The following is a 72089-nucleotide window of genomic DNA, read 5'->3' as shown; positions in this document are numbered from 1 at the left end:
GCCAAACACCAATACACCCATGAGAATTATTTACTCATTTCTTGCTATGCAATATGGATTAGGAGGAGGAGGAGGGCAAACAGGTTCAAAACTTTAAATGGCATAAAGAAAATTTTATTAACAAAAATAAAAGAAAAAATAGTAAGAAATCAGAATATTTCTCCTCCCCCCAAACCCTCTTTTCTTTCCCACTGACAATGTGAAGAGACAAAACCTGGGACTTTGAGTCAGTTTACCACCTCTGAAATAGCTTTTCTTCAGTCCTCTTAAGGAGAGGAGTTTCTCTTGCCATGCCATGGAGACTTGTCCTCAAAAAACAGTTCTCTTGTGGCTTTTAATTTCCACAAATAGCAGCCACCTGGAAATCTGCAGTCTTGAAGTCCCTCCCATCTTTCTGCAGCCTTCACACAGCTGCGTTCATGGGCCATGTCAATTTATTGGGGTGCTATTTTTAAGGATAAGCTTTTCTAGCATAAAAATAAAAGTTCTTTAATTCAATCTCTGGGAACAGATGTTTTCTTCTTCTGTTCCTGGGGCAAAGTTTCTCATTTCTGTTTTTTCAAACTTCTCATTGGACCACAGCTACTGCAACATCTGCTTATTTCAACACTGATGTTTCTGCTCACAGCTGTAGCAAGAACACTACAACCCCCCAGTGCATTCCATTAATTATAAGGAAAAAAAACCAGAGTTGGACATATCAAATATGTCTTCACCACATCTTTACAAAAAGAATTTTAGACTAACAGATCTCCTCAATCCCCTCCCATCTAGAATTTTACTCCTTCTTTACTGATCTCAGTGTCCCATATTATTTTCTCTACCTGTCTTCACCCTTTCCTTTTCCAGACTCAGGAAATAATTAGAGTTTGTAGGTTCATCTGCACTCAAGCTTTATCAATTAAAATTGTTTTATAGACCATTTATAATGGTTTTATGCATTTTATTTTGCAATGTTTAAAGGCTGATTTTGTCCAGGCTCCACAGTCGAGGAATTGCTGTGGCTCTTGTTGATCATGTGGTCCCGACTGACACCATGTGAGTCACGCTGGCTGCTGGCACCACTCCTATGGCTTTCTTTCATGTGAGACACTGAAAGAAAGAAAAAAGATTTTGTCCACATGGTCTGGGCCAAGTGCTGCTCCCAGTCCAGAATGGCAGTGGCCACTCCTGGCCCCACCCACTCTTGACCTCAGGGCCGCCCTCAGCACCAGCTGCAGGGCCACTCCTGGTGGTGGTCCCAGAGTAAACAAAGTTCGTTTGTGAGTGATGCTGATATACCTGCAGCCATGTGGCAATGCCCAGCTATGTGGCGCTGCCCTGGCCATGCAGCATGGCCCAGGCTGTGTGGTGTTACCTTGGACATGTGGATCCCAGCTGAGCAGTCCCGGCCATGCAGCCACTTGCAGCACTGGTCCCGGCTGCACGGTGCTGGGATAGTCCTGGTGGTATGGCCTGGCGGTGGCAGAAATCCCAGCCGAGCTGCATGCCAACCTGACCACAAGGGCTGCAGGGCGCCAGCGTGGCCCAGGCCAGCCCCATGGGTTGAACAGGCCCTGTCTGGCCTGTTCAAAAGCTGGCCTGTCCTGGTCTGGCCTATTCAAAAGCTGGAAGCTAAGAGAGCTTTCCTGGGATTTATTAGTTTTTGCATGTGTCTTCACAGAGCTGTGTTCAGCTCTTTTAAGTGATTTAACTGCGTGTCAATCTTTAAACCTAGCTCTACAAAACTAGGCAGCTGATAGGCTCTACAAGGTCCCCCCAGGGAACCACCCCCCCCCTCCCCCATCCCCAACTGAAAACCAGTCTTTGTTAAACCATGACACTGAATAACAGGAAAACTCTGTCTACTCTTTAATTTACCACAAAACTTTAAATTATTAACTGACAAAAATTCCGTTCTTTCTTTGTTAAAAATAAATCATCTCTGTATGCATTTTGGTAGTGTTGTTCAAGGAGAGGGCAGATTTTTACTAAATTATAATCTCTTGAGGTAAAGATAAACTGCTCTGTCTCTGACTTACTGAACTAGTGACTTTCTGAAAAGACAGTGTGCTGCCCAACTCTCAGCTGGTGCTATTAAATTCCAGAAATTTTACAGTAGATTAATAAAACATTGATTTTCAACAGGACCCATTGGATTTTGGCCTTCTGTTGCTAATAGGATAGAAAAATATCCACGAACCCAGAACTGCAATGTTTCCTACATATCCTCATTCATTAATTAAGATCACCAGGCCTGACATAAAATAATGGTTTTGAAGCAGTAATGTATTGACAACTGCAGAAGATAGTTGTTTCCAAATAGTGCCGCAGCAGTTGAACTATAACTGCTGTAGAAAAAACCACTAACATTCAATGTTCATAAATTAATGTTCAAAAATTCAAAAGTAAATCATTACCATGTCTGACTTACAGGCTTTGGGTGGGATTTACAAGGAAATAAGGGGATCAGAGCTGGAATGAATGTGGTATTGAAAAAACTAGACAAAATAATGAGACAGAGAAGACAAAAAAGGAGCAGATGAGGGGGTGGGAGTATAGTTAGGATGTGAAATCTAAACACAATTCTAAATTCTACATGTTATATAAGACACTTCCACTGGTGGATCAAGGCAGATTACAGTTGATTAGAGAACAAATAAATTCTCATTAAAGTGGAATAGAATAAATAATTTTAAAATACTTGAAAAAAATTTCTGTGAATAAAATTATTGAGAGTAACTTAACCATGAGTTACTGCAAATGAAGTTGCTGATAATCTGTTTGATAAAGTTGTTAATGAAGATCACATCTTATGGTGAGAAATTTCATATATGATAGACTGAACTTAATTTCCTGAAAGTGCTACATATATTTTTTGTCATTTTTGTCACAAAAATTAAAATGCTGAGACATTGCATAAAGTGAGAAAAACCCCAATTTCCCTAAATAACCTGAACAATTTAAAGATTTTATCTAGGATCCACATGGAGTGGAAGCAACCTAAAAGAATATTAGCAATTTTAAGAAAATTAGATCAGAAGGTCTAGTAACCGGCAGTATGAAAAAAACAGTGTGAGTTTCTACTTACTTTTTCAAGGAAAATTTGAGGCAGAATGGAAGAACTTAATTCAATATTTCATTTTAAATTCTCAAGAAAAAAAATGAAAAATAATGAGACAAAGTAGAAAAATATATTTCAAGTTCACTAAAATCCCCACTTACTTTTTTCAAAAAGAAAGGAGGATTTGCTGAAAGTAAGGAGAATTAAGTACTTTAGGTAGGAGTTTGCCACTTTCATTTTTAGAATGTTTTTAGAACATCTGCACATGAAAGCAAGCACAAAGCCCCATCTGCCTACAAAAACAAATAGTATGATGTTTATATTTTGAGCATTTGTCACAAGAGAATAAAGTCGATTTAGAACACAAAATAATTCACAAAGAGACTCACAGAGAAAGATATTGCAAAAAAACCCCCCCATTTATATTTAATTCAAATAATGAAGAGATCTAAAATCCAGAACAAATGAAGACTGAAAACTTTATTTCACTAAAACAACAGTTCACTGAAATCATAAGTACTTATCACAGGAAATTTCACAATGAATAACTTATTTATAAGACCTTTTGACAGATCTGTGAGGAGTTTGATCATGAGATATTATTCCCTATTTATTCTAGTAAACTAATAGTTACTTGAAAAAGTAAAACAAATAAAAAATCATTTTATAGGCTCTGAAAATTATCATTTTTATAACAATTTAATTTATGAATGGTATCATTTTACAAGCCAGTTCTTCCCATCTTCTTCCCCTCTTCTTTCAGTTAGCCTGTAGAAATTGTCATGATTTCAGCAGCTGTATTTAGTCTGAGAATGGAGAACACGTTGTTGTCTTGGAAGGAAATCCTGCTTAGCTCTACTTTTCTAGATTAAGAGGAATGTTAACTGAAGCCTAATTATCAGTATATTAGTGGCACATGTGTACAGATATAGCAACTGATGGGACAAGCAAAACATGAATTTTGCAGTGACAGAAGTGCAGAATTCACATTAGATTTAGTGAACAGAGGATAATCACTCACATCTCTTACTTTCTGTTATTGATCATATGCATTTCCAAATAGATAAAGTTTATCTGTTTCCTCCAGGCTACCCAACATATTTATTTAATCCCCAGGGCTATTAATGGGTTTTACTGCTAAGAAGACAGTATTTTTTCCAATTTTATTTTTCTTCACTTTTTCAGGCCAGTGTGCTCTGGGTGATAATGAAAAAACAGATTTAGGAGTATGTAGTGAAGAAATCACCTGATTAACTACTTTTACCACATGCTTCACAGGAAGTTGTTTTTTTTGCATATGAATATTCAAAACCAGTTGTAGTGTGCATTATGAACATAAAAGAAGTGTCATAGTCGGTATAAATTTAACAAGCTGTTCCTTGACTGAATGTGACACTGTGTTCAATCCACAGTAAGGCTAGGTTTTCACTCTCACCCCTTACCAAGAGCAGAGGGATGTGTGTTAGAGACAGCTGCTCATCTTTCTTGGGCATACTGGCACATCCTGATTCAGAGATCCCCACTTAGCATGAGATGCCCCTTTCCCAAACCCTGACAAGTTCTCTCTATATGTCTGCAGCCTTCATACACCAAAACTGCAAGGGGCTGCAGTGGCTTTCTCACTGGCCTACCCTGCAGTCACACCACAAGGGCTCAGGTCCATAACTTAGGTCAGCCCACAAGAACTGAACCTTTTCTTTACATGCTCTACATGGTGGGCTAGAAACAAAGACTAAGTCAGAAAGACGAAGAACTTAAGCCCCCTGGGGAAAAGTTGTGGTACTAATCATCTGACAATGTTTGGCTCCCCTCCCTATGGCACACTCTTATGGAGGTCTTTCAGAAAGGTGTGTCAGCCCAAAAGACCTGGGTATCTGGTGAGGAAACTGTGAGAAGAAATGATGCATGATCTATTAAAAAAATAAAAATTATCTGGATATGCTATTTTCTCCAAATAAATCAGAAAATGTTTATTTTGTTCATGTATAAATTACTAATGAATAACTGCGATTTCATCTCCAGTTTCATGATAGTTACTGAAGAACTTTTACTAAATTGATACAGCTGCTACTTTGTCATATGTTTCTAAAAAATGTAAGCACTGGTAGATAATCATATATACAGAAATTTCAGAAAATTACTATGTTACCAAGTCTACAAAGCTATTTATTTTTTCTGTATTTTAATAACTTATATTTCAGTGTTATTAAATTGAGTAATTTAGACAATCTTTCTTGTGGCACTTAGCAATGAAAATGTATTGGGTTTGCTTTACTAGGTATTGGAATGGGAGCAGCTACAGGGGTGGCTTCTGTGGGAAGCACTTAGAACATTTCTCCATGTCCAACAGAGCCAATGCCAGCTACCTCCAGGATCAACCCAGCATTAGACAAGGCCAAGACAATCAAGAATGAGTCTTGCCTCTGTGATATATTTAAGAAGGAAAGATTATTACACAGATGTAATTGTGCTCAGAGAAGACAGAAGTGAGACTATATGAGAGAAAATCCCTGCAGAAACCCAGGTCAGTGAGAAGGAGGGAGAGGAGGTGCTCCAGGTACAGAACTAGGATTCCCCTGCAGCCCAAAGCGCAGCCAACTGTGAGGCAGCTGTGCCTCTGCAGCCTGTGGAGGGCCATGGGGATGCAGAGGTCCACCTGCAGCCTGAAAAGGACTCCACACCAAAAAGGGCTGTGATCCTGTGGGAAGCCCATACTGGAAGGTCATGGCAGTGACCTGGGGACCCATGGTGAAAGGAGCCCACAGTGTTCCCTGGTAGGATTTGTGACCCTGTGGGCTCCCAAGCTGGATTAGGCTGTTCTTGAACGACTGAACCTTGTACAAAGGGACCCACTTGTAGCAGTTTGTGAAGAACTGTACCCAATGGTATAGACTCTCAGTGGAGCAAGGGAAGGAATCCTCTCCCTGAGCAGTGACAGGAACATGTGATGAACAGACTAAACTGCCATTCCATTTCTGTGCACCACTGGGTGGGAGAAGGTAGAGTCTGGAAAGGAGGGAGTGATAGCAGGAAAGTACTTTTAAATTTTGCTTTACTTCTGATTAACCTGCTCTGATTCTGTGGGCTAATAAATTCAATTAATATCCTCACTTCCAGTCTGTTTTACCTGTAATGGTAACTGGGGAATAGTCTCTCCTTGTACTTATCTCAGCACATGAGACTTCGTTGCAGTACAAGCTGACATGTACTGAACATTCATTTGGCTGTGGATAAGAAATCCAGTCCAGCTCCATGAACCAGCCATCTGCCCTGAATGACTGTTATTGGATTCAACCAATAACTCTCCTAAAATGCAAGTATTTCAATGGTCCAGAGTCTGAGAGGCGTAGAGATTAAAATAATGCCTGTGTAGTGTTATAGGTAAAAATTGATCCAGCCAATTAGATCAAAAATAAAAATTAACTTTATTCGTGACTGATATACAGTTCTGACTGCAAACAATCAAAAAGTAGTACTGACACTGGGATCGGAGCGAGTGAACTATGATCCGGCCTCTATCGCACCGAATCCCCCTGTTCACTACCAAGGCCTGGCAGAGTTTGATATTTATACTCTTCTTCTTGCCTGTGGTGGAGTCCCTTTTCCCCCACCTCCTGGAGTAGTTCATATTCATGTTGTGTCTATTCTCTGTCCTGTGCTGGACAAAGCCTCATCTGGGAATTGATATGTATCTGTCTCCAGTTCCTGGAATCCTTCATTCAGATGTATGTCCTTGATGGTCCTGTCTATCTGAGGTGGACATCTACATGGGCCATCATCACTGGGTGTTTTCTCGTTCATGCCATCGGGGAGTGCCCATCTCCTGCGCAGGCTAGGTTTTCTTCGTATGTTAATGATGCACCTCCTCCTCAACTGAATTTTCCCGTGTGGCAATCACCCTCTCCCCTTTGCTGGCATGATCTTAAAGATTTATTTTATATTGCATTAATAATCTTACATTTCCAGTACGAATTACCACCTTATTCATAACAATCCCCCCTCTTTTTTTTCTTAATACATACTTATTTTTAGCCCTTTTCCCTTTTTATTTCCCGTGTGTGTGACTAGCTATTTTTCTGCTCAAAAAAAGGGACAAGACATAAGTAAAACATTATTCAGTCTCACTTTCATTTTCCCATTCCTCCCTAGGTACCTCTTGATACATTTTATATTCAATCTCATTTCCTTTTACTTTTTTAAAATTTAGCCAAAGCATCTGCTGCCCACTTGTGTGGATCTCCTTCTAGTTTCATGATTTTAGAGACTGGGTTAGTCCTCCCTGTGGCACATTCTGGGTCCATGGGCATGGCTGCTATTTGCATGCCTTGTACAACTGAATGTATTAGTCTGATAAAACATGGTATCAGGCAGGGTAAGAATATGATTCCTGCTACTGAACAGAGGATGAAGAATATTAATTTCTTCCACCATGCTCCATCAAACAGACTATCCCACCAAGATGCATTTAAGATAGAATTCCATTTCTGGACTGGGACATGAGTGACCCTCTTTATCCGCTGCCAAACCCCTAACTGTCATAGTCACCTATTTCAATACAGCATTCTGACTCGTTAAATATCCTGCAGACTCGCCCTTCCTCTGCTAATAAGTAGTCTAGGGCTATCCTGTTTTGGTACACAAATGCCCTCATTTGGGAGTGCTGTTTAAATAGTAACTCCAGGGTGTCTGAAGTGTGATTTGAATCGATTTCCACTACTGCCTGGAGTCTTATTAACTGATTTAGCAGGTATATCGGGTTCTGTAACTCCAAATTCTATCTTGGTTCCAGGTTGCTGGTCCATAATATTCTATAATTCATTCCGCGGGCCACTCTTCCCCTCCCTATGTTTGGCTTCCCTCAAAAATAGGAAATTTCTTCTTTATCTCCCTCTTGTGTCTGTTTAAGAGTTTCATACAAAGGAGCTCCTAGAGAGCTGCTTTCTGACCAAGGTAAAGTAAAGAATACGAGTCTTATTATTCCTAAAGTACAGGAACCTTTCCATTTTTGAGGCAATTCACTATAAGCCTTTTTCCCACCAATCAAATACAAATTGTTAGGAGCCTTCTATTTACTGGCAGTACTCCCTGGTTCATTCCAGTAACCTTTCGATCCTTCAAGAGATTGGTAAGGGTTAGCAACAGAGGCTTTATTACAGCATAGTCCAATTTTATCACTCCACTCACAATTGTTCCCTTTTCCTGGCTCCAATACCCTGCCGGGGTCTCTGGTTGCCAGGTTTTACTTTTAGCATTTGAATTTACTGCTAGAGTGGAAATACAAGGGGTATATCAGACTACTTCGGTATACTCCCTCCCTTCCCAGCTAATACAGATTGTTCCAATTACTCATTGGTCCAAAACGCAACCCTCCGGTCATTGTATTAGTCCGGAGATTTTAGTGTTATCCCATTTAAGAAGCTGCTCTGGACTGAAACTCTCCAAGGCCACGTCTCTGCCGACTGCAGTCCTCCACAAATCCAACAATTAAACAATCTTAATTCCATCGCGATTTCCTGCATCAAATCTATAAAAAGATTTTTGTCCGAAGCAGACAACCCCAGATCGTTGTACTGTTTCTCCAGCTGGCCATATTGCTCACTGAGGGTTCTCGGCCTTTCTTGCTCCAAGCTCTATTATAAGATAGTTTCAGACCTAGTTTCAGCCAATTACAAAGAGCAAAAGCATATTGACAATCGTTCTATCCAACCACATGAAGCACACGTAGCTTTGGTTAAAACAATAGCAACTTTTTCTCTCATACAATGGTTTGTTTATAAAAGACAAAGCACAGAGCCCTATTCATATTTAACCTTCTAAATATTTACTAAAATATACCTTTTTGCAACTTAGAAAGCCAAACTACATAGCTTTATTGTTCTATTTCTCATGTCTTCGCTACTGCTGATATCTCTTTTCTGCTGCTTAAGCATTTCACTATCCTTACTGTCTCTGAGGCCTTTCTTTTTCCCACCTTTCCTAAAATCCTCTCATCCCATGGATTCCCACAGTTCACCTGTACAGATTCCATCCTATCCCCAGTCCATACAGTACAATTGCATCTGTTACAAATAGGTATAGGTGCTTGTCTCACCTCTCTTTTGCGTCGGACGTGCTCTGACTCTCCAGTCTTAGATGCTGCCTCTTTCAAGCAGCAAATGTCCTTTCCATTTACTTTGCATATCCCACACTGGGTGCCGTTGAAGAGACAGTACCTGCCTGTTCCATTTCCATCGCAGTTTCCCAAGGCTGGGTGCGTTGAAGCCTCTGCTTCACCCCGTCCATCCAGGATGGGGGTTTGCATGCAGGGTCCACACTTGTTACTGGAGACCTGTTCTCCCAAGCTGAGTGGGTACGTGCTAATCCTGAGGCACATGACTAGACTCAGGCTCGTCAGGACTTCCCCTAGTTTCATTCCTCTGTCTCTGCCTACACTCACTGGGGTGCCTCCAATGGCGGGGAAAACCATCTTCTTGGCAGCAGGAATATCCTTCACGTGTATCATACCTGGCTCAAGCCACATATCTCCTTGTAAAAGTGCCCCACATGGGTAATTTGACCGCTATGGCGCTGCAAGGTACCTTGTTTAGTCTCCGGCACTCTACTGCTAAGATTTTTGCTCTGGATCTCAATTTTCCCCTTACCCCGTTTTGAAATAGCCGAAACCACACTAGTGAATCCGTCTCAATTACCCCCAAATCTGTGAGGAGCATTAAGATAAGGTTAGTCAGACGCACTTCCCCATCCAAGCACTTATCACATAGACCCTTTGGCCATGTCCCTCTTCTGCAGTGTACCACCCACACCTCATTACAATATTTGCATTTGAATTGAGCCAATGGGTAGCAATTACACTCTGGCTCTGCACATCTTATTTGGTCGTTCTTGGTCATTTACTTGGTCGACGTAGAGTTAATTTCAGTGGAGAAGTAACTTTCCACTCAGGCTCTTCTTCTCACGGTTCAACCCTTTTTACTCACAAAGTGTGGGTTCAGCCTTTTTCTGCTGTTCACACTGCTGTATCTGTGGTTAGAAGAACAAGAAATGGCCCTTCCCAGTGTGGGTTAAGGGAAACATCTCTCCAAGTTTTTATGAGTACTTTATCCCTGGGTTGAATTTTGTGTACCACAAACCCCAGGGGAGTGTTTTGCATTAAAATTCCCTGCTTCCTTAGTTCCTGTAGGTTTTTACCTGTGGTTATCAGATAAGGTCATATCTGACCATCTTCTACTCTCGGGTGTCCTATAGGCATTCTGCATTCATAGGGCATCCCATACAACATTTCAAAAGGTGCTAGTCCCGTTTCAGAATGAGGCAGTGTCCTAATATTTAATAGAGCCAAGGGAAGGCACTTTATCCAGGACATTTTAGTTTCCAAAATTAATTTGGATAGTTGGGATTTCAAAGTCTGATTCATTCTTTCTTCCTGCCCTGAACTCTGGGGATGTTATGGGGTGTGATATTCCCAGCGGATTCCTAAAGCCTCCGCTAATTGTCTGATAATTCTCGAGGTGAAATGCATGCCCTGGTCTGAGTCTATATACTTTACCAAACTGTACCAAGGCATGATTTCTTCTAGTAGGTGCCTTAACACTACTTGTGATATAGCACTGGAGCTTGGGAAAGCTTCCACCCAGTGTGTCAGCTTATCTACGATTACTAGAAGACATCTGTATCTTCCTACCTTTGGCATATTGGTGAAATCCACCTGGATCCTTTCAAATGGTTGGTATGCCACCAGGTGGCTACCTGATGCCACTTGTCTCACCCTAGCCCGATTGACCCTTTGACATATCATACATCCTTGTACTTCTTGTTTAGCTAGCCCATAAATCCCTTTGCACCCAAAAAACTTGAAAAAATGCTGAGCCAGTGCTTGTGCTCCCCAGTGGTTTTGCGAGTGAAGCATCTTTAAAATTTTTCTAGTATATTCTTTGGATACTATTTCCCTCCCATCTGGCAATTTCCACTTACCTTCCTCTAGTTTTCCCCCCGTCTTCTCATGTCCCTCAATTTCTTTCTGAGAGGGTTGTGGGGGAAATTCTGTACCTCCCCCACTTCAGTTTCTGGGGTGCTTACCTGCAACAATACCGCGTTTCTAGCCTCCTTATCAGCTAAGTTTTTTCCTTGGGTCCGAAACTGTACTCCTGCCTGGTGTCGTTTTATATCAACAACTGCAATTGCTTTGGGTTCCCTTACAGCCTCTAAAATTTGTTTGGTTATCCCTTCATGCATCAACCCTCACCCTTTGGTGTTAATCAGCCCCCTTTCTTCCCATATCTTCCCAAATGTGTGAACTACCCCGAAAACGTATTTCGAGTCCATGAAAATTGTCCCCTTTTTCCCGTTTAGCATCAGCAAAGCCTTCAATACTGCATATAGTTCACAGGCCTGGGCTGACCAACTAGCATTCAAGGGCTCGGATTCCATGGTTTCCCCCGTTTTCCATCTACCACTGCATGTCCCGATTTCCTTTTCCCCTCTATGATTCAGGCTGACCCATCTACAAACCATTTTTCCCCTTCTTCCAATTCCTCCTCTTCCAGGTCTGGTCTTATTTTGGTCTGTAATTCCACTATCTCCGCGCAATCATGGGCAGGTTCCCCCAGAATTTCTCCATACAGGAACTGTGCTGGATTTTGTGCTGCTGTTGTTTGTAGTTCTAAATCATGTGAGTGATCAAGATAGCTTCATATTTAAGAAGCTGGGTGTCCATGAGCCACTTTTCAGCCTTTTGCTGCAAAATGCTCCTCATGTTATGAGAAAAAGACAACCAAGGGTGCTCCAAAAGTTATTTTCTTAGCCTCTTCTACCAAAACAACCACCCCCACGATTGCTTGCAAACAGGTAGGCCACCCTCTGCTGACAAGATCTAATAACTTTGATACATCCCCCCCAGGTTTCTTTGACTCATGTCTACGAATAGCTGAAATGGTCTGTTCACATCTGGGAGACTCAACACCAGAGCTGTCATAAGCTCTTTGAATCTCTCTTCATCTTGTCTGGTCCACTTTGGTTTATCCATGGTGAGCTTTTCATAAAGAAATTTCACCTTTTCACTATATCACTCAATCCACTGTCTACAAAACCCCACAAGCCCCATTACCTGCCTTACTTCCCTCTTTGATTGAGGAGGGGGTAAGGCAATTATTCCGGCTACTCTATCTGGGTCTAATTTCTTCTTACCTTTTGTGAGCCAGTGCCCCAAGTACATGACTTCAGGTTCCATGAATTGTAATTTTGATTTGAGACATTCAAACCCTTGTCTCCCAAAAAGTTGAGCAGGGTTATAGTGCTTAAATTTACCAGTTCTTCTTGGGGACCCACCACCAGCAAATCATCAACATATTGTAGTAGTTTGGTCCCTTTAACAGGAACAAACTCACTCAATACCTCTGCTTGATCGAAGAGGTTTGGTGAATCTCCAAACCCCTGAGGCAGGGAAGTCCACCTTAGTCGTTGTTTACAATTAGTGTCGGGATCTTCCCATTGAAATGCAAAATAATCCTGACTTTTCCTTGCTAGTGGGCAAGTCCAAAAGGCGTCTTTTAAATCTATTACGCTGTACCAGGTATCCTCTGGAGAAGCATTATTTAATAGTGTATAAGGGTTTGAAACTGTAGGAAATAGTGTTTTAGTCCTATAATTAACCTCCCTTAAATCTTGTACCAACCTGTAACTCCCATCTGGTTTTCGTACCACTAGGATAGGAGTGTTGAGCCTGGACATACAAGGTTCCAGTGTGCCCTTTTTAATCAACTCCTCGATTATTGGTTTCAGCCCTCTCCTTCCTTCCATTGGTAGGGGGTACTGTTTGATCCGGATGGGATCTTCGGGTCTCTTAATTTCAATATGGATTGGCTCCATTTCTAATTTCCACTTCTCCTTTTGAATGCCAGGCCTTAGGATTGATTTTTCCCTCATCCTCCATGGTCAATTGGTACAAACTTACCATAAGCTGTGAGTCCTGAGTGATCAGGCTAATTCCTAAATCTATCATCAAATCCCGTCCCAGCAAATTATAATCTGCTTCTTCTACTAATAGGATATTTCCCACACAAAACTTAGTTTCTGATTCAATTACCACACCCTTTATATCTGGTACATCAAGGGCTCTCTGGGTGTTATGGACCCCAAATTAAAAAGTCCCTGACACCCCTAGTCTTCCTGAAAGATGCTTTCATCCCTCAGCCTTTTCTTACACTCCCTCTTAAAGTGACCTCTTTGCTTGCAGTACTAGCACTCCAGTCCCTCTCCCTGCCTGTTCGTGGGTTTCTTTTGGGGTTGATTATGTTTCCCTTGAGGCTTGTGTGCCTGGCTAGTCTTACCTGTGTTCGCGTCCTTCTCTTGCTTGTGGGCCTCCCTTACTGCTGCCACCAAAACCTTTGCCTGTGCCTTCTGCTTTTCATCCTCCCTCTTCATACAAAACCCACTGTGCTTCCCTTAGCAATTCCTGCAGAGTTCTTTCCTGCCAATTCTCCGTCTTTTCTAGTTTCCGCTGTATATCTTCCCATGATTTGGCTACAAACTGGGTTTTTAGCAAGATTGCCCCCACTGGGGACTCCGGATCTGTCCCAGAGTACATCTTGAGACTTTTTCTTAACATCTCCAGCCACTCAGTGGGAGTTTCATCCTTCCCTTGGATTCTCCTAATGCCTTGCTCAGATTTTGTTCTTTTGGAACTGCTCCCGATACCTTATATGATCATATTCCTTAATTCTATCATTTTGCGTCTATCCTCTTCCGTCTGCGCATTCCAAGAAGGCCTTTGATTAGGCCATTTGTCCTCCCCACTCCCCCCTTGAGGGTTTCTATGCTCCCAGTCCTTTATTGCTGCTGATCTAATCATCTGCCTTTTCTCTGCATTAAACAATGACCTTAGGATGGCACTAATATCATCATAGGAGTATATGCTGTTCCCCAGAAATTCTATAGCCTCTCTGCCACCCCCAGCGGATCATCCATTATGTCCCGCATTTCCTTCTTGAATGCCCGTATATCCCCAGAGTTTATCAGCACGTTAACATATCCAATGACTCCCGGAGCTGTTGGAACTTCCCTTAATGCAAAACGACCTTGTTCACCATCCTCATCCTCACTATCCTTGAAGTTTACCTTCCAAGTCCATTGTCTTGTTCTACTAGCAGGCGGGGATCCGTTCCCGCCCATGGGAACAGTGTGTCTGGCGGCTTCTACTTGTTGTGAGGGAGGAGGGGAGAGGGACGATTCTTGTGAATGTTGCACTGCCAAAGCCTGTCCTTGTACAGGTAAGGCTTCTGCTGGTGGCACTTGGGGTACTGCGGGTTGGTGCACAGGATTTACTGGCACAGGGAGAGGGAGAAGGTCTTGTGGCATTGGGTAGGGCGGTGGGAGATTGTCTAAAGGTTCGCAGGTTTCCCCAGTGTTCGTCTGATTTCTGTAGGTCCTAACTGGGAATAGTCCCATACTGGCATATTCCCATAGTCGGGCATATTCTCTTTCCTCACTGGTTGACCCTGCCTCCTCAGAAACGAAGAGGTCAATTCATAATCAGAGCAGCCATGACAGGCGAGGAAAATGCGGTAAGAGTTATAAGGCTGTAGGAACTTATTTTGGATTTATTAAGACTGGTAATATTGAGGTATATGGTGAGGATTGGACATCAGATGAGTTTTTGGGGAGAATGGGCACCTTTCCAAACCTGCAGTACATGATGTGACCGGATGAAATGGCCAGCCATGCTGCTCCACATGGCTGACCTGCTTTAAATTTCCTCCCTGCACCAGCACTGTTGCTAGGAGAGCTGTCCTCCACAGCACTCCAGCACGGAGCGGACCCACTGTGCAGTGATACAGAAGGGGTCGGCGGGTTTCTGGCAGCCCAGGAGCATCTGGTGCCAGCACCTTGCAGACAATACCCCGTGCCTTTTGCAGGACTCCTACAATGACTCGAGCTGAGCTACCATTTTGCAGCAGCCTATGACCATGACTCAGCGCCATGCTGTTCCTGAGACCTCCTTGCAACAAGCCAAAACCAGCCCACCCTGGGACGTACCACTGGCAGGGCACCCTCCCTCGACTGTGGGTAATGGCGCAGCCCGGGGGCATGGGGAAATCTCAGCAAACAAAGACAATCAAGGGCCACCTGCATTCCCAATCCCCATAGAAACTCCAAGACTGTCTCCTGAAACCAGGTGGCCCAGCTGCAGAAACACACCAGAAACTTCGGGGAGCTTAACCACGCCTCCATCGGAGAATGTACCTGGACTCTGAATCCAGCCTATGGCAGGGGGCAGGGCTCTACCCCCAAGCCAACCTCTGGAGAACACAGCCATGCCACCAGTGGGCATGGCTCCGCCTCCAGTCCTGCCTACAAGGATGGATCTGAGAAGAGCTGCAGACACCAAATCAAGAAGAAAAGCATGGGAAAAGCCCATGGTGCCCAACCAGCAAAAAGCAGTGGGAAGAAGTGTGCGGGGGTGTGGTACTGTGGGAGTAGTAACAATCAAATCGTCCTGAAGAGATGGTGCCAACCACATAACACAGCCATTTTGCAACAACTAAGAACAAGCCACTCTCTCACCAAGTCCAGCGGGAAATTAGCATCTCCCTTCATATGGACAGTGAAAGTGCAAACAAGCATCAAGTCTCTACTGCTCAAACCTCAACAAAAGTTCACAGCCACCTTGCCTTCTGATATTTCAACTACAGGAAAGTTTTCATATTACACAAACTCTAATAAAATAATAACATGTGCTAAGGGTAAAAAATATCGAAGGATTGTCACACAAGAACTACAAAATCACACATCAGTTTACTAAATATGTCCTAGAATTCATAGTACAATACTTATTGGTTTTTTGTATTTGCTAAAGCCAAAATTGGTAAGCCTGTGATAGCTGATTCTGCTAAAGTTACTAAGAAAATATTACATTTCTATCTCAGGCTACTGTGTCTCAAAGAGATCCTAAGATGTATATTAACAAATCTTCTCTTGATATTCCTAGTATTTCTGCTTGCATTGTTTCTAGATTGACCTGGAAGATTCAAAGAATCTTCTAACATTCTACATCCATTAAAGCATACATAGAACATTAATTTACTAACATCATAAGCAAAATTTCAGCTGCAAAGTTTTTTCACTGAGAATTTGCCACCTGCCATCACTTAAAAACCTAAAGTCACCAGTTAAATCAATAACATATTTCTAACCTGTAACAAAAAGAAAAAAGGTATATTATTTGCACTATTACCATAGTAACTAGAAAATTTAAATGCTTATATTTCTTTAATTATTCATAAGCTGTTCATATTAAAAATTTATTGCACTAGATATTAATACAAGCTTGTTTTTAAAATATAAAATATGGAAAATCTCTCCCAACCAAGTCATGGCCTGATCAAGCTATGAAACTGGTACATAAAGAAAATATGTATACAAGCTTTACAAAAACTAACCCCTTTTTCCCTTGAGATAAATGAGAAAGCTTTGTCCAGAAGGGGTTCTTTCAATCCTCATAGGAAAAAAGAGATCTCTCAGCAACCCTCTAAATAATAGTAGCTTATCAATACTGTTCAATAACCATGTTTTGTTCCTAAATTTAATCATTAATACAAAGAAAAAAGGGGAAAATGTTGAGGTGAATGTACACACCCCTCCCCCCCACGTTTACATTTTAGGTCATGTAATGTTCTCATGTTTTTCAATTAATTATATAACAATACAATAATTCTATGATATTCAACTGCCTAATCCCAAGGCAAATGCATTTCAATGGATGCTGGAAATCACAGACAGCATCCTGATCTCCCTTCAACAGACATCACAGGGCCATGTAAGCAGAACAATTCATGACTACCTCATAGAAATCTGGGACTCTTGAAATAACAGTTCATATAGAGACTCTATTTGTTTATAAATTGCTTTATCTGTTAAGTTTGTTTTTCTTACAGTTCTGAAGTTGAATGTTTCAAAGTTTTTTAATTTCAGTTTAGAATTAGGATATAACTTACAGCTTTGTTTACCAACTATTTTTCATGTCTACTAAATGATTTTTATGTTTACTAAATGTTTTTCTGTTTACAAATTGTTTTTCCTAGTTTTCTGTTTAAAAATTGTTTTTTCTAGTAGTTAAGACTTTCTTTAACCATTTTAAGAGTTAAGTAGTTTGTTGTTTTAAAGATAAGCTATTATTTGTAATCTAAACATTAAGCTTGTGACATGCCAACTTGAATCATGCCTACAGCCTCTGAACCTAAACACTGCACATTCATTAGACTATAATTCATGTGAATTAAAACCATGCTGTTTTCTGTCACCCTGTTTGCTAGGGACACCTGCAAACAGGTGACAGAGAGCAAACCACACTTTTGGTACAGACAAAAAGGAAGAGATGTTGCAGTACAAGCTGACATGTACTGAACATTAATTTGGCCATGGATAAAAAGTCCAGCCCAGCTCCATGAACCAGCCTCTGGCCTGACTGACAGAGGTTTCAACCAATGACAAATCTCCTAAAATGAGAGCATTTGAATGGTCCAGAGTCTGAGAAGCGTGGAGACTAGACCAATGCCTGTGTAGCATCGGGAGTTTTTGAATGGCCTATAAAAGCTCTTCAGGAGCAATGAAACAGGCTGTTTGGCTGATGAAGCTAGAGGGGTCTGTCCTGTGTTAAGCTTCAGACATATGAACACCAATGGGTCAACACTTTTAATACATTTTCCCTTCTCTGTCCAGCTGAGAAGGGTAGTAGTGATAGAGAAGCTTTGGTGGGTGCCTGGTATCCAGACAGGGTCAACCCACTAGAGTAAACTTTGAAATCAATATATTTTACCAAGAGGAAAAAGACTACATAGGCACCCAAACATATGAAGCATATGAATGCTTTAAAGAAAATGAAAGGAAACAGTGATTGAATAAAAACCCTATTTTATTCAGTTACTCTTTTTGCTAAGGCTTCAATTCTCTTTTTAGGCAAAATAGCTGTACTATTCTCTTTGCATAAAAAATACGGACTATATGTTCTCCAAGTTATGGAACTATCACATATTAAGTACTTACAATTTCTAACTGGAACATTGTTAAGTACTTATTATGTTATATGTTATTATTTATTATTGTTAACTAGAGACCACCATCCATATTTCCTTTCAGTGATGAAGAACCCCATTAATTTAATTTTAATGTATCTCAGGTATGGTGACATCTATGTATTATCTATAATTTCTACACTTGTCTTACAATAATTCTTTTATTGCTTCCTCTGATTCCCTATATAGATAATTCCAATCTCATTTAGTTCCTTTCTAGTTAGAAGCCTCTATTATTGTAATTTTCCCCTTTGAGCCATATCTTTTATGTGGCCGCAGCTCTTTGGACACAGAGAGCAAGACATAACTTTCCCAGGCATTGTCCTGGGGAAGGCTGCGAGAAGATCAGAGAAAAGAATGATAAACAATTCTTATCCTCACTTTCTGCACCTGTTGTTGTGAACATGTGGAATGTGTTATGGAGATTTGCTTACCAAAGGGTGGTTTCTTAATTAGCCAATGGTGATGGTTTTTGGATTGGAGGACCAATTAGGTCCACCTGTATCATAACTGTCTATAAAAGCAATGGTTTCTTAATAAGTATAGTATAATAAAGTATTGATCACCCTTCTGAGAATCATGAAGTCAATGCTAATTATTACCCAGCTGGGCCTGTTATGCTAATTATTTTTTTTTACTATGAGGTGACCAGAACTGCATCTGTATTCAAAAAAACCCAACAAACATTAAGAACAGTTGAATAAATTTTCATGACCTATGCTGTTTTTCAAGGTAAAGACATAGATCTTCATAACTGTCATTGTAAGACATGAATTTATGTGAACAGAGGATAAAATATTTCTGAAGATTTAGCTATCAGCATTTAATGAACTGTTCATGGCTATTGTAAGATTGTTCTTCATCCCTGTTCTCCTGGCATTATCAGTATAACTCACATGAACATAAGTGTTATAAGATTGTGCTGCAAACATGTCTCTATTTAGACTATTCTCATGTTCATAAAAGTACATGACGTCACAGAATCGTAGAATATCTCAAGATGGAAGGAACCCACAAGGATCATCAAATCCAACTTCTTAATCCTTGTAAGACTGTCAAAACATAAACCATATGACTAAAAGCATCATTTGGATGGAACTCTGACAAGTTTTGTGCTCTACCTCCTTAATTGGAAAGCCTGTTCCAACTGACCACTTTGTCAGTGAAGAATTCTTTCTAATGCCAGTCTGAACATCCCCTTACAGCTTCATTCCATTTCCTTGTGTCCTGGTGCTGGTCATCTGAGAGAGGAGATCAGCACCTCCTCAGCCACTTACTCTATTGAAGAAATTGTAGACTGAGATGCATGGCCTTGCACTTTGCTTTGATGAAACTCATTAATTTTCTGTGGGCCCACTTCTGGAGCTTGTCACTCAGCTTCCTGTCATCTGCTAAATTCTTGCAGCTGCACTGAATCCCACTATCTATGCCATTAAAACAGTTATTAAACAGTACCAGTCCTAGCAGAGACCCCTGCTTAGCACCAATCTCTATCCAGCACCTTCAAAAGCACATTCCATGGCAACCTTTCAAAGTAGTTCTCTAAGCAGCCCAGGATCTGCTCTTTCCATATCCAGGGCCAAAGTTTTGCTGGAAGTTTTCTTACTAGAGCAAAGAATTTGGAACTTAAACATTTAATGGTCACTGTGACCAAGACAGTCACCAATCTATGCTTTGCCCTCTCTGTTAGCAAGCAACAAATATGGAAACAACAAACCTGTCCTAGCTGTTTCCCTTACTATCTGCTCCAGAAATTTATCTTTAAGAAACTTCAGAAATTTCTGGGATTTGTTTTTGTCAGATGTATGATGTTCTAGTTGATGCTTGAGAAACTGAAATCACTCACAGAGAGAGTCAGGTGGTTCTGACATACTCCTTAATTCCTTGTGGAAAAATGCATCAATTTATCATCCTGGATGGATGGTTGACAGCATGGTCCCCACAACAATATATTTATTTTCTTTCACTGTCATGTCTACCCAAGGCTCTCAGGAGTTTCACTGCCGTCTACAAGTGTCATACAATCCCATCCCTTCCTTACACACAGCTCCACCCTGCCACCTCACCAGCCCTGCCCATCCCTCCTGAAGAGCCTACAACCATCTGTCATAACACAGCAGTCATATTACTCATTGTAGCAGGCACAAGGCCTGCACGACCTCCTTGGCGATCAGAAGCCTAAGAGCTAGGAAATGCCGAGTCAGCATGACCCTAGCAGTCCCTCTCTTCCGCCTTTCGGACCCTGCTTATCTCCCTATAAATCCATAGGTCACTTTCCCCTGACTCTTACTATTGGACAGTTTTCAAAACCCCTGTAGGGTATAAAACCCCCTAATTCTGCCCGGTTCGGCAGAAGAGCTGTCACTGGACCCTTCGTGGAGACCCGAATAAAAGAATCCTGCGAAACCTCACACGGCCTTCTCCTCTCTCCCCTGCATCTGCTGCTGTGGCACCTAGCAAGCTAAAGAGCTGAATATCACAAAAGAGCTGATTATCACAAAGAGCTGCAAATCACTCTAGCTTGCCTAGGTTGCCTGAGCCTCCTGCTGAGCTATCCTGGCCAGCCGGCATTCCCTGATGGGCTCCTGCCCTGAGGGTAATGACCCGGCCATAACTCATGTCAGTAAAACTCAGGTTTTGCTTATCACAGTGGTGTCATAGTCATGGGACTAGGAAAAAATGTCCTGTTTCCTCTTACATTTTTTAAATATGCCCCATTCTACTCAGCACATTATGAAACAGAAAGAAGGACTCCACACTATCCCTCAAACACTCCTGTGCTGCCCTCAGGCTTATCTTAGGGAGCCTGCTTTCACACCTTTCCCCTTCACATACAGTTAAAAGTTCTGTTGAAGAGTCCTAACTTCAGTGCAAAGATCCTTTGTCCTTGGTATACTGTCTGTTGTGAGTAGGCCTGATGTCTTCTAGATCAACAGTGACCAAAACTCAAAAAATTTTGCTGGTGACACAAGTCACAGAGACAGATATTAATTTGCTGTGTCCTTTTCTATCTTCCATTATCATTCCCTGCAACTTAAAGGACAGAGGAGAACACTAATTATGTTCCTGACCTTTTAGTAAACCTTTGGCAGTGAAAACAAAATTTTTATCAGTTTGGTGTCTAATTAATTATTTCAATATCTGCTTTTAATTACTCAACGGAATGTCTCATGTTAAATTAAGCATAAGTGTGTCAATGGGTTTTGATTAATAAGGTTAAGAATTTAAAGAGAATGCATCTTCTTTTCACAGATAGTTTCCCACTGGGATTACATGGAGTTGTGAATGACAGTTTCTCCTCTCTCTCCTTATCTCTGAATAGCAATGTTTATCAAGACTGCCTGAGATGTCAAAGAAGACCTGCCGAAATATATGTTCATTTAAACATATATTTAAAATCTTCTATAGAAGGCATCTATGTGGATATAATAAAATTACTAAAATCTGAAAACATGCTGAAAATACCTGTGTACTTGTAGCAGATTAAGAAGCAGCATTGGCAAAGCACATCAATCATATTCAGAAAATAAGAGTCAATTAAAAAGGCAAAGCATAGGAAAATTAGGGGCAATCACAATTGTTATTAATGATCAATTAAATACTGCTGTAAATATACAGTGAGAAAAATGGTTTTAACCAAAATGAAATTTATACTATATGAATACATTGCTAGCCCCCTTCTCCAGCCCCTCAAGATCCCTCTGCCTGGCAGCAGCATGACCCTCCCACCCATGAACCTCCTCTGCCAGCTGTGTGCCCTCTGCCCACGGTATGAGGGGACACTCAGCCCATCCCCTCTATCACTCAAAGGCAACAGCCCATGCAGAGGACAGGAGAGGGCAGGCAGCACTGCCCCTTGCTACCAGGTAACCTGTCCCCAAAGCTTCCCCAGCTCATGGAAAAGCCACAGCACTTTTGGCCATGATCCATACAGTGCTGCTCCTTTGCATGCCCCTATGCCTGAGTCAAGGCTATCGTAAGGGTCCCAGCATGCATTAGGATGTCCCATCTCTTCAGAGTGCTGACGAGATGTGTTAATCAGATGGGACTGTACTATGCCTTGGTTGCTGGAGAGTCCCTAGCCAACCTCCTTAGGCAGCACATTGGCCGTGTTCATGCTACTCACCCGGTGGCAGGAGGTTGCCTCTGGCTGTGGAAGCCAAGGCTAAAACCCAAGGGTAGCTCTTGAGGGGCATGTGATTTGCCCATGCTCAGCCCCGAGAAATGGGACTTAAGCTAGGCCTAGAAGCATGGATGGGTTTGGGTTGGGCAGTCCTGAAAGAAGGAAGATATCCCTTGGATTGGGGCTTTCTTTCCTTTGCTTGCATTCCCAATAGCAATTGGAGCTTTCCTTAGCAGGCCCTTTCAGCACCTTCTCCCCAAACATGTGGCTCCACCATGTGCCCAAACCCTTTTACAGGTCCTTGCCCTCTCTTTATGCAACCAGGGCATCGGCTGGGCACGCCTGCCTCTTTTCCCCTATCCCCATCAGCACTCTTTGCCAAAGCCCTCCTGGATCCTAAGGTGGACATCTGCTAATTGCTCCCAATGACACCAACCAACACCTATTTCAGTTCCCAAGTTTCACTGATTGCACCTTGCTCCAGTGGTGCTGCTCTGCTGACTATATGGAAAGCTACAACTACATAAACTATCATTTGCAGTTCACACCATCTAAAGTCTGACAGCTTACAAAGTCACACCTATACAGATATACATGTTTGGATAGACAGAAACAAACATCAATCGCACTCTCTAAGTACCCACAGAGCTTAAACAAAACTGTACAATGCAATGCATGTTTACACAGAAATTCATACCAAGGTGAACAAAACGATTTACGGTGTGTAAGTATATTGCCATCTGTGGCAATATACTTACACACCATAAATCGTTTTGTTAAATGGCTATATACAGCACAACCTGATAAAGAGCTACACAAATACTAAAGTACCAATCCACACTTATGTACCTCTGTAACGAAAGACATAGAACTGTACAGCTATGCAACTTGATATCTGCTGAAATAGAACTGGAGACAGATAAAGACAACTATACACAGACACAATGCTAACCTGGTACATATGTGGCTGGCCCATCTTCCCTCCCTCCCCCTCAGACCCTTGGAGCCATGCAGAGCGGCCCTTCTGGAAATGTTGAGCAGATGGAGATCTCTAGGAAACAAAGGGAGCACTGACTCACTTGCGGTGTGCTCTCAGCCCTGCCATAGCCTCAGCACACCCGCAAGCTCCCCAGTCCCTTCAAAACCTCTTAGCCCATCAGCCCCCGCAGTGCTGCCATCCCCCTGAGCAACCTCAATGCCCTGAGCCCCCCCAGCCCTCTCAGCCCGTGCCTCTTCCCTGCCCACCCAGCCTCCACCACCATCGCCCTCAGCTCTTCCAGAGCCTTGCTGTCCCAAGGGAGCCTGAGAGTATGCCAAGTAGCCCTTGCCATCACTGCTGAACAGTGCCTCTGTACAGAAGGAGGTGGTTGTGTGGCACCTGTTGCAGGCAGCGTCTGCACCGGCCTTGGCTGGAGGCAGGGGGCTGCCAGGTACGACACATCTGGGCAGCCAAACTAGCTTGGCTAGCAAGGCTGCAGCCAGCTGCTGAAAATGCCATTACCTTGTTGTTTTCAGCCAGCATGGCCTGGAACTCCAGCTGCTCCTCCTCCACTGGGCTCAGCAAATTTGGCCCCAGGCAGATGGCCAGGTTGCTGCAGGTCATGTGGCTGGTGGACAGGTGCTGGCCAATATGCCACAGCAGGGCCAGCAGCTGCTCAAGGAGGAGCAGGTTGGCAGCAGGCAAGTTCTTGGCCACTCTGAGGGAACTGGACGGCAACATTCATCAGCAGGCCCATGTTGCCCACGGACATCCCCAGAGTTGGCCCCAGGCAGGGGGCAGCCATCAGCTGTGCCGCATGGCTTTTTGGGGACTCAGCCTGTGGTCAGGGCTCCTGCAAGAAGGAAGCGCGGTGCTGCTGGCCAGCTCAGGATTTGCTCCAAGCCCACACAAATGAAGGCTCCCAGTGCATTGCTCTGCAATGGGACTGCCAGCCAGCAAGAGGGAGGTGCCCAAGAACACAGCCTCTTCAAGAAAGTGTCCCCTTTCAGGTGAGTGTTAGGCTTCCAGCAATGCCTGCTGCAGAGCTGGAAGCTGCCACCTACACTTATGCTTTTAGCTGATATCCTGTCCTCCCTGCTGGCCATCTGCATGGCTGCCATCTAGTCCTAGTAGAGGTCTGTGATGAGGAACTTGGCAGGGATGCTTCTCATGAAGTCCTGCAAGGCCAAGGGCTGCTGGTGAGCCTTGGAGCATGGTAGTTCAGGCAGGAGCTTTTGCAGTGGTAGAACAGGAGGGCTTACATTGAGGATGATGGCCAGCAGCAGTGCCAGCTGGCTTGCTATGTCCACAGGTAGGCCGTGGTCTACAGCCTGACACAGCTCCTGAACTGCCCTGACGCTCTCAGCTTTGCAGAAGATGCCTTCCCTTTGTGGACAAACAACCCCAGCCCTGGCCCTGCCTTTCTCCAAACTGTGGGCAGCAGCACAAGTCCTCCCTCAGGGTGCCACCTCTGCATGGCCACAACTCAGGGCACAAGTGAGCACAGCTCGGCCAGAGCAGAAGATTGCCTTTCCTTCCCAAACTCATCTGGACAGCAGCCAAGTCATCCTCTTTCATCAGACAGAGCCATGGCAGGACTTTGCTTGGGATCAGCTAGCAAGAAGCCAGCTGCTCTCAGAGAAGAGCCTTGCAGCACAAAGGGCCAACAGCCAGCTGCCACCCAGCCCCAGCAGCCTGAGCGTGGCACACAGCTGGCAGCCTCTGGCCCGCTGGCTTCTCTGCCCCACGCAACAGTGCTCCTGCCAGCGGCAGCAGCAAGGACATGCCAGCACTGCTGCTGGCTCCCTGAAGGCTCTGCTTGCCCAGTGGTAGCAGGGCCCCTTGCTTCCCAGCACACAAGGTCAGTGCACTAGGCAAGGCTCCCCAGCAGCCCAGCACAGCCACATGCCACAGTGGGGGGAAAGGCTGCCCCTTCTGACCTTCTGCAGCTCTTCCAGCTTCCAGGTACTCATTGGCCTCTGCTGCGCAAGAGACTAGCCATGCAAGAAGGTGAACAGCTGTGCCTCTGGGGCTGGGCACGCAGAGCAGTGCTCATGCAAAGAGCTGGCAGCACAGAGACATTCGCTGCTCAGCAGCTGTTCAACTGCACAGCCAAGGCTTTGATTCTTGGCAGGTGGCTGACTTGGGTTCCCTTGGTCCTGTGTAGTGGCAAAAGGGATGGGGAGAGAGCCCCAAGCCACTTTTAGTGCCTCAATCAGGCACCTGTGCCTGACAGCTGCCGGCAGCCACAGCTCTCCCCAGCTGAGGAGCTGTGTTCCCTGGTGCGCTTGCTGTGGCCGCTGTGGGAGCATCTCCCTGCGGCAGTGGCAGCGGCAGCAGCAGCAGCAGCAGCATCTTACCCCTGTAGTGTGCCCACCCTCAGTGCCTGGGAGCTGCAGGAAGAGATGAGACGGGAAGAGAACCAGCATCAGGCCCTGTTGCTCCCAGCCCCTGGCAGGGCAGAGAGGCTTGTCCGCATGGTCCCACCCCATGCCCAGGGACATGAAGCCCTGTGGTGGGGGCAGGACAGAAATGCTGCCCAAGCCCTGCCTCCCTGTCAGTTGCCAGAGCAGTGGCTTTTGCCCTTGCCTTCTGGCAAGCCAAAGCTGACTGGGTCACACTCTCTGCTTTTGCTCTTCACAGAGGCCAGAAGCTAGGTTGCCCAAGGCCTCCTCCTTGCCATGACTGGCAAACTCTTGTGCCCCTCCATGGCACGTGGTACCATGACTCACCCAAAAGTGGCAAAGCAGGAGCTGCTGGGCCAGAACATGATGATAGAGGTGGCATCCTCATCACTGCCTTCCTGCTGCTGCTTCTGCCTGCAGCACCACCTCCTTCCTGGTGCTCAGCACTCAGCTGGTCCAGGGCCAGGCAGAGCTGGGGATGCAGGGTGGTGCCCCGGCTGCAGAGACCAGAAGCAGCAGTGAGGGGCAGATGGCCTCCCTGGCGTCCGCTGGCACAGAGCTCTGGTGTGTCACCCCTTCTCCACACCGCCCAACAACACCTGCATGCACACTGGTGCATCCAGCCCCAAGGGCTGGAGGCCTGGGGCTTAAGACAGGCCAGCTGGACCCAGGCCCAGGGACAGGGATGGGGCAAAGGCATCTGGGCCCACAGGCTCTTACTGAAGCTTGGTGACCACCAGTTCCTCCTGAAGGAGGGGAAGATGACTCTCGCTGGTCTTTGGGCTGTGGCCCAGAACAATGGCCGTGCTCTGCACTGCCTCATCACTGCTAAAAAACTTCCTGCAGATCACAGAGTGGCATCTGTAAGAAAGGCATCCCTTCCTGCTGCACACCCAGCTGTGGCCATGTGTCCCTGGGCTGTAGGGGAGCCTACCTGGAGCTGAAGCAGCCTGTGGCCTGGTCCATCCTGCCTGGTACAGGAGTATCCTGATCTTGCTGCAAAGACGTGGGCTACTCACTCTAGGCAAGGACAACAAGCGGGGTGGTGGTGTTGGAATGACGCCATTGCTTGCTCAGATATTCGGGTTTTTTGAGTTGCACACCAGACAGCTCTGGGTTGCTGCTGTCGCTTCTTAGAGGATGCTGAGTCCAACTGACCAATGGTCTGAGGCGAAGGGACCCTGGCCAGGGCACGGGTGGGGCACTGGGGGCAGGATTTCTTGCCAGGACAGCCACGGCTGCCTTTGCATACAGGAGCCCAGCGCTGGACAAACCCCGAGGTTCACCTCCCTCCACATGCTGCCAAGGCTTTGCTTTCTGCAGCCCTGCACACACTCAGCCGCCTGTGCTCCAAGAGCCTCCCAGTTGCTCAGCCTGGCCTCCAACAGCAGCTGCTTTTACAGCTTCCTCTTCCCCAACCTCTAGTGCTGCAAGGGCTTCTTCCTTCTCTTTCTCCCTGGCTGCGCAACTTGCCTCTTCCCCTGTATGTTTACCTCCAAGAGGTTCAAAACCCAATTCTTTTTAACAACTGAAACAAATTATGCTGGTAAATAGCTTTTCCACATCAGTCAAAAGACCAGAGACACAATTTTTAGCTTTTCATATTGATGAATTATGCATTTTCTTGTATTATTAAATGTAAATATGACTGTATAATGCAGTTTATAGTGTCTATATATAAAAATTGTACCTAGGAAATTCTAACATAAGATATTATTTTGTAGTGTTTTTTAAAATATAGGTTTTCAGCTCTTGCATACATCAGCTACTTGTGAGGGCTTACACAAACTTTTAATTTTGATTAATTTTCTTAATGAATTGTCCTGTGTCTGAATTTCTTGTAAAAGTTGTTGCTTTAGTTGAGGTCTGACATGGTGATGTATTTTGAAAAGTTAAAGTGGGATAAGGCATTTCATCAAAGGATGGAGAGGAGGGACAGAGTCTTTCATGAGGATGTATTGGATAGTCTGCTACTTGAACATGATATAAAACTATACAGTTTAGGGTGGATAATGTGAGTTTGGGTTTGGCTGGGATATAGTTAATTTTCCTCACAGTATCTGGTATGAATTTAGTAGCTGTGGTTTGAATTTGTGCTGAAAACTATGTTAAGTCAGGGATATTTTAGTTACCACTGAGCAGGGCTTACACTGAGCCAAGGGCTTTTCTGCCCTTCACCCCAGTGGTAAGCAGGCTTGCGGTATAGAAGGAGTTGTGAGGAAACACAGCCAGGACAGCTGACACTGACCACAGGGATATTCCAGACCATATGGAGTAATGCTCACCCTGCAAAGCTGAAAGGAGAAGAAGAACAAGGGAATTTTTGGTGTGATAGTTTGTATGCCCGAGTCACTGTGATTGAATCCTGCTTTCCCGGGAATATTTAAACACCTGCATGTTCATGGGGAGCAGTGGATGTTGTTTACTTTTCCTTGTGTACATGGCTTTCACTTTATATGTTACATTATCTTTATCTTAACTCACTTGTACTTCTCTGATTCTCCCCCATCTTAAGCTGGGGGCTTCAGCTGGCTAGTTCTGATTCAGGACTGCAGAACATGCTGACTCACTATGCTACCTTTTTCTATATGGCTTCTGGGAATTCCCTAGTGATGGCAAAATATCTTCATGTCTTTCTGAAATATGACTTGAAGTTATGCTTTCAAGTGCATCTTTTCTATTTTGAAAGTTGGAGCCAATCTTGTGCAATTCTGTGAATGAAACTGAATAAGAAAAACAGCAAGAGTTATTAAATTCCCCAAAACAATGGTTTTTAAGAATTATCATGCTCCCTGATGAAGCTTACAAGAACAGTGGTGTGGCTTGCAGTTGCTAGGGTCATTTCCCAATAAGTGTTTGAGTTAGCAGTTCCCTTTTACCACGGCTGCTATCCTGCTAACACCTGGAAGTTTTGTTCCATCTGAGTACTCTGCTGCATGAATTCAGTTGAAATTTAAGCCAATAAGAAAGTGTATTTTGGCCATCAAAGTAGTAAAAAGGAGTTACAAAAGAAATAAAATAAAGATTCAGGATAATTTCAGGTAGTGATTACAGGATCACACAAGATAAAAGGCAGTAACAACAAATAATTTGAGAGAGAGAAAGGGAATTTTAAAAAGCCTGTGAGTGCCGGGTCTGCCAACTTTATTAAATTAAAACACTTGGGAGGAAAGGATATTGCATAGTGTGTTATGACTGCTGCTAGCATGGCATGTCAGCCATCACACGGGAGGTGTTCAGGAAGGTATCTGTTTTTGAATGGAATTTTTCAATTTGTGTGTTATTATGAGAAAAAAATGCACAACTGTTAGAAACTATTATTAGTGTTATTAGCCAAATCATTGTCCTTTGCCCAGCCTCCCCAAACAAAAAAAAATCTCTGTTATACAGATGTAACATATTTAGTATTGTGCATATTACTGCATATATTTGAGCCTGCTCCATAGTGCTGACACCTCAAGCTTGGCAGATCAGACAGAGAGATCATTCACAGGAAAGGTAAGTATTCCACTATATGACTCCAAAGAACAGGAATGCTATGCCTTTCTCTTTTTATTCCTGTTTCTTTCTTCACAAAGAATAAAGATTATCTACTTTTTTTTTTTAAGCCATGTGGTTTTTTTTGAATCTGAGAACTAGCTCTCCTGCATCTGTCTAACCAAACTAAGGAAAGCAACTTCAGCTGATGTTGAATGTCCCAGAGACTTACAAGTACGTAACCAGGAAATTGAACACAAGAGTTTTTGAATTGTCATTGCAAAATTTTTATCTATGTAGTTATTTAAATGCAGGTTACAAACAAATAGTTTTGTTTGTAACTACTATGCCTGCATCTCTGTTATGTTTTCAATTTTCCTGTATTTTCCCATTTTAACCATGCTTTCTTCTAGTGCTCTCATGAAGAGGATCTACACTAATGATCAAGAAGCTTACTAATTTACTCCTCTGTGGAAGCAATGAAATAGACCTTAAAAGTCACAGCATGAGACATGGATTTCAAAATGGTCTGTACAAGCTGTAAGGGTCCACTTGTGCACATCTCACAACTAGACTCTACCTCAGAAAATTAAAATTATTCTTAATGACGAACGGAAGAGAAGAAAGTTATGTCTGCTGTGCTTTGGGGCTTTACTTCTGAGGAAGTAGGAATGTAAATTATTTTATCTGGTATCCTAAAGATGAGACAGAAGGATCAGGTATGTTCAGACTCACATTCTACATGCACAATGCATTTTGTGGCTGGTTTGGTTTAAAACTCAAAACTTCTGGTACAAAAGCCAAATGGTCATCAATTGCTTTCAAAATGTCCACCTGCTGCTGCAAAATCTGCATGAATTGTTACATAGCACCCTGTATTTCCTCTTGCAGCTGGAATCCCTGGGTTACCCTTGTTTGCTCTGTGAGTATGTTGTCCTTGACAGAAACAGGGTAAATCCTGTTGTGATGCCAAAGCTTTGCCCAGTAGATGTTTAGAGCTTACTGTAAAATGTGCTTATATAAATGCTGTTTTGCAGATGGTTATGACACAGAAAATGTGGTTGTACCTGAATGAAACATCACGTCTCTCCTCCCCATTCTCCACTTAAAATGAGTGGAGAATGAGCCACTGATCACCATCTACCTTTTCATTTACAGAGTTTAACCATTTAGTATGAAATAACTTGGGAGACTACATTTTTGATTAAAAGAGATCTGAAATGTTTTATTTGGTATGTGGTAAGGAAAAATATTTCAGTTTATGGTACATGGAGAGAGTATTTTTAAGTGGCAGTATATGTTGTCGGAACCAATTTTGCAATAACTGTAATGTAGTGCAGAGTAGTAGCTGATTACAGGCTTTTACAGAGGTGTTTTCCCAAACAGCTATTTTAATAGTGTGAAACCTGACATTAATACACAGTTTCATAGAAAACCTACAGAGCTTGGCTTGTAAGCACCATACTGATCTTGAAATTTTTTCGCTTTCCATTTTGTCATTTTCTGACACCTGGCAAATATACGTTTAAAGGTACAGTTATTTTTCTCATTCAAGAACTAAAATGAGAAACAGTTAAGATTAATAAAGCTGTTTGTTAATGCAAAGAAGCTAAATGGTGATTTCTTAGTATCATTATGTACTAAATTTTTTCAGACTTAAAATTCCTCCTAGAAATGGAGAAGGACTGTTGTTGCCGACACACATCCTTTCTCTCCCTCAATGAGACTGCAATAGTGTGTAAAGCAATATGCCTTTCCTTGTAAATTCTTCTTTTCTGGTAAACAAGGTGATTTTAAAGTAAAAGGATTGTATTCTCAGCCATGGCTTACACTTAGAATTTTGGGGGAGCAGTCAGAATTCAGTTAAGCTATCTCTGATGACATTACTTATTCTATGGTTCCCAAATTCCTTTCTCAAAAGTATCAGTGAATTTTCAGTTTAAACTTAGAAAATACTAACTTAGATGATAGTGAAATCTTTTGATGGCATGCTTTTGAGTATTTTATTAATGTTTTTCTGTTATCATTAAGTATTATTTATAGATATTAAGCCAATATTACTAATTTGTTTATTAGATCAATGTAAATAAATACTTTTAACATAGAGATAAATTTAACTCTTTCTATGAAACCTTTGAACTTACAGGAAACTATTTTTAACAGAAAATGGTTCAGCAAAAATGTTTTTCCAGCTTCTGTTTTATACAACTTTTAAATGTACTGTTTTATTACTAGAAGGATTTCTGACCTTCTTTATTTTTCAAATACTTTTTAAATTTTATTGCCCTTGAGCAGAAGACATTTTAGATAAACTTGACAACGTGGAAATGTCAAAAAATTGTAATCTTGTCTGACAAAGCAGCAACATCTTATCATTAATGTATCATTAATTTTCATTTACAGTATGAATAGACTTGTTTGTATAAATAGTTAAGAACTACATCTAAAATATTCTTTAATATAACTTCTTTTTCCATACTGATCTATTTGGTGAACTGTAGTAGCATAAATGTTGTTATTATAACATTATATATTTGTATGTGTCCAAAGACTACTTTAGTGTAGGAGACAGAGCTCTGAGAGGACATAGGAGAGAAAACAGTATCTATATGTGTATAAAGTTTATTAATTTTCATAGATGTTGAATGGGTAATGTCATTTTTCTCTTTCAAAAAAACCTCCCAAAATACATCAGTGAGGCACATAAGTGGCATCTTTTTTATTGGAATGAGTAATTGAACATAGAAAATAATGCTACTTTGTTATACTGGTACAAATTAAATAAGAATGGTTAAACAGAAACTAGATCAATTTCTGAAATAGGGGCTTAATGGCACCTATGAAACACATTGCTTCCCCCATGTGTAGGCTTCCCTAATTCAGTGATTAACAGAATGCATCAGAGAAATTTCATGTCATGTATGTCATCTTGACTTTTGTGTTCCCTAAGTATCCACTACTAGTAATTTATCAATAGCAATATCTGGAGGGGTAGCTCAAGTGAAAAGTATGAAAACCTGAAAAGAATTCATGATAAGAGAAACATCAAGTTGAACAACCCTTGAAGCAGAAAGCAATTGAAATGAGTTTATTCTGAAAAAAGTTGCCCAGAGACATTGTCGATGTCCAGTCCATAGAAGTGTTCAAGGCTAGATGAGATGGAGCTCTGAGCAAACTGGTCTAGTGTGAAAGGTGTTGAATTAGATAATTGTTAAGGTCCCTTTGAACCTACACCTTTCTATTATTTTATAATTCTATGATATTTGTGTGGAAATAGCTATATATTAATTAATAGAAAAAATAGAAGAAGAGTCTTTTTAGGAAGGTAGTCACAGATTACAGTTACCTGTGCACATGGAGACGAAGACTCAACCTTTTAAAGAAAACTTAGTCTTTGGTGAACACAAAATAAAATGAACCAGCACTGAAATCTCAGGGTGTTTTGATGTTTTCTGAGGAAGGAAATTCCAGCATCTTGGGAAAGTGAAGGGCCAATGAAATCATGGCATAAAAAACTGAGGAGAAAGAAATTGTAGAATTGAGAGTAATAAGAGTATTTTAATGGTCCAACTTCAGTAGGTTTTTTTTTCTGCAGTACCTAGTGAACAGTAGCGTAGGAGTGGCTGGGGGTCTGGACAGTCAGGACAAATGCAGATGAGAGATCTCTGAAGCTAGGTCTTGGGACTTGTGGTTTATTGCAGAGGGCGTGGGTGCAGGGGCCCTGCTGGGAGCTGCCAGCCACAGCTAGGAGCAGGCTCCAAAGAGAGAGGTAAAGAGAGTGGTAGAGAGAGAGAATGAATGTAAGAGTGTGGTAAAGGAAAGATGAAGAGAATGAACGAATGGTTCCTGTTACAATACAATAAATCTTCTTCTGTATTGAATATTCTAATTCTCACTAACCAATATAATACAAGATACAAATCCTATAGCATTTACATACAGCCTATAAGAATCATTACATTACCATACTGTGTTACATTTTAAACCCTAAAAACTACTCTTTGGACCCCTTCTGCCAAGCTGCTCTGACCCTTGGACCTGTCTGCAAGCAGAGGGCATTGTTTCATCAAAAGGGGATTACCTTCATCTGGCCATACCACTGTTTTTCTAGTTGTTCAGTAACTAAGGTATCTCAAAGCTTGCTTTCATTTCAATCTTGCTTATAGTTTCCATATTCTCAAAATCTTTTTCCTGGCAATCATATTTATAAGGCTTTCCTGTATCATCTTCCCCAACACAGTGGTAAAAAAGAACTTTGTTAATATTTTCTTAATACTACAGTATGAGAAATAACTCCTTTCCAGACAATCTTCAATAACCAAACAAATGGATAAACAAACACAACTTTACAAGATCAAACTTCACTAGTTTTGTGAACCTTTTTAAAAAGTTCAAACCAAAAGTAACTATCCTGTGATGAAAGTATGAAAATTGTTATGTAAATCAATCTTTATGAATGTAAATAGTGTCAGAATCCTACAACTGAGGAGCTATATTCTAATTGTAAATAGGGCTAAAAAATTCTGTGGATCAAGGCATATTGAAATGCTTTCCTAACCAATTGTTCTTAAATAAAAAGCAATCAAAAAACCAAAGACACCCATCCCCTCCTGTTGGCTATTTCCCTCTCTCCTGCACCCTCTTCCCCCCAGACTTCAGGGAAAAAAACCTCAAAACAACCAACCAACCAACTAAAATAATTCAGAAAGAAAAAACTTAGTAACTGCCTGCATTGCATTTAAAATGTCTAGCAGAATGGCAAGGTAACTCACGATTCTAAATGTTTCTGAATATATGTTAGCAAAGAAGATGTAGCTGGAAATCTTCCGTTGCAAGTGTAATTCACAGTCTGGGAACTTCAGTACTCAACTCAGAGCTTTGATTCTACTTCTAAACAGGAGAGTAAGGCATAGTATTTCTCCCAGGCAACCAGTTCCATTATTGTCAGAAAGCTATTTTTCTTCAGCCTGGTAGGGCATTATTAGACTAATTAGTTTTACCAATAGGATTTGTCAGGCACAGAAGATCCATATAATTGTCAAGAAACAATTTTTACTTTGGGGTATGGAAAACAAGATTTTTGTTGTGGTTATTTGGTGTGTTATTTAAACGATTGTCCAGAAATAAGACAGGATTTAATGAAAAGAATTCTTTCTGGATAAAACAAGCAGGGAATAAATTTCTTGGCACCACGTTTGGAGATGCTTCTTTGGTGTCTTTTCACCATTCCTTTGTCAATGAGAATCAAGAAAAATGACCTAAATCCAGTGCACTGTCTAAAGGTCACTATGTTTGCATCTCTGCTGGTTCACACCTCTTGCTGCTTGGCTACATATCTGACAAAGTTAATGACAGATCTCAGGTACAGATTTATGAAAAGGCAATTGTCCATCACTGTTTTCTTTCTTTGGTTCAGCTATCTGTTCCTGTGGTGATTTACACAGGGTGTGTAAAAAGGAAGGTTGCAATCTTTTCCACCATCCTACCTAACAGTCTGAATATGTGGGGATGAAAACTATATTCTAGTTTAACAGGTTCACTCCATATTAAAGAAAAAAGATTAGCGATGTAGTCTAAAAATCACTCAATGCAGAAAAAGTTGCTGGCTTAGGAAATTAGAAAACAATGCTTCAATGACAGTATTAAGTTGTGTAATAGACAAATATCTCAGTCACTGGCATACAAGTCAACATCAAATACATGGATGAGTAATGATACTCTGCCTCTGGAGAGCGAACAAGATGAAATGACCAAGGTTTATTTTTTTCAAAGGGCTAGGTCAAACATTTTACAGCTTCTAGACACAAAGAATATCTAATACAAACACTTAGGAAAAAACCTTATAACATCAAAAAATTATAACAGAGCAACTGAAATTGACATATCACAAAGGAGAACCTATCTTAACTGAAGTAAAAGATAGCACACGGATAATTTTATGACATTTCAACCAGAAGGGTTCAGAACAGTCATTTACAGAAAAAACACATATCTCCTGGGTTCATAAAAGTATATGTTAATTTGTTTGCAGACAGATGCACAGATTTTATTGAGTTAATAGGAATTTTAGAAAGGAAGACATCTGGGGAAGTGATAGAGGCACAGCCCATCAGCAGCTGCCTTACCATCTGACAGACTTGTTAGTTCTAAATTGCCAGTTGTCTATAAAACCTGCCAAGAATACAGTTGCCACCATGGGGTAGTGGTACACATCAGAAATCCCTGCCCTAGGTGAAAAATAGTTTAGCATAATGTTGTATTACTTAAAAAAGCATGAATCTTCCTTACAGTTGTAAATTCAGGATTTTATTAAGAAGCTCAATAACTAGTAGAATTTGAAGATTAAGTCCTAAATTGTAGGTGAAATTATGGGTTTCATGAGACTTTCAAGGAGCTCTGGATTTTCTGATACTCTTTCTTGCAAAACACACAGTCTGTCTATATTTTATGGCTAGATTTTAATTTAAATTATTGATCCATGGATTTTAATGAGAATATTTTTAATTAAGGTGGCAGGAGATTGCAAAATTGAGAGTAAATCATAAAGAAGTTTGTTAATATTCAGAAGTATTCAGAAGAAGGTAGATGAGAGGTTGGATCTATTAAATACTGAGTTCTGCAATTTCACACGGAATCTACATATAGCATTTATGTATTTATATTTTACGTATATATATATGGGGATACATCGGTTGTGAATGGGAAGGATTAGGTCTGCTAAGATTCAATACTTCTTGACAACAGCCAAGAAAATCTGTAATTTCCCTCCTGTATTGTGGTCTCTAACTACTGTCAATCAAAGGCACTAAACAGCACCAAGTGCAGCTGAGAATAAAATTATTCGCTAGATTTCCAGACCAGGTTTCTTCTTCAAGTTTAGCAAGGAAATCAGAAGAGTTTATTTGTTTCCCACACCTTCCCCTGCCCCTGCCTGCACAAACAACTGTTTTCTCTGTCAAAGAATTACACATCTAAAATTATTCAGGCAAAAATCTTGTCTCCTGTTTTTATCTCCTGCCAGGTCCACAGTGACTTCCTGTGAGGTTGTGGTAAGGAGAAAGAGACGGTATCTGGAGAATTGGAATTGGGCCATAAATTACCCAACAACTCTCTTTTCAGGTTCTTCTAAGGTTCACAGTTCTCTGATGTAATGAAAGCGCTCTGATGTCCCACTAAAAACTACAAAACTTCCTTTTGCAATTAGGAGAGATAGCTTTTTAAAAGCAGATTCTGACCAGACTGAACTGTAGGAGGGAAACCAGGAAGAAAATGCTTATCAAGCTACCTAGACTGGGAGAATTCGCTTCCTCTTTCTAGACTAGTGATAAAGCAGTCTCTGTCAGCAAGTGGCAGTTGAAGAATCTAATCAAAGATGAGCTGCTGAGTGATGTCCTGCCAAATACAATATAAAAAAAAAAAAGTGTGGCAGGTTTCTTACTCTGGTTGTCCATTTCTACATGTGAGCAGAAGGCACATATTTTTCAGCTGTGTCTTGGAAAAAAATACAAGATGCTAGTGATAAAGATGTGGATATAATGAGATACACTGGGAAAATCTATATATTTTTTTCTAATATAACAATCTAATATAATTTTGGGTCAAGAGGTAAAAACAGAAAGTGAGAAGCTACTGGCATGAAAAGCTTGCATTGAACAAATTTTGGACTTGTGGTGTTGTGGGAGCAACCATCAAAACATCCAAAAGGAAGATTCAAAAACCTTTCTGTCTGATTTTTGGAATATAGTGATGTTGGTGGAACTGCAAGGCCTTTCTTCAGTGAAAGGATGGAGAGCTTACCGTTCCTGAGGCCATTCTGCTCTCTTATATGGTCAGGAGTATATTACTTTTGCATTGCTATTGCATAATAATAATAATTGTTATAATATTAAAGTTGTGCTGATGTAACTTCCCTGAATTGAGGATGATACTCAAAAGTTATGTTCAGATATTTTTTCATGTTTTCTGATATGGTAGATGATAACAATGTGTGATTCCATCCCCAGAGGGAATTTCCACAGAATTTAAAGCTCTCTGAAAAAAGTTAAAATTTTGTGATATTAATGAGTTTTTTAAAATCAGAAAATTAAATGTGGAAAGTGCTGAACTCTAAAAAGCATTCGTGTCCTAAAATAAAGAGAGCGGAAATTGGCAAAGAATTTGAAACCTTCCACTACAGTGGTTAACACTAGAGGTCCTGCAAGGTGCTGCACCTTGTCTCACTCTTCTAGGGTGCTGGGAGTCCAGCTAGGAGTCTAGAGAGTCCAGGACAATACAGTTGGGTTCTTTTCATCTTCTTGGCAATGTGTAATCACAGTAAGGTATAACATGAGGTATGAACATGAAAGAGATCAGAAAAATAGTTCTAGTGTTTCATTTCTAGCCAAAGCAAATGATCTTGAGGTCCTAGATGGCTGTTCTGAGATAAAAATTTCCTTCATTCAGATCCAGATGAGAGAGAATACTTCAGGCCTTGAAAGTACTGCAGCATTCTCCCATTGCTGCCTCAAGCTTGAATGAATTTTTCTCTGCATTTTTAATGGTAGATTTTCATTCTCTGTTTAACAGGTGTTGAACACAGGTGTTTCTCTAGTTTTGTTCAATAGAAGTTTGTGTGCTTTGCTGATTCTGTAACAACTGTAACAGCAGTTCACCCAAGCATCCTCTGTGTGTAGTGGCACACCATAAACTGATGGACCAGATCCTCTCCTGTGCTGAAATATGCCTTAGGCACCCATCTGTGCCACTGGCAAAAAATTCTTGTTTGAAGAATTTCAGGTTCACTATGTATGTCAAATCATAAGACAGAAGCTGAGGGATATATTTTCTTTTGTTGAAGAGTGGTATGTTCAATTCAGCCTTTCTCCCTGCTCCTGCATGATATCTCCACTTTGTGTCAGCTGTTCCATCATGGTACGATCGAATTCACAGACAATCGATAAGATAGATTCCAGCCTGTGTATACAATCTCCAGGATCCTATCTGTGATAAGCAATAGAATAATCAAAAGAAAAACAGGCTTGTAAGTTTGGAATGTTGTGGGGTTTTTTTCATTTGTTTGTTGGATACTTTTAAAATTTTTGTTGTTGTTGTTGTTGTTGGGGGCTTTTTTTTCTGTTTGGATTTTGTTTTTTTTTTTAAGAAGTGAATTTTTCCACATATACCTGCTCAACTAATATCTCATTGGGAGCTTACTCTGAACTGATGTTTGGGAGGACTGATCATTTTTTAATCACCTGTCATTCTGCCTTCTTGCCTTCTCATATATTATTGACTTTACCCTACAATTAACCTATTCTAGTGTTCCATTAGAGTTCAGAGATTTAATCGTCTTCCTCTTCCCTTATTTTTGTAGGAGAAGCCTTCTAATGCACCTTTTCCACCTCTTAGTTCACCATGTTCAAAGGACTGGAAACTAGGAGAAAATCTTTCAAATTTCTGCATGAAAGAAGCCCTAGGTACAGGCCTGGGGCTAAATATTGCCTTCACAGACTTTAATAGGAAGTAAAAATATGCATTTATCTTGAATTTAAATCATTTTACTATTAGCAGATAACTTTGAAATTTTGTGAATGTTGAATAAGAGGATACTTCAACCTGCTTTTCAAATATAAGTATCTTTATGAAGGTCTAGAAAACAGGCATTTTATACCTGAGTTTGTCCAAAGAAATCCATCATTGATGAAAATTTCCTTCCAGCTAGAAGTTTAGTAGAATTTTTTATTAGTAAGAGATAGTATGTTTAAAATTGACAACTGATACCTGCAATTGGCCATTCCATGGAGTATGTCATTCCTCAGTACTCTGGCTGAGTTCTCTCACTTCATATCCCATCAGTGAAGAAATTAATGCATAAATTGACTTGAAAATATTGTTGAATTTGTTCTTTTCACTTTAATTAAGCTATAAAAACCGGTAATTTTTTTTCAGAACAAACAACTCAGCCTGAGTACACAGAGCTTTTGCAGGACAAAATACTGCAAAAAGCAAAATTACCAGTCTTTATTGAGCAAGAAAACAAAATAAAGTTTTTGCTTACGTTTGTGGTAAAAAGTGTGTGAGCAGGAATATCTCCCATGGTTGTACATTATATCCTGAAAATAATTTTTTTTTATATTAATTTATTTCAAACCCTTATGACAGAAAAAATTGTTTTGATAACAGAACTTGTTTTGTCCCACAAATGGCTTAAAGTACTCAATTTTAACATGCAAGATTTGCCAGACTGACTGCCTTCATTTAGACGTTCACATTCATAATAGTTTCTTCTTTGTATGGGGCTGTTAGGATTAAAAACAAACCTAGTTTGCATTTCCAAGTCATTAAATCAGGAATAGCCATGTCATAGCCTTATTTTAAGATGACAGCTTTTGGAAGACTTTCCAAATACTTTTTTTAGTTTTGTCAGTATGAAATTAATTCCTGAACTGGATCTACTGTAGAAAAGTAGTAGAAAACAAATGACAATCCATAAGACATGAGAGACAATATGAATGAGAAAATATGTTTTGTCCTTTACATATCTGGATTCTGCAACTGTTTCTTTATTACTGAACTACAAAAGTATATTTCATTCCTTCATGTGATCTTTTAGTGATTTTTCATTCTTTGTACAAGAATTTAAAAAACAAACTTTTTTTAACACATCTGTAATTTTATTGTCTTTTAATTAATCATTTCTATCATGTCTGTGTTGATTGTGTTGGCATGATTTTCATCTGAGTAGCCCTTAAGACTTAAAAATTAAAATCAACATTTTGTTGAACTTACAAGAATAATTTTTAAAATTAGACTGTTTGTATCAATACGTGTCTCTTCTGACTGCCTGGAGAGGGAGTTGTCTTTTGCCAGCTTGGCGAGTTCCATATGCTTTTAGAATGTTTCCTGGTATAGTATTTTCCCCATTAATGCTGATGGAAAATGGACTAATGCCATTCTTTTGATTCATATGGCCTTTTTAAGCTTCTCCATAGGTAATGTGCTGTGCATTTAATCTGCCTCCATTTGTGTCATTTGTATAGAAGCTCAAAACAATTCAGTGTTCTGCTCAGTGCCAGTTTCTGTGTTTGTACATGCTTTGGAGGTTTGTGCCTGTTCAGCTGGCATATGCAAAAGAAACACCGAGCGTTTTCACAGGCAATAAATATTTTCCCCTTTGCTGGATTTTTTTAATTATGTGCCATTCCCATATCTGTCTTTCCCATTCTGCCCTGGGTATTACTTTTGCTTCTTTGTCTTCCCACTTCATTTCAGGACTCATCTCTCTGAAGTAGTGCAGAATAACCTAGGCTGGAAGGTGAGATCCTTCTGCAGCTGTTTTTTTGTCAAAACCTGTTTTACACTGTGTTTTCTTTGGTTGTCTGGAACTGTGTGCATTCCTGCTATTCTCAATAACTTGTGCCTGACTGCATTCATTTGAGGGTTCGCACCTTTTATCTCTTTTTAAAGCTTGTAAAGCTGATATTATGAACATATTCTGGTTATACCTGAGCCATTCATATTATTAAAATATCTGTGTACTCCTTACAATTTTTTTTTTTTCCCTGACAAAAAAGTAGAACATACACATCAAAATTCCAAGTTTTTAACTTTACTCCAAATTAGCGTGTTTTGAAAAACTCTTTTTTTTTTTTATTTTTTCACAATATATCTTAGCTGCTTTTGGTCTGTCTTGTGTCATTTGCAGAAAGCTGAGAAAGCTATAAATATGGGGTTTTTTTCACATTTCCAAGGTGTGTGTGTCCATTTTGCAATAAGTATCCACAAAAAAGTATTTCCAATCATCTCAGCTAGTAATGGTCGCTTGTCCTTTCAGACAGAGTGTAAAACATCTGACACTGCTCTTGATCTGCATGTTGTCTTCATGTGAATTTTCAATAGTGAAACATCAAAGCAGGTACATCACATTTGCAAGGCTTATCATGTCCTGTGGTAGATTTTTTTCCTGTTGTAATCTTAAAGTGTTCCTTATTGTGAGTTTTTAGTGGTTTGTTCCATGTAACCCATTCAGTTTCCTCAATGGTTTTGCCCTGAAGCTGTTTATTACTATTTTCCCGCTTAATCTTCTGTCAGTCCCAAGGTCAATGTCCCTTGCACCTCCCTGAATTCCAGACCCTTCCCTGCCAATCCTGGAAGTACTTGCCCTCTTCCCTTGTCCATCAAATGTAATCCCACCCCTTTCTCTAGAACCTTCCTTGTCTATCACCCTTCCCTCGAAGTTCCATTGGTGTGCCAAGCCTGATCCCCTCCCATGTTATCTCCTATTGGTTACCTAGAATCTGATCCCTGCCTATGTTCCTCCCCTGTGGCTTTACTATTGGTTATCCTCCCCTAGTAACTCCTCCTTTTCTTAAGTTGCCTGTTGCCCTGTTCTTCTAAAATTCTTCTAAGCCTTCTGATGTTTAAATTTTTGAAATTGAGTTTCTCATGCACTTTTCATATAAATAATGATTGTTTTGCATTCTTTTCTGGAGGAGGAGAGAATTGACGGACTGTTGGTTTGACAGTGTGGTTGGAGAGGTGGCAGATTCATCCTCCAATCCACGGTCACTTTTGGAATTCTGTAAATATCGAGGTCCAGAAATATGCTTTTCTTGCCTTGGACATCTCAGCGTGTGGGTGTTGTTCATTTCATGTTGTATTATGACAGTTGCTGTTACCCTGTTGGAGCTTTGTCACTTGTCTGTGGACTCTCCTGGAGATTAAAGCCTCTTGAGAACTTGTACAAGTGGCCCTTCTCGTCTCCTTTTTTCTGGCTTCCTCAACTTGAGATTCCTATCATCAGCTGCACAGAACACCTTTGCTGCCTCCAGGAGTTGGGCAGCCCTGCTTTATTGCCACTCAGACCGGCCTGAGGGGTGTATAGGGGACAGCCACTCTTGGCGTGGGCCAGGAGGTGGGGACTAGCTGCAGGGTCACCAAGTGAGTGCCTGTGTCAGTGTGCTATTGGCTATAGAAAATGGTGGGCAGTATCTCTTTCAAACCAATGGAGAGACTCTTTTTCTTTCAACCTTTGGCTTAAATGTTAGGGACAGTAGATAATTTTTTTGCTCACTTGTACTGGGAGTGTATGTCATATATATCATTATATAGCCAATAGCCATTAATAGTTGCTGGCCACCTGTCTGCTTCACATCTTTACCAGCTTTGTCCATCTATCAAAATTTTTAGATATAATTTCAATTTAGGAAACCATTTATGGTTCACTCTTCATTTTAAGTACTTACCAAGTCATTAGCCTAACATAAAGTTTTGACTCCATAAAGCCTAATTAAATGATTTGGAGTTTTTCTAACATACCTTCAGATGAGGTTCCTCTAACACAACTGATATATCGAAGTTTTAGGTGAATAATGATCTCCCATCAAAATCTCATACCCTGCTGTCTGTGGTCTTGCTGTTTTATAATCTGTGATGAGGATTTAGAAGTGAGCCATGAGAAAGCCTTGCCCAGCACACTTTAAGGTGTCTTTTAAGTTTTGCATAGATTAAACAGGTTCATTTAAGATGTCCTATCAGGTTGAATTGCATACAAAGGAGAAACAGTGATCAGTGCAGCTACAGATAAATGCTCTGTAAGTATTTATTACTATAAAAGCATAAGATGATCTTTGGTTATTTCAAATTATTGTCAATCTTTTCTGTCATTGAGGGTGTTATGTATACAGTAATTTCACAGTTGTGGGTAGAAAGGTGCCAGAACAGTTCCTGAAAACAGCAGAGTAAAAAAGGTTAACTTTCACTGTTTGAGTTAGGAGTATGAGAAAATTCGACATCTAATGATACTGTTTGTTGTAAGAAGTTGGGAAATAGCAAGACCAGGTACTCTGCACATGCAGAGATGTAATTATAAGATGTATTTATCTGGAACCTACAGAAGTAAATCTGGGTTCAGCTTAAAAAGGGAAAAAAATTATGGGAGTGACTGGTGGAAGCAAGTTAAATAGAGATTTGACCAACTAGAAACTGTCAAAGGGAAGACATCCTCAATGTTTTGAGCCTAGTGAGAAAAGCTACTGGTCACTTCAGTAGTTAAGGGAGAGATAGAGTCAATAATGACTTCCCGTAAGTCCTACATAAATATTGCAGACTTCAGGTTTCCCTTGGGAGTAAAGAAAAGGACAGACTGTAACTGCACCCTTGCTGTGTTCAGTGTTGGTCACAGGAGTTTATGAGAATGGAGATGAAGTCTTGTAATGCAAGAAGCTTCCAGAGAAAAAAATGCAAGCATAAGTCAATGAGAACTCAGGAATTCATGGTGTTTAGCAGGAATGAAATTAAGTGATAAACAGTCTCAAATCCTTTGAATCAATGATGTTGAAAAAATGAGTTAAATAAATTCAAATTGTAAAGTAAAATAAATTTCATTTTTAAGTTAAATCTTTTTTCTTTTTTTCTCTTTAGTAATTTCCTGCAACTTGAGGATTTAATTTGGGCATATTTGAATATAACTGATTCTGAACATTATTCCATATTTCATTTAAAGAACAATATTTCAGTGTTTCAGCATTTCCCCATTCTCACATAAGGCAGACTCAGTTTTTTCTTCCATAATCTCTCTTACAGTTCTACTGCTCCTATTCTTACATGCTCCAACTTTTTCTCCCAGAGAAATGCTTTTGTCATGGTGCAAGAAAACTCCCTCCTCCACCACTCCTCTCTTATTGAATTTTGTACGATTGCTCACTTTTCTGAACCTCTTTGTAACCAAAAGACTGAAAACACAGTACAGATACTGTTCTCTTCTGGTTCTTTAATTGAAAACTAGAAGTGACTACAGGAACCGTAAACATGCCAATTGTCTTTTGTTGTGTCTAATGGCTGTGGAGAATTGGTCTTTAAAATGTTGATAATTCCATGATAACCATGTATGTATTGTGACTGTGGTACTTTAATTGCTGGCAGCTTGCAAAAATATGTATAATTTCCCATTTTGTCTGCTGTCACTTTACGGATACAAAATCAGAAATCCCAGCATGATAAAACTTATACCAAAACAGAAGGAAATATTAAATTTCTTGACCTTGTCCAAGAAACTTAACAGTGTTAGAGGTTTAAGAGTCCTTTGAATTTACTTTAAAAGACCAGAGTACTTCTTTTAGTAGATTTCTTCTCCCTTTGGTCTTATTTGTTCCTTTCTGTACCTTGTGTTGGAAAACTAAAAATTGTAATCACTATTATTAATATTTGGAAATTTGCAAACGTGCAACATCTGACAGTAATGTTCTGGGCTTTAGACCCCAGCATCCTCAAGTGAGTTTTTTATGTCTCTTTTTTTTCTGATGATAGCTTCTGTATTTATTTCTTGTGTTCTATGTGATTATCTTAATATAACAAAATTAAATTTTACTCACTGTAGGTCTCTTACATTGGCTAAAAATATCTTTATTCAATTGGGCTACTTAGAGTAGTTTTAAGTGCAGGCTTTTTTTTCTTAACAATTATCTAAATTTGCATCCTAGAAATCTTGCAATTCTTCTACTATATGATTTTGGGGTTTTTTTGTTTTAATTCCAGAAATTGTCCTTTTTCTTCACATTGTGCAGCTAGCAAAACAGTTTTTGGTTCCCTATTTTGCAAGATTTTTCTCTCACCTTACTTTATTTCACTTCTAATATAATGTTTCCTCTCTGTCCCCCCACACCCATATTAAAAAATATGACTATTTTGCATCACATCAATTTCACCTGCAACTGCTCTATATACAGTCAGAGCTTTCCTACTATTAAATGCACAGAAAAAGGATGCTTAAACTTGAAACAAGAAAGGATCCACTTGTTTCTCAAAATGGCTACACTGCTCTATGAAGCCAAAACTCTACAGTGAAGAAGATGCTAAAGAGTCAACAGATTCAGTAATCTTGACACATTCTAACCACTTTCACATTAATATTGTAGAATGTTTTGCAACAAAACATTACTATGGAAGACTTACTTTTATTCAAGATCCCATAGCTTCTGACAAACACCAAAAATAAGTAGTGAGACCAAATCAAACAGAAATTCAGGCATGTGCACAGCCTCCTACAGGTCAGTGCATCACAGAGAGAGACCCCAGTATGCTAACCAATGTGTCACCAAGAATTGTGATGGTCTTGAATCAAGCTAGCCACCATTTGGAGTAATTTACTACAGGTAACTGAAGGGAGAAATATCTCCTACACTCTCTTAAGCAGAAGTTTATCTAATTTTGAAATAGCATTGGAAAGACTGGTCCTAGCTCGCTTTTCTCTTCCCTGCAACACATCCTGATCCTCACCTTTGATTTCATTCTGATGGGTCGGGTTGAGAGGGCTGAAGTAGGGCTGCATTCTGAGCATTGGAATGTGAATGAAGGACAGCCATTAAGAATGCATACGATTAAAAGGACTTATTTTTGGGAGCACTATCACCTTAAGTATTCTTAAACAATATATTCAGAACACAGGTTAAGTAAATTTGCAGAAGCATTTTCTTCACTTATTGAGTGTAAATATATACACAACTGTAATCAATCTTGATTGCTTCTCTGTTTGTAGGTTATAAAGTCATTTTTGTTTACATGTTTTCTTCACTGTATTTCAAGTTATTGGGCAGAAATAACTGTTATTGAGAGTCACTGACATACAATATAGAAGAAAGAAATTCAATACTAATCTAGCTCTTAGATTACTCTTAAATGTTTGCAAATAGACTGCTGTACCCATAATGGAGTCTCGTATCCTAAGTCTCCATTACAGAAAAAGAAAGTTTCAAATTTAATTATAGATTTGAAACCCACAACTGTTCTGCATCTCTGTGCATTTTTGTGAAATATTTTAATCTCTGAGTGGAATTTATAAGGCTGTTTTAAAAGGTGGGAGAATCTTCATCCTATGATATGTCTGCAGTACTAGAAACCATAGATATTGAGATATAATATGGAAGTGAAAGAAACAATTTCCATGGTGACTACTCAGCCTCAAGCTTAATGCAGGGGTAGGTAATTAGACCAACCAAATGAGGCATCCTGTTGGAGAGATACTCCTACTGTATTGAACATAACATGGAATATTTTTTCCTGGATTTTTAGGCCAGGGATACAGAACTTATTTTCCAAATTCTTCCTCTCACATACTTTAACTCTGCAAGGCTACAAGGATATGGATTTGACTGAAGTTAACCACAGAGTTCAAATGCTTGGTGATAATTAACTTGGTTGGGGAAGAAACTAAAATTGTTTTGAATGTGGGCTACTATTTTGGCCTCTCTGAAATAAGTGCCCTTTATAAATCATAGTTGATCCTTTCATTTTCTCTTGATAAAGGATCAAAATAACAAGGTACTGGTAAGAATTATGTTGATCTGACTTCCTTTTATGATATAAAAAGAGGTTATCCATGGTGTCCAATAAAGCAGTTAGTTGTTCTTAGTTATTGTGAACCTGTGTGGAAAAGTGATAGAGAAAATCCATTTTTATTTTACAGTATGCTTAATGGTTTGCTAAATTCAGGTTAGAAATTGTAGCTTACAGATCACAGTTGCTGAAATCCAAATGGCAGGAAAAGCAATAATGTCAAAGTTAATTTATAATTGAAAATCACTATTTTGATGAGTGATTCCTCTTTTAAGTAACTTGGTATGTTAGAAGATAAATTCACTTGAACATTTTTGTTATTTTAAATTATTTTAGAACATTGAAAGGAAGTGAATGTTACTATTATTATGGCTGGTCTTGTACACGTGATGCTCTGCAATCTTTTCACAAGAATCAGAATTGGAGGCGACCTTCAATATCACCTAAACCCAGTACCAACATAATCACCCCTAACCATATCCCCAGCTGCCATCTCCAGCTGCCTCTTGAACATTTCCAGAGATAGTGACTCCACCACCTCTCTGGGCAACTGATTGTGATGTCTAATCACTCTTTTTTAGTGAAAGCTTTAGTAATAAACTTTCTAATTTCAAAGTTGAACCATTCCTGTTGAGTCTTAAGGCCATTTCCATTCATCCTTTCACTTGAGATGCGGCAGAAGTGACCAGCACCTACGTCACTACAACCTCCTTTCATGTAGTTATGATGAAATGCTGAAGAAATTAAAGAAGTCAGAAATGTAAATTATTTATAAAGAAAATTTTACATTTATAAAAATCTATAAAGAATTTTACATTTTTTTATTGTTGTTGTTGTTGTTGTTGTTGTTATAAACTGGCATTTCTTTAATACGGATCTTCAAATGTTATGGTTTTAGGTGCTTTAAATATTTACAGAGTATTGTACTGTGCAGTATCATCTGCTGTCTCTGCAAAGCACCCAGTGATCTGATCTGCCTCCATCCTTTACAGGGTTAAAATCTTTAATTTCAGGCTTATGACTCTATTTTGGTTTAGGTAGTTTTTTAAATGTGCAGAAAAGAAAGGTTAAAGTATTTATTTGCATGGTTTTTGTACTTTCCACAAGTTTCTTTTTCACAAAAAAGGAAAGTTACAATGGACTACAGCAAACAAAAAGTGAGGTCTGCATGTGCTATCCTGCAAGAAAAATCTTTTACATGAGTAGTTGAAAGAAGCATGTGACTACTTATAAACATTGCAGCTTATTTGCAGTGGAATGCATGTCGTGCAATATTTGTGACTGAAAAAAAATTGGTGAGAAGGGATGGTTTGCTTTGCCTACGGTGTTGAAAACAGGTACAATGTAAGAGAAATAATCATCCAGCTACAAATTAAATTGCTTTTGTGGCCCTTCTTATCATTGCCACTTTCCTGCTATAAGTAACAGTGGTTTATAAATTATAGTCTCTGTCCTATACTGATGCCTGGATGGAGTGAGATGATCAGGCACACAGCCTATCACCTTCTGCAGTAACATTCAGTCCCCTTGACAAACCTGATTAGCTTTTCTACTGTTAGTGAAATATCAGCTATCAATGTTTAAGAGAATTCATCAAGGGGGTAGGCTTCTGACTCCTATTGCTCATTATTGAATTGCAGAGCTGCACAAGGCACAAACCTATTAGCATCCTGTTAGCAACTTCTGAGTATAATAGCAACAAATTCTTATTGATTAACTGTAAAAGAGTTGCATTTAAAGCAACATAAAAGGGGTAGAAAACGAACGGACTAATTTATCCTCAAAGACCAGTCAGATCTAGTAGGTGGAGATGTGTTTAAAGTAGATCTTACTCTACTGTCCAGTTTTCATTTCCATAACCCTTCTGTCAGAGAAACAAACTTGTTTAAAGTGCTTGATAAGAGTTTACAATTTTTTTTAATTAAGAAGAAAATCATTCAGCAAAGTTATTAACAGGAAAACATGGGGGGAAACATATATGAAAATATAAATAGACTTTAAAGTATTATGAGACTTTAGGGGGTTTGTGTTATTTCTGTCCAAGAAAAATGAGAAACTTGAAAAAATTCTTGTGCAATTTGCTAGTGAAGGTGGGACAGGAGAATTCTGGTTCTGCACAAGCACATGCCCTTTACAAATGTAAATTGCTTGAAAATTTAGTTGACATGCTTATTTTGTCAATTCAGTTTTACTGAATTGAAAAATGTCTGGGTTTTAAGTGCATTTTAGAATTAAGTGTTGAAAATATAGACATGGAATTACATGCATAGGCATAGTTAATTCCTATTAAAATTTGACCTTTGAAATACACAAGATGAAAGATCAATAAAATGGGGAAATGTCCTGACAGAGAAATGGAGAGTGGGTATTTGGCCAGGTATTCCTTTTGCCTTACATCTATGAATCTGAGTTGTATGCTTTTATATTCTCTTTTTCACATCTCAAATAAACCCAAACCACCCCAACCCCCCCCAAACAAACAACAACAACAACAACAACAACAACAACAAAAAACCCCAAAACCCAAAAGAACCCCCAAAAAACCCACAAGAAAACAAACAAACAAAAAAAAATAGAAGGGGAGGAAGTATTCAAGTAAAGCTATTTTGAGTTAAGAGGTTGAGTTCATACACAGCTTTGAACTTAAAAGTCCTGCTGATTATAATGACTACTGTGTCAGCACAGAGTAAAACACAGTCTAACAACTGGATTTATCTATCTGCAGAATTACACAATCAACCCTTTTAGAGAGAGACTAAACTTTCTGAGATCAATCCTTCCTTGACATTATTTTTAGAAGGTAAGAAATTAAGAGGGCTCAGACTGTTGAACTTGGTTTTGTTTCCATACAGTCAGTAAACCAAAAATTTTTAATGGCTGTCTTCCTCTTCACAAGTGTTCTTTTGTTGCTCTCAAATTTCCTCTAAGGTGTACAGCAACAGCATTCATTTGTGCTTATGTAAAAACCTGAAATAAGTTTCTCATTGAAGATCCCTTTCTCCAGACTAGTCGTAAGAGTAATATTACCTGTTGAGCTACTGATGTCCTGAAAAGAGCACAGGGACCAACTCCTCACAGCTATGCCTGGTCAGAGGATGGGACCAAACAAGGATAACCTGAGTAGAAGAAGTTCCAAATGGATGTGATGGAGATGGTGGAAATAATTACAGTGATAATTAAGCAGTGGCACAGACTGTGCAGAAAAGTTTCACAGCTTGTCTTCATACTAGAGGGATTTCAAGCCCCAGATAGAGGGAACCCTGAGCAACCTGATCTCAGCTCAGAACTGACCATGTTATGAATAGAGGTGGCAAAAAAGATCTCTTGATGTCTTTTCCAGGCTGAGTGGTTTGGAAATAAGTCTGTGTGCCTAGGATGTCAGAGCATCAACTTAACCACTTCTATAAGAGTTATTCTGAGGTGTTAGTAACCATGGGAAATGGGAGAGGTAGATGAGAAAAGAGAGAAAAAAGCATGTGTAGTTCCAGCTTAAGGCAAAAACAGATACAAAGAAATATCTGAAGTGCAAATGAAAACTCTTAACTTTAATACAAAAGATGTTCAATATAAAAGTTTCCATTGATCCCTAATTACTCCTGTCTCTGTTCTAGTGAGCTGATTTATACTGTTTGTTCAGATCTCCCTGCATTCCTTTGGGCTAAAAAAATCAGTCTATGGACAGGGTACAGAGTTGTAGAGAGATCTGCATAGACAGTGTTTGTGTGAATTGGTTACAGAAGTTTAGAGAATCATAGCAGAGAGTGAAGTGGCTAGAGGGTTGTATTTGCAGCTCCCCCTCCCCTCCCCCCCCAGTTTATTTGATTGCCTTGGATAGAAAAGAGTCTGCTGCAACAGACAAATTACACATTGGGGAAAAGAGACAAGTAAAAAGGTATATATGTTCTTGTCCTGGGTTGACTATATGATGCTTTTATCCCCAATTGTCTTGTTCTGTTTATAATGAATAATAAGTTTTACACCTTTAAGACTCTCTTCCAGACAGTGAAGAGGGGAGGGAAGAAGCGCGCAGTTTGTTTTCAGATTGCACTCACTCCTCCACGTTCCTGCTCCTGGCCTGTGTTTTCTGTGGATGGACAGACAGCAGGACAGAGCTGGTTTTTTTGCTTTTAGTTAGTTTTAGCTAGGTGAGGCAAAGAAGTTCCCTAGACTGTGGAGTTTTTTCCTTTGGACCTGTTCAAGCCTGCTCTGGACTGAACACCCAGAAAAGCACCGGCAGCCCCACCTGTGGCCCACCGGGCCGGGCCTGGGCCGTAGCATTTCCAGCACCAGAGAGACTGATCAAAGACTGAGTGAGCTGAGCTGCAGTCCGGGGAGGGGACTGTTCTGAGTTTGCCATCTCCTTTTGGAGCAGCAAGAGGTTTTGTTGTTTAATATTGTTTGGGTTCTATTGTTTAATAAACAGGTTTCTTTCCACTTTTTCTCCAAGGAGATAGCTTCTCCCGAACTGGTTGGGGAGAGGGGCCAATTGAATCTGCTTTTGTAGAGAATCCCCTTTGGGGGTTGTCTCCCAAATTTGCCCTGAACCAGGACAGAAAACATTTGAAGTCTAAAGTCTACAGCACCTTTCAGCCTACCAACCTGTTTTCTATCTGATAATAGCTTGTTCCAAGTAGAATTACCATGGTTGGTTGCATCCTATCACACCTTTGGATTAGAGAAGTGGATCTTAAAAGTACTTGTGCAGTATTTCTTGATTATTCACAAGTTACCTCTTGATTGAAGTAGGCTTCAGCAAAACACCCAGTTCACCCCTGAGTGTTGCAAAAGCTTTGAATCATGCTTCAGGAAATTAACCTTCAGAGATTATTATGACCTTCAAACTACTGCTACATCACTGAAATGAGTTTTTGCAAAATGTGATGATAAATTCATGGATTACTGAGTAATACTCTGTCAAGACCTTTGATAAGGACTCCTCACAGAGACATACCTAAAGAAATTATTTTTAAAACTAATACTTCAGAGCAACAGCAAAAATAATTTCTTCATTTTGTGTCAGTTTTCACTGTGAGCATATATCCTCTTGTATATAGCAATATTAATAAAACAATGAAAAGGACTAATGCTTTATATAGACAGTTACAAAAAATAGCTTGGAAAAATAAATTTTCTCTATTACTGCTATCTGCATGTTATTGCTATTACTGTTATTGGTAGCAGTATTAATGAAGTAGTCCCTAAAGACAAAATTTAGATACAAAAGACTGTACAAATAAAATATAGAAATAAAATTATCAGTCCTTCCTTCCTAATAAAGTACCATTATGCTTAAGGGTGTTTCAGTAGCTTTGGCATGACTTGTTGAAGAATCACAAACAATGTTTAAAATGGGGTTTCAGGAATGCTTGTTGAAATTATTAGGATTGTCATAACAGAGAGAAGAAGACAATAGTCTTGGTGTATGGGTGTTGTTGCAGTTAAGTAGTCCTAGCTCACTCAGACAGACATGAGTAAGCAGTTAAGAAATTTTAATCAATAAATTCAGGTATCTAAAATATTTAATACGTACACATGGATTAGTAGTCAACTTGCTACTAGATGTTCGTGACAACTAAATGCATCTCAAATATTAGACACACACAAAAATTGACACCTGTTCTTGGTGTCTAGTGTCAGGTAAGGGAGCTCTCAGCCTTGAGAGGTAGTCCTAAGAGGTGTCCCTGCTTGAGGGAAGATCACCAGGGCACAGACAGATGCTGCAGAGGGAGAGCTCAACAGACCTTGATGGCTGCAAATATTTGTATATCCAGGTGTAGTCACATTTTCTGCTATGTTTATCCAGTTTTGGCCAGTAATCAGCACCATCTCCAGTGTTACTGCACTTGGGGGAGTCATACGCTGAAGTCTCACTGACAGAGAATTGCCCACCACAATAGGATTAAGTCAGATTAGTCCTACATGCTGAGAATCAACTTGCACCAGAGCACCATTAGTTCAGACAGGGGGAGCACATACATCACAGCTGAGTTTTGTCAATTTTTATCATTCAGGTGGCTCCTTCTTTAAACCTGCAGAACTTTTTAAACATGAAATTTCTTAGTATCAGAATTATACAAGTGAAGCTGAATCTGTTATATTTGAGATCATTAAGGTACATAAACATTCTCATTAAAAATATACACATATTCATAATTTCAAAGACCCTTATATATTCAACTAAAGATATATTAATAAAAGAAGAATAACAAAATAGCATACTGAAATTATTTGGAGATTACTTGTATTGTTTAGCATCAATGAATTAAAATTCCTTCTCTCAATATCAAACAAAAACACCTTATTTCTTAAAAACTTTATTGCTTAAAAATTTTCTGGCACTTAAATCACTGGTCAAAAAATAATTAACTTTTTAAAAAATTTGTTTTATATATTATGGAAATTTCTTAACAAGCTCTGAATATTCTAAAAAAGTCAAATTTATTCTTTTAGAATTCTGTATCAAATGAACTGATAATAATTAAAAGATAAGTTTGTGTGATATCATAACCTATACTCATGCTTCAGAGTTTCTCTAGAAGCTGGCATATTTTATAATCTCATTTCTTGTCAATCATTGGAGTGAAAATGAGGGCTACAGTAACTAAGAAATCTGGTAGCATTGAATGCAGAGAGAGATCACTGAAGTCATTGACAATTTAAGAAGTATCTTCAGTTGCACATTGAACAAAGCTAGAGCTCCTCACTCATTATGAAAGAACGTCACATGTTAAAATTTAACAATGTGTGATCTGTAGTTATACTAAAGAAACAAAATCCTGTTTTTAGAAATATGGTTTAGGATGTGAAGTTGTATCATCTCATAATGACCTTTTATTTCAGTTCACTATCCATTAGAACTATATATGTATGAAACTGGAAAAATTGACTATATGTAAACTTAAAATGGTGATTGTTCTCTTCATTTTAGAAATGCCTAGGTTTATTCACCAACTGTTCCCAGTTTGAATAAAATATTACATTAAACAATTCAGACTTAAAATCTTATATTTTGTAAATAATGGCAGTCTGGCTTTTTTTCTAGTGACCAGACCTTATGGTACTAAGGTTTTGTAAATCAAATTCATAACTATTGCCTATTTCAGTAGCTGAAGGTGTTCTAAAGGCTACTGGAATTAACTGATTTTGCACTGCCACTAGAAAGTTTAATTTAATGAAGAGTATTTGGCTTTCAGTAATCAGAAGGTTAATTGATTGAAGAGTTGAGACATGATATCCTGTTTCCTTTTTACAGTTTCAATTTCTTTCTTGGGTTTACTTTTTACATATGAGAGGTGATTTACCAGTATTTACAGTGGATAATGTCAATGTATTTCTTTTTAGCATGCTAGATAAATTCTGAAATTATTTATCTTGTGGCTTTTTTTGATTTATACAATATTCTTCTATTTTTTTCAGCATCCCTTAAACAACTATTATTCTTTGTTCGCTTAGGGTATTCAAATTCCACTAAGTAATAGAAAAACCCACCTCTTTCGATCTTCAGATACTATTCCTTCTCTACCTTGTGACATGTTAAGGGAAAGCTTTTTCTATATATTATCTTAGTGCAATTAATCCACATTCTAAAAAATATGTGCTGTTTGATTACCATTTACTTGTAATCACGTAACAATTTTTGGTCTACTGTTAATGAAGTATTCTAAGAGTACGTGGCGTCCTTAACATAACTCTGTCTTTTAAACATCTGTTTCCTTAATTTGTCCTGTTGAATAATTTACCAATAACTTAATCAGCTGTTTGACTAAAAAGCATAAAATCCCTTTCACAGTGATATATTGGATGCCCAGTTTTTTGTCTGGAATTAAAAGTAATTTTTTCATATAGTATGCACTACAGAATGTTGCTACTTAATACTTTTGTGAGTAATTAAAAAAAAAAATTAAGCCTTACACTTTTTTAATAAGTACTTTTAGATAAGGAAATAACCATGACATAGTACCAAAATATAGAATGACAACAGTTAAATGCTTCCTGTATCAGTCATATTTTTCCTGTGAATTTAAGGACAAGGCAAAAAAATAAAGATTCCCAAATCTTATTTCTACACTTCCTAAGACAATTTGCTATACATCCTCTGTTCTATCCTTAGAGCATCTTGTTTTCTATAGTTACTGAGCTTGTTGGGAAGGATGAAAGTTTGACAAGAAAGTCTCACAGATATGTATGCTTAGCAGAAAGATTTTTGAATGTAGAAGCTGAGGAAGGAATAGAGATGGAAGCAAGTTTTGATATAGAAGAAAAGAATTGCTGAGCCAGTCTTACTGGATAACCAAGGAGGCAAAGGGTATGTTAGTTAGAAGGGGGTTTTTATGACTTAGAACAAAGGATAAACCCACCTCAAACAAGAAGATGTTTTTACCAAGCAGAAAGATAGCACAGGCAAACAAGTCAGCAAATGTTGCAAGTAGAAAAAAGGTCTCAGAATTTTCCACTGCAAGAAAACTGAAGAACAACCTCTAGCTTAAACTGTAATGTACTAACGTTTGGTGATTGGAGAATACTAACATGAATATGGTAATTGTATTAGTTATGAGAGGCTATAGATAAAAGTTAAGGTATAGATTGGTTCTACTGTATTAAGATGCTCAGCAGAGAAAAGTATATAATGCATTTGTAACCTAAAGTAAGGGTCTCCAGGCCTGCCTGCAGCTGCAGCTGACAGCTCTAGGCACAGGCTCTGTCACCCATGACCCTGGACTGCTGGAACATCTTGCATGGAATAAACTGCGTTTTGGAAGAGCTGCCTGGAGTCCCGCATCTCTCATTTAGGCTCTTACATGAGCTGTCATATTAATTATGTTCTCTGGCATTTGCTAAAAAAGAGTATAAAAAATATTGTATTTTAACGGGATTTATTTGGACCCAAATGTGCATAAATTTATTGGGAAACAATTGAGAATACATGATGGTATTTAAAGGGAAGTAAATGAACACAGTTATTAGAAAATTATGTATAAAACATAAAGTTTTAAAATTGTGTAGGATAGAAAAACAGTATTGTTGCTTGAACTGCGTTGTCTCTAATTGTTTATATTTCACATAGTTTTCCTTTTCTCAGTGATGTCAAACAAATCAGTGCAAAAAGGAATGGGGCCCTCTTTGCTACTTAACCTCTCATGGTTTACAGTGTATCACTTGGGCCCTGAGAGACAGGAGAGACAAAAATTGGAGAGACAAAGAAGTAATTCATGAGGAGAAGAAACACCAGTGTGTTCTAATAGCCTATGCAAGCAATGAACCTTTCTGTTGATTCTATGCTTTGTTATGCTTTTCCAAACACTGTCATCCTGAGATTTTTTTATAAGCTTTTCCTCCCATCCTCTTTCAAATGTAGCCACAGGTATACCAAGAAGAGTTCTGTTCTCTGACTTTTATAGCTTATGGTGTGAAGTTTAAACTGAACAAGTATTATTTATCTCTCCAAGTGGACTGAGTATGGTTCTACTGATTATGATGTCAAGGTTCTACTGATTATGATGTCTTTATATTCGATGCTTCACAAGTTTTATAGAGAAAACAATCTGAACCTTTACTGCAGACAAATTTCAGTTCAGAACCATAAATCATATAATTTTAATAATTTGAGACCTTGAGGAATCCTGAATTGAGTATATCACATTACTTTTGAGGAAGAGTCTGAAATACACATTCTTACTATTTATTTAGCCTAATGCTTAAATAAAGTATCAGTGGTTCCGTGACCCAGTGAGCAAATTGATATAAATTGATTTGATTCCAGAGTATGCTGGCAAGTTAATGTAATCATCTTAACCAACCATCTTCAATTTATGCTATACTATCTTAACTGTGTTCTGCCTAAGTCTTTCCAAAGATCTTTCACCCTTGTAGTTATGTCCTAAGATTTACTGTTTTGTCAATCCTCACACTAATTGTACAGATTCCACATTGTGTATGAGTATCATGGTTTTAGCATATCACCATATCAGCTTAGAGTGAAATGTGGCACATCATGTTGTTTACTTCTCAAGAAAACTATAGTTAAGAAATCTTGTCTATATTAAAAAAGTAACTGAATACTTTCAGCAATTTGTCTTTGTTGTAAAAATGTCAAGACCGAAAAATTAATTTTATTCCAAATAATCCTTTTCTCAAAATGTTCCATGTAATTATTCTTGTACCCCTGATATTTGCTGTCACAGCAGCCTTTGGCGTGCAAAAGACAGGATCACTGGGAATGCAGAAACACAAGAAGAGAAAGAGCCATTTAGAGCACCAGAGGCAGTGCCTTGATGTGAACACCATGCCCTAACACAGTGCGCGTTTTTGATTTGGAAACCTGCCCCCAAGCAAGTGGAAAATGCATATGCAACTGACACAGGGGAAATATCTAGAAGGCAAGAGCTAAGTCCATCAGCTGGCAGCAAGAGTGGCACAAGTTTCCTGGGGCACTAGAATTCTTTTTGAATATGAAGCATGGAATGAGACACCAAATGAGGGAAAGCTTTGGCCTGGTACTCACTAGACATGAAAATATATGACATATATATGATGCAAATATGGTGTTGGCTTTGAGGACTAGCTCAAGGCAACTCCTGCTAGTGCAGCTGCTTGAGATGCAGGAATAGCTTCTGATCTGCCAAATTATCTGTCTTAATGCTATGGATGAATGAAGTTGTCAAACCATATTACATTTTCTGCTTCAGCATAACTGGCCTTTCTCTGGGCAAAGCAAGGATATCTCTGCATGTTGCAACAAGACAGGTTTAGTACTGTTATAAATTAGAAATTAGACAATTAATTTTCAAAGGAAACATATGCTGTACAGTTGTATACTTACAGATTTTTTTCTAACACCTGCAGACAAAAATGGTTGTAAAATTGGGACTATCAATGCAGGGGAAAAGAGCATTTTTTTTTTATCTTGCATTTTGACTAGTAAGAGTGTCTGCCCACTACTGGGAATACTTTGTGCCAAGCTTATCTGCTTGTACTTTAAAGAGATTAATATTTCTATGGTTAAGATTTAAGACTCTAGTAATTCTTTTTCTTGCAATTATTCAAACAGTGACATACACAATTTCTTGTGTCTTACTGGTATATTTATAATCCTCCTTACAAAGAGTTAGTGAGATTTCAGATCTCACATATTTTTCTATATGAACAGGTCATTTAAGTGCACCGTATGACCTTGTGCTACAGAAGGCTCAGGTCCTTTACAGCGTTATTTTCTGTGGGCAGTATAGGCAGCATGACAACAGTGCAAAGAGGTGTGTAATATGAATGTTATCCATACTGTGGAGAAGGAAGTTTTTCCTTAAGTGTTGTGGTTTGTTTTTGGGTTTCAGCTGTTTAATTTATAATGTGTTAGATGTTCCTATGATAGGAAATGGTTCCTTCCATACCCCCCCTGCTGAGTTTCCCAAATGGTTCTTCCCAGAGTTGTTTACCCCATATTTTCCCACCTTTCCTTATGCCAATACTCATGTCAATCTCCTCCATCTCTCCCATGTTTCCAAATTCTCCCTTGTCAGTCCTCTAAGCCCAGCCCCTGTAGCTTGTCAGTTATGGTTTCCTACACCACTTTAGCCAGAAAGTTCTATGTCAGTTATGCTGTTTCCTTCACCCATTTGCCAATTATGTATTCACGCCTCCCTCCTTCTTCTCTGATGTTAAGTTGATGTGATCCCACCCCATGCTCCTCTTTGCTAACCCCTGATTGGTTTGAAGGCAGTCTCCTCCCTTGAGGCTGCACCCTTTTATAAACTATGGTAATGGTGCTGTTAGTCTTCTCCTTGGTGTGCTCTTTTGGAGTTTATTTGGTTGTAACATCCTGGCACTCGTACCTCGGGAGAAGAATAAACATCTTGGAGCACTGCCACCAGAGAGTCCCTCTTTCTCTTTTTACCACTCAGCTTCGATGAGGAACCTTTCTGGGTGCCCACCTTCAGCCAGGACAAGTGGAAGGAGAGGTTCCAGCCAAAAGGCCAAACCGTTACCCTCAGCCCCAGCTCAGGAGCTTGAGATGGTGAATGGCCACTTCTGTGGCGCTGCTTGGAGGAAAAGGGCTGAGCAGCTAGTGGTTACGAGGCTCACCCTTTCTCCCAGGATCCAGGCACGGCATCACTTAAGGATGTGACCTGTCTGTAGTCAGGTGCTGATTTTTACTCTTTTAGGATTTTGTCACATGATCAGAAAAGCCTTTCTTATAATCAGAGAGAAAGTCAAAATGTTAGTTTTTGTCTAGGGTCACTCCTTGTAGCATTGCAGTACTTGGGTCAGCAAGGATAAGTTATATCCAAATCTACACAGGGACCCTCAGGCAATATCAATCAGCTGTAATTGGAGAGAGCTGGATGGTGCTAAGATCTCAAAGAGTCATGTACATAAGCTAGGAAAATTTGAGGTCCTATGAAAAGTGCTGCAGGAATAAACTCAGGCTGTTTGTCACAAGGACCATTAGAATGTGTGTCATGTCTGTCTGCAACCCACAACCTCCCAACAGGTTTTAATTCCTGTGTTACTGTAATGAACTGGTTAAATACAGAAGACCAAAGGAAACAAAGGGTCTGTGAGAAACATGTATGTAACCCAGAAAGACTCAAAATATACCCAAAAAACATGATTAAAACTAAATGAGGTTAGATGTTGGTGCCAAAAAAATAGTGTATTTTTTTATTTAGCAGTAAAAGAGGCAAAGAGAGAAAAAAGAAAAGAGAAAGAAATAGAAAAAGAAGTATGCATGGGGGGACAGGGAAAGAGTGACAGGGGTTAGACTGAAACATAGCACCCTGCTAGAGATCCCAATGACATCTGGCCTTCTTGGTCGTGAGGATCCCCCATCACCTACTGCTGCCACCAAAAAGTATATAATCCAATGGAATAATACATCTTTGGGTCAGGTGGGAACACCCAGGTGTCTCCTTTGGGGTGGGCAAATTTGACACTGTCCTTTGCAGCACTGTGGATCTGTTGCATCATCTGCAGTGCTCTGGCGCAGGGTCAGGGGACATCTATGGGGGACTGGCCTTTGATGGGCCATGGCACCCCCTCTGCTGTCCTTCGGCTGGATGTGGCTTTTCCTGGGGTGAAGGGGCCTCACAACTGAGCCGATCTGCAGAGCAAAGGATGGGCGTTAACAGCCTCGGACAAGAGCCTTTTTCACCACACACCCAAAAACCTCTCCATTTTCCCGCCACCTTTGGTGTGAGGGTCTGTGCAAGTCTGGCAGCTGATAGCCTTGGGCTTGTGGTCTCCACCACAATGGTGCTGAACTTGATCCACGGCCTTAGTCTGGGTGTGGTAGTCTTCTTTGCTATTATACTATTACAGGTAAAAAGTCCTTGAAGATGTTCAAGCCAGAAATCATAACATTTCAGTCTCCGACAATTACACGGCCTTCAGTCTCAGAGACCACCAAAGACACCCCGTGAGACCATCACTGTGAAAAATACATGCTCAGAAGGGCGTGGATCTAATTACCATGCGAGTTGGGGCGGGGGGGCAGGGGTTGAATAAGCATGAAAAGGTTGAGCAATGTATATGGAATACCTTTATGAGTGAAAGATGGGGCTCAGACCTGTGGGATTCACATTCCCTGAACCTGAGAGAAGCAGTGAGAGAAGAGAAGAGAATGATCAAAACAATTCTTATCTCATTTGCTGCGCTTGTGTTTGTGCACAAGTGGAATGCATTACAGAAGGTCATTCATCTAGTGTGGGAACTCAGTACATCACTCCGGATGTCCAGAGCTACCGAGACAACCCTTGGGGGGCTCGGAGGCCCTGGAATGTTGCCAAAAGTACCTGGTGGCTTGACTTTGATCCTTTTAAAGAAAGGACACCTGAAGGTGAGGAAATGAGAGAATTTCAGGTCTGAATGGTGAGGGGATGTTATTCACTTGTTAGAACTTAGAATGCACTGTACAGGAGGGTTTTATGTGTTGTACAGGGGGGTCTAGAATTCTGTGCATGGATCAGGAGTCCCAAGATGGAGGAATTTGGGCGTGCCCTGTCCTTCTTCTTTCTTCTCCTTGGCATCCATGTTCAGGATGATGTTGGCACGTGTAGATTGGTTCACAGAGAAAGTACACTTGCCAACAAGGGCAGAAAGTATTGGGAAGTAAAGGTAAATATCGAATACGTAATTTTCATTATAAAAGAGACAACCGCCTCGTGGGCGGGAGAGAGTGCCTTTGGCTGTCTTGCTGATCAGACCTCGGCTGGACAGACAGAAAATCTTTGTAGATAAGAAATAATAAACTCGACTGAAGACCTAAAAGCAAGAGTCCAGACTCCTTCTTCGAGAGCGCGGCCTGCCCAGAACCACTTTTTCCCGTGCTGGGGCAGAGACAAGTAACAGCCGACCCCGGCAATCTAGAGGGCTTTGGTAATTGGATTCTGGTGTGTTTTTGTTTTCTTGACCAATCTTTGAAAGCTGTGTCCTGAGTCAGTCAGGAGACAGTCGGGAAATTTGTTCAGCTGAATTGAGTGCTTGTTCAGTTTCAGTTTAGATGTAGTGTAATATAATGTAATATAGTATAACAAAGTAATTAATTAACCTTCTGGTATGATGTAGTCAGATGCATAATTTCTCCCGCCAGTTGGACAAAATATCACCGATACAGACCAGGGCTCGGGGCACAGGTTTTCATAAGAGCTACCTTGCTTGTGTCAGGCGCTGACGATACATACCCACTTCATAACTTCATCAGGTTGTGGAGTCTATTTATTCCACGTATCGCTTCAGTGATGATTTTTTAGGGTGTGGTCTGGTACACTCTGAAATTCTGTGCAGACCTTGCATGCAGATATACAGAATACTGAGCCTGAAACAGCATCCAACACACAGAATGCACCAGGATTCACCCTGCAGTTTCTGTAGTGCAGCAAATGGCATCCATATGTGCAGTGCAACAGGCAACTCCTAAATGTGCTTTATTTCAAGCCCTGTTTTAGTTGTTACAGGCTTTTGTTTGTATCAGGAAGATATTTGGGAAAATATTTAAGGATTTGTTCCTTAAGAAACTGCTGAAGAACCTACCTTTGCCTTTCCACTTGATTTGATAATCACCATATATGTTAGCAGCAAATAACTCTCATCATATAGGCTGGCACCTTTTTTTTTTTTTGTTGTTGTTGTTCTTGTTTGGAGGATTTAGTTTTCTATTATGCTCCCCTCTTTGGCTGTCTGTCTTGGTCCACTCCTACTTCAGACATCAAAGATATCCCATTCTAGAGTGAGATCTGGGGGAGAAAAACTTACCAGATTCCTAAGACAAAATTATATGAAAACAAGATGTATATTACGCCTGTGAACTGTTTACTGGAAAGAAAAAGAAAAAAAAAAGACCCAAGATCCTAAAAGAGAGGATAGAAAAGACTAGAAGCAAAGAACGGAAAAGGAGAAAAGGAGAAAAGAGCTGGAGAGAGAGATGCAGGGTGTTGCTACCATGGCTCTGGCGATGGCCATCAATGTTTAGTCAGCAAGTGGTGTGCAGGCACTGCGAGCGTGGACAAGGGCATGACTCTGATGCTCGGTGAACAGTGTGGCTCCAGCGCTCCATTAGCATGAAATACTGAGGAGACTCAATTCAGAAAAGGAAATGGAACAGTACTGAGGCTTCCTCTTCAAGGGAATTTACAGCAACACTAGTCTGTGTCACCTCTTGTGAGCAAACACTCGTCTGTGTCATCTGAACAGATAACCTGGTTCTTGTACACTGGGGTGAAAAAAGTTCCTGTAGGCTTCAGAACATCCAGAAAACATGCATTTATTGAACAAGTTCCTATATTTTTTCAACTTTGTTTCTGCTATGCTGAACATTTTTAAAGTTGAGTGGGGGTGAGGAGGTGAGTTTTACCAGCTTAAGAATACTGTTTTTTCAAGTAGACAAATTTGTAGAGAGTGTAGACAAACTTGACATACCAGTACCACATTCAAAAATTATCCTTAAATAATCTGTGCACAAAGAGTAACTAATTCATAGGCATGCTATTTATGTGTATGTGGGTGTGTATCTATATCTATATCTATATGGTATGTGTGTGTGTGTATAAATATATGTATGTATGCGTATACATAAATGTGTCTGTTGTATGGGTATGTGTGTATATATAAATATAGGTGTCTTTTATATGTGTGTGTATATATATATAGGTGTGTATATATAGGTGTGTGTATATATATATATATATATATGTATGGTTTTTTCCATTAAAATCTGACAAAAGAAGAAGATACAGAAAAGAGAGGAAACCCACTCATGTCATACTCTTCTATGTCCAGCAAAGGTGGGTCATGGACTGTGGGGCTGTGCTGGGCGTGTGCCAGGCTCTGTGTGGCTGCTGCCCTTGCCTAATCATACTTCCTTCCTGCTCCTGTGGTTATTCTGGGTATTCAAATGGCTTCTGGACCATAAGCGCAGCCTTCTTCACTACCTCAGTCCGGAGGCAGTCATTGTAATCCAGGAATACCATAGATGGATCAGCTGTGGGACTGTGTTCATGGCTCTTTGGACTTGCTGCAGTGGGTGTTACTGCTGGTGACACATCCCTACTGGGTTCCATGTTGTACCATTCCACAATCTCCGGTCTGGATCCCTGGATCTCAGTTGTAGCCTTGTCTGGGATGTCTTTACTGATATATTCAGCTGTGTCCAGAAGATCCTTGCGATCAGCTTTGGGGTGCTTCTTTTCTCCTGTGCGGGAAATGGCTGTGGGAGCTAAGGGCAGAGCCCTCAGTGCTTTCCGGACAGGCCTCAGCCATCTCTGTCGAGCTGGGGTGTTGATGAGTGTAGGTGCAGGAAGGCTTTGGACACATCCTACAGATTTTTCTGCTGATGTTGATCCCTCTGCACTTAGTTCCTGGTCCTGCTTCTTGTCTGGGTGTTCAAATGGTTTCTGGACCATAAGCAGAGCCCTCTTAACCACTTCCGTCTGGACATAGTCATTGTAGTCCAGGAATACCTGGCCATCATTTGTTTGACTGTTCACGCTGTGTCCTGGGCTCTTTGTCCTTTCTGCTGGGGCTGGGATGTGCTGGGCTTTGTCGATGAGAACCTGGCCATTGGCTCTGGGGCTCTGCAGGACACGTGTCTGCCTCCCTGCCTCTGCTCCTGTGGCTTTTGCTCCAATCTCTTCATCTCCCATTTGTTTCTGCTCCCATGGTTCTTGAGGTTCTTCCAAGAGTCTTTGGACCACAAGCACAGCCTTCTTAATGACTTCAGTATGCATGTAGTCAGATGCATTCAAGAAGACTGGCGCATCAGCTGTGGGACTGTGTGTCTCATGTACATGGCTCTTTGTCCTTGCTGCAGTGGGTGTTATTGCAGGTGACACATCCCTACTGGGTTCCACATTGTGGTGTTCCACAAGCTGCTGTATGGTTCCCTGGATCTGAATTGTAGTCTTGTCTGGGATGTCTTTCCTGATACGTTCAGCTGTGTCCAGAAGATCCTTGCTGTCAGCTATTGGGTGCTGCTGCTTCTTCCCGGTGTTGGAATTTGCTGTGGAGGTTAAGGGTGGAGCCCCCACTGCTTCCCAGACAGGGCTCAGCCATCTCTGTTGAGCCGGGGCGTTGATGAATGTAGGTGCAGGAAGGCTTTGGACACGTCCTGCAGATTTTTCTGCTGATGTTGATCCCTCTGCACTTAGTTCCTGGTCCTGCTTCTTGTCTGGGTATTCGAATGGTTTCTGGACCATAAGCAGAGCCTTCTTGACCACTTCTATCTGGACATAGTCATTGTAGTCCAGGAATACTGAACTATCATCTGTTTGACTGTTCACGCTGTGTCCTGGGCTCTTTGTCCCTTCTGCTGGGGCTGTTACCCTCATCCCCTCAGCAGTGTCTTGTTCCAGGTCCCTCTGTTGTTCTGTGTACTCCTCAGATCCGAGGGTCACAATCATAGCTCTGCTTAGGATCTCATCTGTTGTGTACTGGACTGTGTCCAGGAGAGCTGGGCCATCAGCTGTGGGGCTCTGTGGGGCATGTACCAGGCTCACTGCCCCTGCTGCTGCAGCTCTTACTGCGAGTGTTGCATCTCTGATGTGTTCTCGGTACTTCTGCTCTTCTGTCTGCTTGATTGCCTGGATCATAATGGTAGGCTTGCTCAGGAGCTCAGTGCCGATATTCTGGGCTGTGTCTGGCAGATCCCATGCACAGGCTATGGGCTGCTGCTGTTCCTGCCCTCCTTTCCTGTGCATTGCATTGAAGGCCCTGCGCAGAGCCCTTGGGGCACTCTTGAAGATGGATGTCCTTCTCTCTCGAGCCAGAGCATCGATGACTGTGGGTGAAGGAGATCTGAAAGCAGATCTTGCAGGTGTTCCTGCTTCTGTTGCTTGCCTCATGGTCAGTTGCAGGTCAGGCTCTGCTTCTACCAGCTGCTGGCCAGGATCCTTTTCCTCAGGGGGCTCCTTGTCCAGGCTGTCAGCCTTGATGGACTGCACTGGCTCTGGCACAACCTCTTGGCAGCCTGTTGGCTGCTGTCTGTTTTGCTGTCCTTTGCCTTGGGTGAAAATTAAGGCCTTCTGCAGAACACTCAGCACCTTCCTGTGCGACATCTGGGTCTCTTTTGCCAGGGTGTTCAGGAGAGTAGACAAATGGATATTGTAGAAGGCCTGGCCTTGATCTGGATGAGCTGCTGCCTCCTTTCCCACCAGAGAGGGCTTGTCCTGAGTTGCTGGGGTGACAATGGCTGTGCCATCTTTTCCTTCATGGCATTCATTTGAGGGACATTTCTTGTCCTTAGATCGTTCCAGTGTGCCACTTGCTCCTGTTCCCTCATCTGTGGGGCAGCTGGCATCCTCCTTGGGACCAGTGTGGGAACCTTTGTTGTCCTGCAGACCCAAGGAATTGACCCAATGATGGACAGGAGATGACCCAATGTCATCTGTCCCTTGGCACAGCTCTGTGTCTACCGCGTCTTGCCATTCCTCTTCGTCGGATACCTCAACATCGAGGGCGTCTTCCCATTGCTCTTCCTCAGACAGCTCTGGACCAAGGGCATCTTCACACTCCTGCTCCTTGGTCCAGGCCACTGGCTTGCTGGTTGGAGCTGGGGCTCCCAGCCGCTCCAGTATTGCCTTATTGTTTATGGTGCCCTCAGCGAACCTCCTACATATTACCCGTGGCTGTTGTGGTGTGATGTAGCTTGTAGTCCAGGGCGGGCTTGTGCTCCTGTCCCGTCTGGTCTCAGGCCATCCCATTCTACTGTTAGCACTCAGCCCAGGTGTGTCATCGAGGGCCCCAGTGCGCCTCAGCGAGGAACCCTGTCCTTGCCTCTCTGGTTCGCTCTCCTCCAGGCCATCCTGCTGCTGCAGTGAGCTGTGGGCCTGGAAGCTCCTGCCCGGCTCTTCTGAAGGCCTCCTTGTGAAGGACACAATGACCTCCTTCAAAACAGGCCCACGCCTCCAAGGGCTTTGGTGGCACTCAATTAGCACAGACAGCCCTGGTTTCTTCTGCTGTGACACTTGCTGCTGCTGGCCTGTCCCTGCATCCGCATCCCTGCTTGGGGAAGCTGATAAAGACATGTGGCCCACCTGGGTCGGCTCTGCTGCCAGCCGCTCCTCCTATGTGCTGGCATGTGGCGTCCTGTGCCGCAGACCTGTCACTGTCACTCTGGAGAGCTGCTGCCTCGAGAGAGAGTTGTTCTCCTAGGACTCCCCAGGCCTCTCTGCTCCTGAAATATCCTCACTGTCAGGACGGGGCCCTGCATCACAAGGGCTTATTATGTCCACCGCATCACAAGGGTTTATTATGGCCACCGCATCACACAGGACCACTGTCACGCATGACCATGCCCCACCTTGGCCTTTTGGTTCCCTAATGTAGTCTTGAGAGAGACGATTAAGATTTAAATGATAATCAAACAATCTGAAATCAGAGGAACAGCTTTTTTAGTTTCTGGATTTCAACTTTGCAACCTGTTGGTTCAGCAAGAAGGAGGCAAGTAAATAACAGTCCAGAAATACCAGAAAGGGTGAAGAGGAAGGAGAGGCTGTTATTTAATTATGTGTTTGTCCGACAGACATTCCTCATCCACAAGCAGGAGCTTAGTAAGTTTTATCTGGGAAGCAAAAAGTCCTCAAGCAGATTTTGGGGTCATGACTGTATTACAAGACATCTTTTCCTTCACATGCTCCCTGCTCTGGAATTAACTTTTTTCTTTGGCCTTTCCAGTCACATATAAGGTTTTTCTCTGATTCTCCCTGACATCTATTCATTCCAAGTCCTGGCAGAATTTAGGGTCTCTTTTGTATTTCTGTAAAGGCTGTTGTGGGCTGCACCCTGCACTCTAGCACACATGACATTGACCTTTGGAGGACTTCTAGAACTGGACAGCACTCACTTTTGCAGAATTCTGTAACTAGAACTGACTTGAGCTCAGTGAGCCAACTTTAGAGTAGGTATGCCTCTAATTAACTGAATCCTTTTCATTTCCTTTTCAAATCTAAGGCAGTTTTCTTCAACACACTAGTGGGAACACAAACTCTTCAGGTCACAACACTGGGATTTCTTTTCTCATTTGTCCTTGAGGATTTAAAAAGACAGTCTGGAATCAAGGTATGTAGGCACTGCCATGACACATTACAGAGCCATCTCAAAATGTTGGCAAACCTGTGGAGAGAAGAGGGGTTCATTCTGGCTAGATGCTAAACAAATTGTTTGGGTTGGTGCTTAAAACAAAATATACAACACTTCGACATATGACTGAAAACTGGCCTTAGCTGTATTTTCAGCTCTCAGTCCCTATGCTAGGCTATAAGTGACATGCTGAAGAGATGCTCTTTAAGCTCAAGGAAAAATACAGCACAGCTGTTGCAAAAAAAATCTTTCATTTTGTCTTGAAACAAAAGGGACCAAAAAGTGAACTTTTTTCATATAAAAGGTTTTGTATAACTTAGCTCTGCATTGTATTATGTGATATAATTTTTGTATTACTCCACTAAATCAGATTTCCTCTCTCTACTACAGCTGAATGGATCAGTGGTATAAGTTGTTTTCATTGAGTTCATTACATTAGAATAAATCGCTCCCTTATTATCCAGCCCAGCATAGGGGGAATGAATGTGTGACTTAGCCAAATGCAGAGCATAAATTCCAGACAACTAGAAAATAATTTTAAAGAGAGCAATGGGCTTCAGCTGGTTTCAACCATTTTTTCAGCTGGCCTGTCTTCCCAGAGACTGAAGTCCCTCAGAGTTGTGATGGTGAGTGGCCTAGAGAGAACAGCAATAGGAGTCACAGTGGTGTTGTATCTCAGCTAGCTCTTGCAATTGCTATATTTTGCTAACGGTATTTATATTTTTATTGTGGTTTTTGTACCAATCTGTAAAATCAGAATATAATATATATAACCAGAATGTTGTATCAATTATCTTCAAATGAGAAAAACTGATTTTAGTGAGTGCACCTTCCACATGTGGAATATCTAATAGAATCTGGTGAGAGAGTAATGAACACTGACATCTGCTTCACTCTCCCAATGATATCTACCTTACCTTCCTATCAACTCTATTCCTTACATCAACCCTATTCCTTACAACTCTAGGTATTGGTTAAAAAAAATAAATATCTTCCAAAGCATGGTTTATTGTGTGGTTTTTTCAGCTTCAGGAAGTCTGAGTAGCACAGTGGAAGATGAGCTTCAATGTTGGTAAATCTAACATAGTCTGGGTTCACATCTGTAATTTGAAGCATTCATATATAGCATCTTCTTTTATTATAAGAAATGTAATGAAAATTACCAAAGAAATGTTTGGTGGACACTGTAATAGCATGGTATTGTGGTACAGCAAAAGTCATATTAAAAAAAAAAACCAACCAACCCACCAAGCAACCAATCAACCAACAAAAAAACCATCACCACCAAAACCCACAAACCAAACAAAAAGTAAGAGGAAAGATTGATATTACTCATCCACACAAATGACCAAAGGCAAATCTCTTTCACTCAGTCTCCAGGAGTAACCTTGAGGGGTGTTCCTACTCAAGGGAGGAATCTCCACACACAGAGTTCAAAATCACTTTCAGATACATTATTCTTTGAAAGGTAGAACTACACTAATACAGATACTTTAAACAAAGAATTATTTTGAGATAAATTCAGATGGAGAATATAAGTATCTGCTTTATTTATTTGAGACTTCAGACAAATGCTAAATTATGTTAAGGACCTACAGACCAAAGTTTAACACTAAGATGCTGTACACACTTCACATGCTTTTATCACAGTGTCTGAAAAATTTTTAAATAAATTCTTTGGAAAGGTTCTTAGTTTCACTTGGTCATTGCATTCAAGTTGTATAGTAAAATGCCAAGTGCAATTATATTACTAGGACTTATATTATGAGGAATGTAAGGAAAAAATATTTGCTGTATTTCTGGAGTCTCCAGAGGGCTTTAAAGGAAGATTATTTAAGACATTTAGAGTTATTTTGGTTTGGGTTTGGTTTTGGTTTGGGTTTGTTTTTTTGGGGTTTTTTTCTGATTAGTCATATTGCAGTAACTTGTATAAATTAAAGGTTTTTTTCATATACTTTGATAGAAGAAATCAAAACTCTTGCTTTCTTGGCTTTAGATCAAGAACAGCAAACAAAATAGAGGTTTTGAAATGCTGTTTAGTGCAAATGTGTTGAATTCAAAATGTGATTTTATTCCAATACAAAATGTTAGTGGTACCAAGTAAATCCCTCAGACAGCTGTCACTATACCTTTCTTGTGGTATGTATACAGTTTGTTTTAAGAGTGCAAAGCACGTAATCTGTACTGGTACATAGCAACAAACAAGATTGGTCTCTACAGTTCCTTGGGTATGGAAAAGTTATTTCAATATTACATTTCTTAAAATGCACTTCTAGATTTAGACAACTCATAGAATCAAAGAATGTCCTGAGTTCAAAGAGACCCACAAAGATCATTGAGTCAAATAAATTCACTGTCCTACACAGTCCCCAGGAGTCAAAACATGTGTCTGAGAAAGTCGTCCAAATAGTTCTTGAGCTCTGTCAGGCTTGATGTTGTGACCACTGACCTGGGGAGCCTGCTCCAGTGCCCAGCCACTCTCTGGTGGAAGGACATTTTTCCTGATATCCAGCCAAAACCTCCCCTGACACAATTTCAGGCCATTCCCACTGGTCAACAGAGAGAGGAAAGATCAGTGCTTGCAACTCTACTTCTCCTCATGAGAAAGTTGCGGTCTGCAATGAGGTATCCCCTCACTCTACTCCTCTCCAGGCTGAACAGATCAAATGACCTCAGCCTCTCCCCATAATGCTTCTTCTCAAGGCTCTTCACCATCTTCATGGACACTTTCTAATAGTTAATGTCCTTATATTATGGTGACCAAAACTATCCCCAGATTCAAGGTGAGGTTGGCCCATTGCGGGACAGAGTGGGATAAACCCTTCCATTGCCTTGCTGGCAATGCTGGTCTGGCGCTCCTCAGGACACTGTTGGCCCTCCTAGCTGCCAGGGTACTGCAGGCTCTGTTCAACTTCCCTGATCCCATGCTTTTAAGAGATGGTGCTTAAAAAATGACCAGCACTGACGGAACCCAGCACCTTTTAAAGTGTTTTCCCAGGGCCCCACCAACTAGCTCTCTGAGCAATCTGAAGTCTGCTCTTCTCTTGTCTAGCACTGAAATTTTGCTGGGACTTTTTCTCCTGTCGCCAGAGATTTTAACTGTATTGCTTCATGTTTGCTGTTGCCAAGACCAAATACCACTTCATTTCCAAGACCCTCTTAAAATACAACAAATCAAGAAGGACATCTTTCCTAGCTGGCGCCCTTAGTAACTGTGCTATGATGTTATCAACCAGTTGTAGAAAGAATCTTCTGGGCCTGTTTGCACCAGCTGTGTGATATAGTTGATAACTAGCACGTTGAAAGCCTTGACATGTTCCTTTTATCCTCTGGTGATTTAAAGACAAGAGTGACATCACTCGCTCTGATATTGTTAAAAGATATAAGCCTATGAAATAGCCAGTGTTTTCTTACGATCTGCCATTGTTGATGGTCCAATCTAGGCTATATTTACAGTTTTCCTTTATTTCCCTTACTTTCCTGAACAGAGCTAAGAAAGAACATGTCATCATATGCTACATTTATCCAAGTGTTTTAGCAATAATATTGAAATATATAACCACTAATTGCTACATTGAAAATAATTTTAATATATGTAGTGTGACACATCAAACACGTTTATGACACTCCCTTTTTTTTTTTGTTTTGGGTTTTTTTTTTTAAAGGCTGTTGACTGACTTGTCTTAAGGGGCAGTGTTCAGACCACAAATAATGTCTATTTCTTCTTTGCCTTGCTTTTTAACCCTATTTCAACAATCTGATTTTATACTCTTACCTGAATTTTAAGTTATTCATCTCTGACACTGATTTTTATTACCTTTTACCTTTACCTTTACCATCTCCTCTCTGCACACTTGAGAAAGCTACAAATCTTAAAATTTAATTGACAGGTTAATTCATCATTTTGTAAATCTCTGAACTCACTCTGAATGAATTTTTTTTTATTTTTTGTGGGATTTTTTTGTGTGTGTGTTTTTATTATTTTTTTGCTTTTACAAGCATGCAGGAAATCAGACAAAATTTCAATTCAGTTGTAGCTGATGTGACAACTTAACTACTTTTTCTCAATACTTTTGTTATGTAGAGAACTCTGTATTATTCCTATACTAAAATATTTCAGTAAAGGAAAATTAGGAATAATGGATCTACCAATTTTGTATCTTGGTCTTTTTTTTAATAGAAAAAAAATAGAAGAAAAGAGATGTAAGCAAAAGAGGGTTATCTAAGGAAAACTGTTTCATGTTGACCACATAAGGAAGACTTTCTGCACAGTTACGAAGAGGCTGTACTGTTTACTATTGGGTGTAAGATTTTTTTTTTTAATTTTGTGGAAGTAAAAAAAGTAACTCAATGCCTATAGAACAGCACTCTGAAGCTGTGTACTCTAGCCAATGTAGCCAAATTACAGTTTGATGTTCACAGATTGGGTTTTGTTACTAATGAATAAAATATTTTTATTTTTTTATCTTTCCTAAAACATGAAAAACGGGTTTACATTTTCCACTTGCATATACATAGACTTTTAATGTCAGTACATATGCAGTATGTGCAGAGACAGGTAATAACAGAAAAGTCATTTTTTTCTTTTTGTTTATTGCATGAACAATTTATGCAAACTTCTGAGGGAAATAGGAAACAGCTTACATTACCAAGGTTTTGTTTTGACACTTCATTTTCTACCAGCTTCTAATTTTAAAATTGTTTCTCTTGTTATCTGCTTATGTTGTAGCTGTAAAGTGTGTCATTTAGCTTTTCTTGTTCAATCAGAAATTATATTTTATATGCTACTTTTATACATTAATTTTACTGTTTATTGTTTCTTCTGTGATTTTTTTTAACCATCATCTTTTCCAGAGGCTAGTGGAAAATTCTAGAAGACATTATCCCTCTGTGATTTTACAAGGTACTGAACAATATTTGTTATACAATATTTTCCTCAAATAAATGGATGCTATTATTATATATATTTTCAGAGACTACTGGAGTGCTTTCATGTAACTGAATTACATACAGTTTAATTAACTTAAAGTAAATCAAATACTCATTAGCACTAATAACTTTAAGCTTTAGAATGTATTTGAATTGGGAAAAGGATTTGAATACCTGGCTTAACAGCTTCGGTGTG

Source organism: Passer montanus, unplaced genomic scaffold (genome assembly GCF_014805655.1).
Source record: "Passer montanus isolate IOZ18808 unplaced genomic scaffold, ASM1480565v1 scaffold198, whole genome shotgun sequence".
NCBI classification, from domain to species: domain Eukaryota; kingdom Metazoa; phylum Chordata; class Aves; order Passeriformes; family Passeridae; genus Passer; species Passer montanus.
The sequence above is the reverse complement of the archived record's forward strand: the minus strand, read 5'-3'. Positions refer to the sequence as shown.